Consider the following 60,948-nt stretch of genomic DNA (forward strand, 5'->3'; position numbering starts at 1 on the left):
CCGTTGTTAAGATTTTACTTCTCCCCGAATTACCCGCCAGGCTCTTCTGTCCATGGGATTTTCCAGGCAAGAATACTGGAGTGGGTTGCCATTTCCTTCTCCAGAAATTAATCAATAGATCAACACAATCTCAATGAAAATACCACTCAGATATTTAAAAATAGTAGCTGGTAAATTCATTCTAAGCTGTTTCTCAAATTCATCCAGTAATGCAAAAGATCTAGAATAGCCGAATTAACTCTGAAAAAGAATAAAATTGGTAGGTTAACGTTACCTGGTTCCAAGGCTTATGATAAAGCTATAGTAATTAAAACCATGTAATATGGCTCAAGAGAGAGACAAGATATATCAATGGAACAAAATATAAACTCCCCAAACAGGGCAGGTGTATATGGAGACCTGCTTTTGACAAAAATCTGTTCATCAATACTATTAGAAAAATGCCAGCTCACGCCATAATGATAATGCGGTGGATGAGCCTAGAATCTATTGCACAGAGTGATATAAGACAGAGACAGAAAGACAAACATCATATATTAATGCATATACATGGGATCTAGAAAGACAGTACTGACGATCTTACGTGCAGGAAAGCAAAGCAGACAGAGACATAAAGAACAGACTTTTGGACATAGTAGGGGAAGGAGAGGGTGGGGTGATTTGAGAGAAGAGCGTTGAAACATATATATCACCATATATAAAATAGATAGCCAGTGGGAATTTGATAGATGATGCTGGAACCAAAACCGGGGCCCTGTGAGTGATGGGATGGGGGGAGCAGTGGGAGGGGGTTCCAGAGGGAGGGGACAGATGTATGCTATGGCTGATCCATGATGATGTGTGCAAAAACCATCACAATACTGTAAAGCAATTATCTTCTAAGTAAAAATTTTTTTTGATGTTTTTTAAAAAAACATTATAAGGTGCTGCTGCTGCTGCTGCTAAGTCGCTTCAGTCGTGTCCGACTCCATGCGACCCCATAGATGGCAGCCCACCAGGCTCCACCGTCCCTGGGATTCTCCAGGCAAGAACACTGGAGCGGGTTGCCATTTCCTTCTCCAATGCTACAAAGCTATTAAAAAGGCAAAAATTATAGCCTGATCATAATAAGTTTTAGTGAGAAACTGGAACTTTAGTTCATTGCAGTGAATGTAAAATGGCTCAAACACTTTGAAAGACAGCTTGACTGTTTTAAAACGTGGAAGACAGGCACCATAACCACTCCACTCCTACACAGGCATCACCCCCAAGAAAAGGAAGCATATGTTCACTCAGAGATTTGCACATGAACGTTCATAGAAGCTTTATTTGTAACAGCCCCAAACTGGAAACAATTCATATGTCCATCAATAGGTAAATGGACGAATTGTGCAGAGAAAATTGTGTTACATCCCTACCACGGAATACTACTCAGCAATAAAAAAGGAATATGCCATTCATAGTGGCAACTGTATGTGTGATTCTCAAAATAATCACGGTGAATGAGAGAAGCCAGGACAAAAGAATCACATATGATGATTCCATCTTTATAGAACTCTGTAAAATGCAAACTAATCTACAGAGACAGAAAGCAGGTGAGGGCTTGCCTGGGGAAGAGGAGGGTGGCAGGGAGGAATTACAAAGGGGATGTTTAGAAATTTTGGATCGTAACAGCTGCATTCATGACCTTAATTGTTCTGATGGCTTCGTGGTGGTATACATGTTAAAACATTATTGTGCACAATTTAAATATATTCAGTTTATCGTATGTCACATATGCGTGTATTTTTTTGTTGTTGTTGAATCACTAAGTTGCGTCTGACCTTTTTGTGACACCATGGACTATATAGCCTACCAGGCTCCTCTGTCCATAGGATTTCCCAGGCAAGAATTCTGGAGTGAGCAGCCATTTCCTTCTCCAGGGGATCTTCCCAATCCAGGATCAAATCTGTGTCTCCTGGCATAATTGGCAGGTGGATTCTTTACCACTGAGCCACCTGGTCACATGTACACATATCTTGAGAGCAAGAGGAGAAGGGGGCAGCAGAGGACGAGATGGTTGGATGGCATCACTGACTCAATGGACATGAGTTTGAGCAAACTCCAGGAGATAGTGGACAGGGAAGCCTGGTGTGCTGCAGTCCACAGGGTCTCAAAGAGTTGGATACAACTGAGCGACTGAACAAGAAAAACAACAAAATCTTGTCTTCTTCGGTGAGATTAACGATGGTGGAGGTGAAGGGGTCTCCAAGACTTCAGGGTGGGAAGGAATCTTCTGGCAACTTCAACTTCAAAGAGCCTTGCTTGCCTCCAGTAATTCTACGGCAGGACTGGGAACTCTGGACCATTCCCTGTACCCTTCCTTGCTGAGGGTTGGCTAAGTGTGGGTTCACCGGGGGATGGGCCCCACTTCTGGGGAAACACCTCAGTGGGTTGAGTGATGGAGGGTCAGGATGAGGTAGTGTGGCTATGACACAGAAGGTCCCATAAACACCCCACACCCTCCATCCATGTCACTTTTAAATTCAATTTTGCCTGAGAATGCTCTGAAAGGCTTATAGAGCACCTGTCCCCAGATAGCCCTGTGGGTAGAGGCCATCCCAGTTGAGAAAGGGAAACTTCTAGAGAACCCTGTGCCTGGCTTTCTAAGCTTGTCCCAAGACCCTTGAACAGATGAAAAACAGCAGGTATTTGCTGGCCCCCAGAACGCCCTCCCTTTCTTCCCAGGCACAAGCCAATAAACATCCGTCACCAGCGGCCGTCATGCCCGGAACATTCCGCTTTGCAGCTCTTTTCGCTTTTTACTCACCACCTTCTCCACCGTCTCAGTGTCTTACAGACGCAGGACAAATGATGTTTATAAACTGTAAATTAACATTGCACAGCTACTGTGCAGCTATTATGATGTGATTTCCTTTGTGTTATGATCCCAACCCGTCTTGTGTGAGATGTATAGGATTTAAGGGACGGGGCAGAGCTGAAAATGGAGTCGCCGTGGCCAATGCGAACTTCGTGCTTGTTGTTTCGAAACGTCCGGTATAGGACTGCGGGTGTCTTAGGGCGATAAGAGCGTTACTTTAGATAAGGAATTCATTTGGCAGTGTCCGCGGCAAGACTTCACTGGAACAGGAGTAACTGACAGGGCCACGCGGCCCAGCGCCGTTCCAGATGGAAGCTCCCGAGGCTCTGTCGGAGCAGGGGAGGCTTCCCACTCAGGCTTGTCGGGGGACGGCTTGCTGGACCGGCCACCACCGCTCCTGCGGCCTCCTCCCTGCATTTCTTTCTGCGGTGACTCATCGCCCCTTTTCTCCTTTCCCTACGTTGACTAACCTGCTCTGTGTTCAGGTTAGATGTGGCAAGCCGCATGACTCACAAATTAAAATTGATCATATTTTTGGACGCCTCCAACTCTGTGATTCTTTCTGGCATCATCGCTGGACCCTGTGACAGAGGCCTAAGTGGGAGATGATTCCATCCTGGGGATGGGTCATTGTCAGCATGGCGTGGCCCCCCTTCCTTCTGGCTGGGTTGGCAGGGGTAAGGACATGAGGGATGCTCCTGACCCAGGCAAGAAATGAATAGGGTGGGGATGCGACCTCCGTGGGCCCCAGGTGGAGCTCCGCCCCAGAGCCAGACTCAAGCCTGTCTCTCCGCACAGGGCCTGGGTTGAAGAGGTCACAGTGGTGCCCAGGCTGGCCTTGGGGTGTCCCCTCTGCTGGCCTCTCACTGCTGGGGTGAGGGTCTTCCCTTTGACAGCTGCCCCACGGCCTACTCCTATCCTGAGAAGCCCCGAACAAGTATTCCCTCTACTGCCTCCTTCTTTTATTCTTAGAGGGTATCGGCCAGTGATGTAGGAGGTCAGAGATGGTGTTCTGGTGTCGTCCATGCTGCCCAGGCCAACGCTGACCCCTGGACACAAGCCCTGACCTTGGCGTTCCGTTTGAAAAGCAGATGTGTCTAGATCTCTGCCATTGAGGAAGGTCAGAAGAGATGAGCCCAGGTGGGAAGCGGAGAAGCAGCTCCTATTTTTCCAGCCTGGTCCAGCCGCAGACACCAAAGGGTAAAAGCACTGGTGCGCTGAGGTTTTGGGCCCCGGGACAGCCCTCTCTGGGCTGCTGCTAGATTCCCGGGGCCACCAGGGTTCGCTGTTCAGAAGGGGATCGTCGGAGCCTGGCCTTGGCCGCCAGCACCCAACTCCCTCCATCCAGCCCCAGGAGGCCCAGGTCCAGGCCGCCATACCGACGTCACGCAGGCCCTAAGCGGCGGGCCCTGGTGGATGGGGGCAGATGAATTATGGCGGTCAGCTGGCGGCCGCCAAGCTTTCCCTAGAGACTCAGGACGGCAGAGGGGCCGAGGAGGGGGCCCCGCCTCCCGAGGGCTCCGGGGGCACCGAGCTTCCTGCCCTGGGTCAGTAAGCAGAGCGGATGGAGGGCGGCCATCTCATTAGCTTCATCCGACTCCCTGCCCACCCCGTAACAGAGCCCTGGGAATGAGGGTCTGGGACTGTCTGGGGCCCCGCTTTCCCCGGGAGGGAGGTGACCAGGGAGGTGCTGGGTCTGGGGTCGGGGCGGAGGAGAGTGAGGGAGAGCTGAAAAGTGAGCCCCGGGAGGAAGGAGATATACAGTCCAGCCGCGGACACCTGGCCGAGGGGAAGGGAAGCGCAGACTCCCCCAGGCTCTGGATCTTTGCTCAGCTGAGTGATTTCCACTGACCCCACTTGCCTCTCATTTCCTCCTTGGTTAAAAGAGAACCTGCAAGCCCACTCCCTGGACGTCATGAAGCTACAACCGCCCTCCGCATCCCCCCCACCTCCCCCTGGAAACCATCCCCTACAGTTCCCAGCCCAGGAGGGCCCATCAAGAGTTCATCCTCTGTTTGCATTTCTAGAGGGAGAAGGTTGCAGGAAGGAAGGGATTCCTAACTTGCATCTCCCTAAGTCAGCGATGTCCCTCCCTTCCCCAACGTTTTGGGGTTCACCCTCCACCCCAAACTCGCCGAGATCAACCTTCTCAGCAGAGCTGATCTGAGAGGGGTGGCTGCCTTCACAAGACACAGAGGGGCCCCCTGATCGGCCAGCATCTCCCCCCGCCCTCCTCTTGGCTCCTTCTAAAACACAGTGTGCCCTCTGATCCTCTAGTGATAACAGGGACTCTATGGAGAATAAACTCTTCCGTCCACATGCACCCTGCCATCCCCAGCATACCTGGAATCCCAGAAACCCACCTGGATCAGGATCCCCCCAACCCCGGGTGGCTGGGGAGGGAGTTTACGAGGGGAACCAGAGTCACACACCACTGCCTGCTTGCGTTTTTGTGTTGTTTGTTCTTATTAAAAAAAGAAAAGCAACTGAGAAACAAGAATCATTCCCATAATTGTCTTAAAGGTTAAAATATTATGACAGTTTCCTGATTGGGCTGTTGGAAGAATTAAATGAGATAAGGCTCCAGGGAACATCAGAGTGGCTTTCTGGAGCTTTCCAACTGTGCAGGAAAAAGAACGGCCCTTCTGCCACCAGGCTCCTTTGCCTCTGCTGTCTGTGGGGAGCTGTTTGGTACCCGAAGCTTGTCACTCATCAAACCCTGGCTACTGGCATCTTGCATGTGACAGATTCTCCTACAGGTTCTCCAGGGAGGCCTTGCATCTTACTGGCGCACTTAAGTCTTTGAGTGGCATTTTCAGTCATAAAGAACTTTCAGGGCACAATTCTTATTAGAATATTCAACCCCTTCAGACCTGCCACGCTCCCATCCAGGCTCGCCTCTCCAACCAGGGTGTGGATTCCAAAGCCAACCGCCTGGACATGGCTCCTGGCCGCTGCCTGCCCTAGTCTCTGCTCCAAGATCCTGTGCTGTGGGGTGGCGGCAGGGACGGTGGGTTGAGGGGAGGGTCCTGTGCCCCCATCTTCGCCTTCCAGGCAGGACACAGGCCTTGAGTCACAAGACTGGAATCCAACCATTTTAGCGCAGCGAATGCAGACCGTCAAGTGCCTTTGCGTCTGGAGTTTAGGCATCTGTAATGTAGAAGAACAGAAAACACACCTCCAGGGGCAGTCGTGAAGATTCGATCCAATAAATGCCGAGTAAAGACTCTGGAGATCGCAGCAAACAGAAGAGTAGGCAGCAACCAGACGCCTGGGGTCCCAGCAGAGTTGCAGTGGGGAGGGAGTGTGGACCCTGGGCCCCAGAAGGCAGCAGGAAACCTGCTCAGATCTGAGCCTGGAGTCCGGCAGGCCCCCCTCTCCCAGCATGAGGCAAGGGGAGAGGACGGAGCAAAGACCCCCCAGGTCGGGGGATCTTTAGAGGTTCTCCAGCTGCTCATTTAAGAAGGGAAAGAATTTCCCTTCTTCCTACCCCCACCCTCGTGCTTCCAATAAGCAAAATCCACATTTTTTGGCCCCCAACGCAGTCGTGCTAGCTTGAAAAGGCCAGAGAATTAGGGGATGGGGACGTTGAGGGGGTAGAGGGGAAGGACTGGAGACCAGTGAAGCCCCAAGCAAGAGGAATTGGGCCTTTAGGAACCTGCAGGGGCCACCCCAGCATCACCCAGGCCACTTGGGTGCTTCTTGGCCACATGCTTACCTTCTGGAGCAAACAGAGGGAGTCCTAATGCCCAAATGTGTGGTGGGGCTTCCTGATGGTTGGGGGATAAATGAAAGTCACTTGATCGTGTCCAACTCTGTGACCCCACGGACTATACAGTCCATGGAATTCTCCAGGCCAGAATACTGGAGTGGGTAGCCTTTCCCTTCTCCAGGGGATCGAACCCAGGTCTCCTGCATTGTGGGCAGATTCTTTACCAGCTGAGCCACAGGGGAAGGGTTGGGGGGTGAGGGGGTGGTAAAATGCACTGAAGGTGCCTGGCTGCCAGTCCATGATTTCAGTTGTTGGGGAAACAGTGAGAGGGGACAGCCCCTGGCGGCACCAAGGCTTGCCGTGGTCTCTGTGCTGGGGCATGCTGGACTCCTGGGCGGTGGTCATGGGCCACGCTGCTCAGCTCAAAGGCTGTCCTGCCAGCGTTCACGGCGCTATGGCTGCCTGCCACTCCATCACTGGCTCCCCACACGGGCTTGTGGTTCACTGTGACCTTGAACTCCTAGCAGAAGCTGCCTCTGTGCCTCATGAAGGCTGGGGATAGGATGGGGGGAGGGTTTGTTATGTGGAGTTTTTGCCCTAATTTCTGTTTTCTGAACTGAATTTACCTAGAACATGCACATTTTGTTGTCGTTTAGTTGCTAAGTCGTGTCCGACTCTTTGCGACCCCATGACTGTAGCCCACCAGGTTCCTCTGTCCATGAGGTTTTCCAGGCGAGGATACTGGAATAGGTAGCCATTTCCTTCTCCAGGGAATCTTCACGGCCCAGGGACCGAACCCTGGTCTGCTTGGCAGGCAGATTCTTTTACCACTGGGACCGAACCCTGATCTGCTTGGCAGGCAGATTCTTTTACCACTGAGCCACCAGAGAAGGATATGGACATGGTTGGGCCAAATAACAGAAAGAACTTTGAACTCTTAAATCGGATCAGCAAACTTTCATATAGATCTAATGTTGAACTCTTGGAGCAATGGATGTAAATATGCACCTTTTGTTCACTTTTATAGAACTTTTGAATACTAGGATTTACTTGCAGTAGGACTAGGTTTAGAAAGTGTTTGTGCTTATACAAATAAGAAGTGCTATTTCTTTCCTGTTCCTGCAGCTTTAGAAAAATAACTTTTTTCCTTGCTAATTATATATTATGGTGTTTTTGATAGATTTTTATCAACTGTGGGAAACTAACCACAGAGCTGGTAATTTTTCTTAAAAACACCCCCTAGTAAAAAAGACATAAGACTTATGGAGAAATATTTTCCCAAGGAATTAGAAAATAAAAATTGCCTGCATTCTCAAATAAGATGCAATTGGAGCAAAAAAGAAAAAAAAAAAGTGATCCCAATGTAAAGTTTTATGAGTTTGAACTTCAACAATCTGACATTCCTCTAAATTATCTCATGGAATTTTGGCTAAAATTCAGAGATGCAAGTAGTTCACAGTCTGTTTTTGTTGTTTTAGTCACTAAGTTGTTTTCTACTCTTTTGCGACCCCAAAGACTGTAGCCCACCAGGCTCCTCTGTCGGTGCTATTTCCCAGGCAAGAATACTGGAGTGGGTTGCCATTTCTCTCTTCAGGGTATCTTCCCCTCCCAGAGAGCAAACCCGTGTCTCCTGCATCGCAGGCAGATTCTTTACCACCGTATTGTAAACATGAAATGTGAATGTTTGCTCAGACGTTAGCTTTAACTAAAGCATAGTGATGTAGACTGGCCACATCAATGCTCATTATTGGATTTCCATGTTTCCCAGGAAAAGGAAAATCTTCTTTTTTGAGGAAACTATTTAAAATGCCACAATTTCAGTGTTACCGTTATCAATGTAAAGTGTGTTTGGTACTTACTAATTAAAATTGTGTCCTAAATCCATTCCCAGCAAAGCCTACCTGAGACTTCTCATGGCTACTCCCAGGTTTATGTGGTCTGGTCTTCCACAAGCCCGAGACACACCAGTTTGTGGTTTTACTGGGTTGGCCAAAAAGTTCATTGGGGTTTTCTATAAGACGTACCAGAAAAACTTGAACAAACTTTCTGGCCAACCCAATACAAAACCGGAAGTTAGAAGACCCATTTCCTAGGTTTGTTGTGTTAAATAAATGCTAAGGTCCGATAAAGCACTATGCGTGGTGAGAGTGGGCAGGACCCTCACCTTTTAGGTTCCCCCAAATCTGATACACAGAATGGAGCGTAGGAAGGAAAATGACACTAGCTTCTCCCCAGATACAAGGAAAGGACGATTCAGCCGGGATTGTTGTCAAAGGCGAGTACATGTACCCGCTGCACAATGAGGCCAAACCAACAGAACCTTTGGAGTTTGGAGCAAACAAAGGCTTATTGCAAGGCCGAGCAAACAGAACACACAGCTCATGATCAAAAACCTGAACTCTCCAGTGATCTTCAGGGAAGAGTTTTTAAAGGCAAAATTTGGGGCGATGATGACTTCAGGGGCATGGTTGTCTCCTGAGGTAACATGGTGTTCCAGGAACGTTAACCATCAGCCTTCTGGTTCGGACCAGTCTGAGGTCTCAGCAGGTAGTGACCGGGGTGGAGGCCTCAGTTCCTGCAAAACAACTCCAAGATCTGTGTCAGGTTGTTCTGTGCATCCCTTGAGGAGCAGCTGGGACTCTGCACTATTGCTGTATTTGTTTCGTGACTGCTTTTCCTTTGGTTTTGCACTCTCTTACTTCCCTAATCAGTAATTGCTTGAATCTGTACTTTGAAACTCAGGGAAAGTTCAGGAAATTAAACCCTTTTTCTACACAAACCAGAAACAGAGGACAAGAAAAGGCTTTTGTACCCAGGAGGGCCCTGCGAGGTTTCAGACTGACACTCCCAACATCTTTGGATACAACTCCGTGGGTCCCCACGAGGGAGACAGTAGAATGAATATGTACGGGCCTGCCCTCACACTCATGCTCACACCCTGCTGCAGTCCTCTGCTCCGAGCGGAACTAGGTAATTTTCCAACTTGAACTACCCCTTTAAGCCTGGAGATCCTCTTCCCCTTTAAGAAAAGACCCACAGTGTAGGAAAAGAGGAAAGAGCTAAAGGAATTACCATATTCTCTTTCTCCGGACTGCCCTCCTGCTGCTTTGTAATGGCTCAGTCTACCGGAGGCCTGGGCTCCGGGGAAGGGCAAAACCCCCCAAAGAGTGGGAACAAACCCAGCCCTAGGTCGAAGAGAGCACAACTCTCTCTTTTCAGCCCCGGGGGCTATAGAACTGAGCTCTGGGATTCCAGGTGTGGTTTGGCACCTGCTGGGTTCCCCTATGATCTTCTAGAGCGCCCAGCCCAGGCACTGCCAGTGGCTAGGAAGTGAAGAGGATTTCCACGCCGCAGACTCTAAACAGGGGTTGCAAAATTTGCAGGGCTGTGAGAGGCAACTTCCTCCGGGCCGTGGTCTGCCAGTGGCCCGTGGTCAGGCTGCATCCGGCCCGTAATCCTGCACAGATGCTGAGGCTCACCACGGTTCCTCTGGCCTCGCTGCTCCACCCCTGCCAGACCATGATCTGTGCCCACAGTCCACCAGGATTCACCAGGTTTCATAACATTTGCTCAGCTCTCCGATACTTTGAGTCGCGTGTGATTACTCCCGGGGTCTGGGGGACCAAAAGGCCTGGGGGTACACTCTGCCTCTCCCACCTGGGGAAAAGGGATCTCAATGTAGGGGCTAAAAACCTCTCTAGGACAACTTGAATGTCACCCTTCAGGCAGCTCCTGAAAGCCTGTTACGTGTGCCCTGTTTCTTTAAGAGGAAACTCAAAAGCCAACAGAATTCTGAGGGAGGCTCACACACCCCTTACTGTTTTGCAAATGGCTCACTTAGCCCGCGGTGGGGCTACCAGTGAGACTGGTGGCATCTTTCTCTTTGAGTCCCCGGGTCTAAAGAAATGAGTCCAGGGTCTTCGGAGAGGGTTGGCACCTGCAGCGTCACTCCAAAATCATTAGCTACTCCTTTGGGCAAAAGGAGCACAGTTTGAACCAGGCTCTGCCAGTTGCCCACGGCCCACAGTAGCCTGAGGTCCATCAGTTGCCCCTGGCCCGCTAATTCCCCAATTCTGCCAATACTCCATGGATTGCCAGATACCCACAGCTTGCCAGTTTCCCAATGTCTGCCAGTTGTTCGCGGTCTGCCAGTTGCTCAGAACCCGCCAGATACCTGTGACCTGCCAGTTGCCCATGTCCTGCCAGTTGCCTGAGACTTGCCAGTTGCCCATGGTCCTCCGCCAGATGCCCATGACTGGCCAGATGCCCGTGACCGGCCAGATGCCCAAGACCCACCAGTTGCCCATGATCCACCAGCTCCCCACGGTCTGCCAGTTCCCTGAGACCCGCCAGTTGCCCGCGGTCCACCAGTACTCCGTGATCTGCCAGTTGCCCATGGTCCTCCGGAGGCCCGAGACCCGCCAGATGCCCGTGACCGACCAGATGCCCAAGACCTGCCAGTTGCCCGTGACCCGCCAGTTGCCTGCAGTCTATCAGTTGCCCCCAGTCTGCCAGTTGCCCCTGGTCCATCAGTTGCCCGCGGTCCGCCAGTTGCCCCCAGTCCATCAGTTGCCCCCAGTCTGCCAGCTGCCCCCGGTCCATCAGTTGCCCCCAGTCCGCCAGCTGCCCCCGGTCCATCAGTTGCCCGCGGTCCGCCAGTTGCCCCTGGTCCATCAGTTGCCCGCGGTCCGCCAGTTGCCCGCGGTCCGCCAGTTGCCCGCGGTCCACCAGTTGCCCCCAGTCTATCAGTTGCCCGAGACCCGCCAGTGACCCGAGGCCCACTGAACTGTCTTCCCGCAGCGTTGTAATTGCCTCTTCGGATCTGCCCTGATGCCCTAGGGGTCCCGGCCTTTCTCGGCTTCTCTGTGATTTAACCGCCGTTCACCCTTGTTTGGGACTTCCCGCACCTCTGTGATTCTCAGGTTCTGATTTCAAGGTACACACAACATAGCGTCAAGCCCAGTGATTCTCGGGCAACTCTGCGCATCCTCTTGAGGGTGTGCTGAAATTCTGCCGTGGAGATTGACCTTTCTTCCTACTTAGGGAAACCGTTGTGGGGGGGTGCGGCTCCAAAGATTCGATTCTCCTGCTGAGAGTCTGTCTGTAACCCTGTCTTTCCCCTGATGGTTTGTGTGGTTCTGGCCCCCCACCCGGTGAATGAGAGAAGCCAGTTTGGGATTCTCCCAAACTGGAAGACAAAAGACCCATTTCCTCTCATTGTTGTGGTAAATAAATGAAGTAGGTGTTGTAGTGTGGTTCCTGAAAATACTGTGAACTTAAATGAAGTAGGTGTTGTAGTGTGGTTCCTGAAAATACTGTGAACTGTGTGAGCATGCCAGAATCAATGCCCTCAAGAAACACAATGTGTGGGTGACCACACTGGCTTCTCTCCGTGTCTGGGGAAAAACAGTGTTGCCAGAAAGGCTTTGCCTGGGCTGCGGCAGCAGCTGACCTCCCGCCAAGGTGAACCCCTTATATTTCATCCTTAGAAGCTGTTCCTTGCCACCCAACTGGGGACACCCTGCTACTTTAAGAAGAGAAAGAGGGGTAAAGACTCACATACTTCCTGACTCCAGAGGTGGGGTGGCCCCCAACCTAGCCTGCTGTTTTGCAAATGTCTCTCCCCAGCGGGGCTGAACTATTGGGGTGGGGGTGGCTTGATGCTCCTAGAAGGAGATCGGCATATCCTCCTCTTTCAGGCCTGGGATCTAAACTGTTGAGTTTTGCAGATTTGGTCCCTATAGCTCCACTCTTCGAGTGAAGAGACCACAGCTCTGCCGCACCGAGGGGAGGCTGTGGGGTGGCTCGGGGGCCAGGGCAGTATGCAAGCCCCAGACTCAATCGGGGATTGCTAAGACGTCATGGGTCTGAGAGGAGACGGCACTTGCCGGCCTGAGGTCTGCCAGTTGCCGGCCGGAGCCCAGCATGCTCTAACCGCACACCGGTCTGCCCTGACCCCTGGACTTCCAGGCGCTTCTTTGCCCAGATGCATTTCCCTGCAGCACAGCTTCCTGTGATTCACCATCATTCGCCACGGTTGGTGATTTCACGGGTCTCGGTGATTCTCCGTGCCGCGGGTTATCCACGGTCTTCGGGCCACTTTGCTCGCAGTCTCAAGTCTTTAGGGAAAAGGCTACAGCCAAATTGCTCCGGGCCCTGGTCCTGCACCTCCCCCATCTGACTCTCCACTTTTCAAGAAGTACTGATTTTTGACTCTTAGGTGACCCTCCCTCCCCCAAGGCTCTTGGTTCCCAGGGGATTATTCACCCATGGTGGGGGATGGTCATCTCCTGTTCCCAGGAGACTTCAGCCTTCTGGGCTGTTGGAATTGAGTCCAGAGGTGGTCTAGAGGTAGTCAAGTCCTGTGGGTCCCAGAAGCGCTTAGAGATGATGCCAAGCTGGGTACCACACTCCTCCAGGCGTAAGTTGGGCAGTGTCCTGTGCTACAACCTGCCTCACGCCCACCCCTGCCACAAGCACACGTATGTCTGGGCCAGCTCCATCCACAGGAAGTGGACTTAGACTGCTTCCTAGTTCCAAAGATGGGGGGCCTCCAGCCCTGTTACTCTGAGAAGCAGCAGTTTTGCTCCTTCTAGCACCGAGCAGAGCCCCGGGTCCTGCTTTTCCAGAAGCCTCTCCCACGACAGTCTGGCCCCCATCTTAGAGTTGCCATATCAGAGCTGGGGAGTTTGGATGAATCTCTGGACTTCCGGGAACCTCAGTGGAGGCTTTTATGACAGGGAAGAGTGGGCAGGATTTGAAGGCACAAATAAGAACACACGATCCCCCAAATCAAGATCCGTTGTAAGGAGATGCCTAACTGGTTCCGCAGGGACCCAGAAAGAGTCCCCCACGCCCATCCCAGGCTCTGGCATGAAAACTGCCCACCAACGGGATCTCTGGGTTCCCTCCCAGAGCCTGGAGTGTGGGTAGTGCCGCTGAGCCCGGGAAGGGAAAGAAAACGAATATCCCCAGGGGAGGTGGTCTTTGGTCCAGGGGCTGCTCCCAGCTGGGGATGCTCTGTTTCTTTAAGAAGGGGAAGAAGTCTCCTGCTGGAAGTTTCAGGCCCCCAGCCTGGTCGGGCTAGTTTGCAAAAGACCGGGTCTGTGGTTGGGGGAGGAGTGAAGCGGCCCCTCCCCCCTCCTCCTGCTCAGTCTTGGGGACGAAGGAAAGGGCTTTAGGGCCAAGGAGTCTCAGAGGAGGCGTGACACCTGCAGGTTTCACCCGAGACTTCCGAAGCCCCTTAGGCAATTACTAGTAATATTTACCTGTGGAGTAAATGCAAAGGAGACTTTGGGAAGCACCGGTGTGCGCCTGGGCTGGTTGGTGGCCTGGAAAATACGATAGTTTAAATGCTATAGGCTCCACTTCAGTGGTTTTGAACTGTTTTGTGTTCCCACAGGAGGCCAGGATCCTTGGCTGGTACATGCGCCTGGCCGGTTATCCTGTGCTGCTGCGCTTCGGCTCAGCGAGCTTCCCCTGCACCCCGCGGCCTCCGAGGCCCCCGGTGGGCGACTCACGGACACCTGTTCCCCTTGCCATGGGGCCACCGTGTGCAGCACCACGGCTCACTCGGCCGGCAGTGCAGGGACCCCCGGGATGGTGGGGCTGGGGTCCTCCTTCACCACACTCTCTGCAGCACGTGGCATGGCGGCTTGGGCAGTGACCTCGGGGGCCAGTGCGTGGCCCTCGTGGCATTTGCTGGAGTCCGGGTGGGAACTGCGGCAGGCCTTTCTCCCCAGCTAGGGAAACTAGGAAGCCCAAAGACCCCAGGTTCTCTGTGGAGGGTTAGTGCAAACGGGTTTCTGTGTGGCATCCCTGAACCAGGTGCAGCGATGCCCCACTGCCCGGGATGAATATGGGGCTGCACGTGGCTCTTATCACAGCTGGAGGAGAAGGCATAACCCCCAAACTGGAATGTCCTGCCCAGAGGATCTCCCCCAGGGATTCCTTTGTTACCGGTGTCATCAAGACCGGAGCTCCACGTCGTGAACCTTGGCGTGTTCTGTGCTTCCCGGTGGGCAAGGTGGGGTGTGGGGAAACGTGATTGCTGCGCAACAGGGAGAAGCGCCTGTGGCAGGAATCCCAGGGCGGCTCCTCACTAGCCATTTCTCTGTGCCTCAGTTTCCATATCTGCAGACAGGCGTGACGCAGTGCAGGGGTGAAGGTTAAAGGAGCTATTAAATAGTAAACAGGCTCGTAGAGAACCCGCCGGGCAGAGTGCACGGTCGGCATTGTTTTCCGTTTGCCTGCTGACAGCCCCGGGGCTCCGCACCCTGCACAATCATTTCCGCGGGAATCGATTCTAGAGGAAGTGGCAGGGCTCAGACTCCTGCGCACTTAAATGTCGGCTCTCTTCTGCCAGAGGGCTTTCCAGAAAAGCTATGCCCATTTAGATGGCAGATGCAGTAACAAGTTGATGAGGGAAACTACATGCGTGTGTGTGTGTGTGTGTGTGTGTGTGTGCGTGTGTACGGGGTGGGTGGCATTTTATGATGAATATTCCAAATAGTTTAGTAAAAGAATGTAGATCTTAAACAAACAGAAGTCCTGTGGAGACAGTCTGCCTGGTCCATATCAGGCATTGCCCTTTTCGCTTTGCAGCCCCCTTGGGGCGATGCTGGCCTGGGACCCAGAGTCTCCCTGGCCATCTCTCCTGGCTGCAGGTGGGGGCGAGGGATGCTGGAGAGTCACAAAGCCGACGTGGCCTCGGCACATGGTTTTGCCTGGAGTGAAGGATGAGACGGGTTTTCGCGCTTTTATTAGGGGGAACATGGGCTCAGTGTGAATCCTGATCGAGGCCGACGTGGCCTCGGCACATGGTTTTGCCTGGAGTGAAGGACGAGACAGGTTTTTGCGCCTTTTTTAGGGGGAACACGGGCTCAATGTGAATCCTGATCGAGGCGGGGGGAACACGGGCTCAGTGTGAATCCTGATCGAAGGGAGGGAACACGGGCTCAGTGTGAATCCTGATCGAGGGGAACACAGTTTGGCACCCACGCTGTGCTCAGCACAGAAGCCCCCCCTGGGGGGACTGCGTGGGATCCTGAGCCCCAGTCCTTGGTTCAGAGACCCCCGCCCCAGCCTTTGGGGTCAGGCCCCCCTGACTCCGGGAGCAGATGTTCAAGTCCCTCACATCGTCTGTCTCTCCGTTTGGTTCAAAATGCAGGCATAGCGCTGCCTTCACCACAAGGGAAGTGGCAACGACTTTTGCCAAGGGCCCAGCCCCCTCCTGGGACCTGCCACAAGGTCGGGGTTGGGGGCAGGAGTGCTCCTGAAAGGCAGCAGGGTGAATTGCTTCCTGTGGTCCGGGGCATTGTCCTTGTGAGCAGACGGGGCACAAGACGCCCTGCCTTTTGGGCTGCCTTCCTGGACCCCCAATCTTTCTCTTCACTCACAGAATGTGCAAGGACCCTGGGGCAGGGCGGAGCAACCAGGGGCTGCCTCCCAGGTTCCTCCAGCTGTGTGGGTTGGGGGCTCCCCTTTCTGGGTGCCAGGTCAGCCTCTTGTTGGGGGTACGACTCCAGACTTGGGACCCCCCCATTCCTCCCAGCTCATGTTGCTCGCTAGATGGAGAGGGGCAGCGTCTCCACCAGGCTCTGGGCCCCTGCCCCACCTTCTGCCTCAGTCACCACTGGGCTGTTTGTTTTGAGCCTCTGCTCTTCGTTGAGCTGGACTGCGGGAACTCAACGCGGATGTTTTATTCTGAGACTACAGGAATAGGATGCGGGAAACAGAGGGGCTTCCCTCGGGAGTCAGGGCCTTCCTGCTGGCCCCTTGCTGTCTATATTTCTTCTGCCACAGTTGTTCCTGGGCGGGACTGGCCAGCACATCCTTTATAAAGATAAGGTCCTGGGACAGGGCAGGGTGGAGCCTTCTGGTTTGCTGTGGACATGCTCTTCCCCTGGGGAAACCTCACCCAGAGAGGGCACTTTGAGGGGCCTTGCCAGTGAGCACCCCAGTCACCTGGGCCCCCTGCCCACTCTACCCCCATCTTCCTCTCTCCTCCACATTCTGCCCCCCACACTCCCTCCTGTATTTCAGGCTCCCTGTCCAGCTTGGTGGGAGATGGCAGTTTACACACATCCGCAGTCACATTCTGCCCCCCACACTCCCCCCTGTATTTCAGGCTCCCTGTCCAGCTCGGTGGAAGATGGCAGTTTACACACATCCGCACTTTCTTCCTGACACTCCCATCCCTCTTTGTCTAATTGCACTGGGGTTTCTCCCAATCAGGGCTTTGAGTTGGGGTGTGGAAACCAATCCAAATCCAGGCCTGGGTCTGCACTGTCTGTTCAGGGTGTGTGTGAGGGTCCCGTGGGAACCCCCGAAGCAGGGGGCTGGGGGGTACATTGAGGCCTTCCGGGGTCAGCTCAGGCCAGGCAGCCAGACAGCTTTGCTTGGATCTCTGGGGCTGCCACATGGCCATACGTCTACCGCTCTGAGACGCGGGTGCCCCAAGCCAGCCGGAAAGGGACTTACGGCCGAGAGCAGGATTTGAACGACTTCTGTTGTAGGGAGGCCCCTCAGAGTAAACAGGGAGAATTTCTGGGAAATCTACATGACGCCAGACTGTCGGGAAAGGACGTGGGCTCAAAATTCCTGATAGTCAGACCCGACAGAGAGATGGCAGCTTTCCCTCGGGTGTCCTGGGCCCTAAGGGGCTCTCTCTCTTTTAGTTAAATGATAAGGCTGCCCCTTGCTGATTCCTCCTTCCAGGGAGGGTGGGAGGCGCTCACTTGCTTTCAGGGCCTGGGCTGAGCAACCGTCCAACTGAGATGGGAGCAAAGGTGGCCAGAGCTGAGCCTGGTGCACAGTTGGTGCAGGGCTCAGCTCCGTGAGCCCCAGAGGCAGAGAGCGTGCCCGTCACCGGCTGTCCTACCCCCCAGCACTTGAAACAGTGCCAGCCTTAGGCATCCAGTGGGTGTTTCTTGAAAGGGGTGAATGAATGAATGAATGAACATCAACAAAACTGTCTGGAATTCATCTTTCAAAGTTAACAAGGCACAGGCTAAAGATGCGGCCCTCGGTGGTGTATCTTGGGGGCAGGCGGTGCTGGGTGTCCTGGCTCTACTGCACGTGTCCCACCTACCGGGTGACTGGCTCAGATGGTCCACCTCCGGCCATGGACATTGACCTTCGTGGCCATTGACCCTCCTAATAAAGCGGGAGGCTTTATCGTTCTTAGCACTCTGTTCTTAGCAGTTCTTAGCATTCTGTGTTCAGGGCCCACCTGGGGTGTGAATCCTGATTTCCATATTTTTGCGGAGGAAACCAGAGCTCAGTGGGGTGAGTGGGCAACACCCTCCTCAAAGGGCCTGGGCTTCCCAGAACCTTCCCGAAGCCCTCTGCCCCCGCCGGTTCACAAAGGCATCGCTGTCTTCAGGTTGGAGCAGGCTTTGAAAGGTGGCCTTTGTTTGCTTTTCTTTATCATCAAATGTGCAAGGGCAGCTCTGTTTACCTAAAGGCAGGCGCCTTTAAGCTCATCCTTTCCGCAAACACCTAAAGGGTATGTTGAACATTTGAGCCCGTGTCTCCGAGGGCCAAGCGTTTGCAGAGCCGTAAGCCTGAGCAACTGGGCAGACAAGGGCAAGGTTCAGGGGGACCTGTGGTGCTCAGAGATGACCCTCCGTGACCTGTGGTCACCCCCAGCCACCCTGGTAGTGGAGTTCCCTTCGTGGTGTGGTGGGGGGAGCTTTTGGGGAAACTGAGGCCTCAAGATGTCTGCACTCTGGCTCAAGGATGGGCATGCAACAGGGGCTGGCATCAAGGGTAACTGGTCACCCTTAGAATCTTTGCCTCTGTCCCTAGCCCATGAGTCCCAGGAAGGAGATGCTTACAGCTCTCATCTGCCAGGCCCAGAGCTATTCCTCCTGAACCAGGAGGCTGTGGCCAAGGTTTCTCGCTCTGCATCCCCGTGAAGGATGGCCTTGTGAGACCAACTCTCTTTGGGACAGCATGGCTGTCTGTGTGGGGGTGGAGAGGGTGCCACCTCAGTTACCAGGCTCCACTGGGTACTCAGGCGCTGCTCTGAGGGCTTCACACGTACGCCTCCCTTCTCCTTCTCAACAACCTTGGCGGAGGGGCGGGGGGGGGAGCTGGCACAATGGTTATCCCCATTTTACAGATAAGGAAACTGAGACACAGAGGGGCATGAGACCTTCCCTCGAGGTCAAGTTACGAGCAACAGATGGTATCAGATTTGAATCAGGCCTGACGTCAAAGCCTGCATTCTCACCCACCTCTTCCTTGGCTGTCAAGGCTGCCTCCTTGACAAATGTTTCATGTTGACCCCAGAGGGCCTGAGTCCTACCAGGGACAGGAGAACAGGAAGAGGGGGAGGAAGCAGGCCAAGTGCTGTGGGGATATTTTTATCTGGACGATCTCTTTCCCACCGAGCTTGTGGACTGTATCTCACATTCTCATCTTTGGGATCGGGGTCCTGTCGAGGAGGAGACGGGGCTCTTGGTGGTGGGGACAGAGGGTGCTGGGCCGGATGCCTGCACTAGGGGTGCCAGCCTGGTCCACAGAGAACCCACGGGGCTCAGCAAAGAGGTTGAAGTTGGGGGGGCATGTTTCGTTTTCCTCTCCGGCTGATTGTGGGGACCAGCAGAGCCCATTCCTCACGCTCTGGGGAGCAGCAACCAAACTCTCAGGCATTTTTGAGACAACAGCAGTCAAGGTTGTCCACCCATGTAGGAAGGGCATCTCTACGTCCGTGGCAGGGCAATGGGGCACACAGCACAGAGCTTGGTTCACTTCTAGCACATACATTGGACTTAATTTCTGTAAAGTACAAAATAAATGCATGCTTCTTATACAGTAAAAGCAAATAACATAGAAAACAAGATTTCTTCTTGCCATCTTCACCCCTGGTGTCATACGGATTGGAGACACATGGTGGCTATAGCGTATGTTTTTTTTGTTTTGTTTTTTCTGTCCACTTAATCTTCCCTCCTGAAGGAGACATTTACTCTCCATTCTACAGACTCTGAAAATGAGGTTAAACAACTAACTTAAGGTACGTGGGCAGCGAGCGAGTGGACTTGACTCTGAAGTCTAAACTCAGAGCCCAAACTCTCACCCACTGGCAAGACTACTGGTCTACCCAAGAGCTGGGCCCAAACACTAGCAACGGGCACTGTGATTATAGGATCTCAGCCCTTTCATTTGGGCTTCCCTGGGGGCTCAGTGGTAAAGAACCTGCCTGCAATGCAGGAGACACAGGCGAGATGGGTTTGATCCCTGTGTCAGGAAGTTCCCTTGGAGGATGGCATGGGCAATCTGCTCCACTATTCTTGCAGGAAAATCCCACGGACAGAGGAGCCTGGCGGGCTACAGCTCACAGGGCTGCAAAGAGTCGGACAGGACTGAAGCGACTGAGCGCGGCCCAGCACAGCCCCCTCAGTTCAGGTGGCCGGTGTCACCAACTCGACGTAGGATGGCCCCTGCACGGAGCGGTCCCCACCTGCATGCCGCTCTCTGCTCTCCGCTGGTTTCTGATCTCCTTTCACCCCTAGGAGCCCCGCGGGCGGCAGGTACGTCACTCCCCCTGGAGACTGTTGCAGATGAGCTTCTGAGCTCTGCTCTCAGGCAGGAGTCATGTAAGTGTGGTTCCTTCTGGCTTTTTGGTGAAGGGGCGGGGGGGGTCCCTCTGTTTCTGGGTGATCTCTCTGAGGCCACAGACATCAGTACACCTAGGGTCAGCCAAGGAGGATGGTGTGTGCCCTGGAAGTCAACCTCTGAGGGCACACGGGCTCCAACTCCAGGGTCCTCTGGGTGCCCTTGACTCTACTAGTGAGCTAATGGCTTCTGGGTGAGCTCAGAGACTCAGGTATCAGCAGACTTGGCCCGGGGAAGCCAACCGTGGGCTTTGGAAGGATCCAGGCCTTGAATGTTTAAACTGAAAGTGAAAAGTGAGTCTGCAAATGGTCCCCTTTCCTTGGCTGTTAAGGAGACAGGTCTTTGCGACGGACCTTGCTGAAATCTAGCACAGATGTCTTCTCCTGGGGCCTCTTGGGTGGGGTGGCAGTTTTTCAACTGTCAGCAACCTTTCAGTTAAAAAAAAAAAAAGCAAACTTTCCAGTCCTGTTCTACCTGGAATACATTTTCTCCTTGGGGGCCCCTCCCCAGGCCTCTGCAGTTCTGTCAACATAGCAAAGCCAGCCCCCTCCCTAGCCGCAGGCAGTTGAATGAAGCAGTTCTTTGCTCCACCGAAGGAAATATTTCCATGGAGTTGGGCCAAAAAAACCCCTTGCTTGAATCCGGGCTGGCCCACACCCAGAGCCAGGGGGGCTGGGTGGGGGTGTGGCTGGGCAACGTGGCCACCTTCTCCTGGTGTCAGGATGTGACTTCTAAAATCCACCCTGTGGTGGTGGGCTTCCTCTCCAAGACCCCATTCTTGGCCTGCCTCGTCCCCTAGTAAGTGGATCTCCTTAGGTCCCTCTGTGCACGGGTGCCCACTGATGTTCCATTTCTTTTACTGTTATCAGCTTGGAATCTGTTCACCTCCGTGACGGGATCAAGAGAGACTTTCCAGATATCAAGTGTGGCTGTGGGGCTACCCCTGGATCCCCTCACTTGCACCCCACGCTCAAATGCCTCCGAGGACAGTGCCTTGAACTACTCAGGAGGGGGAGTCCTGAGTCTCGTAATTTTTATTTACTTACTAGGAAAATATTTCCTATTTGAGGCCCATCAGAAAGAGGCTCAAATGGTCAGCCTTCTTGGATTGCTGCATTTTCAAAGAAAAATAAAAGCAATACATGTCAGTAGAGAAATCCATAAAAGTGGAAAGAAGACAAACCACTCAGAATTTATTCGCCCAGAACAGCTAATGGTTTGGGGGTAATTTGGAGGTATTACCTTCCAGCTCCTTTTCATTGGCTCTAATCATGAAAAGGATCTCTAAAGAGCAGTGCCCACCCTCTCTCCCCCACACTACACACCCCAGAGTCAAACACAACACACTGCCTGGAAGGCCAGCAGTCTACTGGGAAGTCAGCTTTATCCGTGGCCTTTCATGAAAGGCGCTGCATTTTATTTGTCTTTTAATATCTACAGTTTGGCAAACTCTTCTATGCAAAGGTTGGGGCAGCACCTGGAGCTCAGGTTTCCAGGGAGCAGCATGCTTCTGACATTGGGGTCGTGGGTAGAAAATCCACATGTGATCAAGAAGCCATGAGGCTCCCTGCTTACCAACCCCAGGATCACGACACACGGCAGGGACCACCACGACTCTGAGTTGCGGGGCGTGTGCGTAGGAATTGTGTTTGGGTAAGTGAGAGCAGAAAGAAAAAGGGGGATCCCTCCTATAAGTCCTTAAATACCAAGCTCAAGTGTTCAGGCTTTGCGTTGAGGGTAAAATCAAGTTCTCGAAAGGTGGTTAGTGTAGGAGTCACAGATGAGTGTGTGTTCTAGAAATGAGTGATAGTCGCTCAGTCGTGTCCGACTCTTTGGGCCCCCATGGACTGTAGCCTGCCAGGCTCCTTTGTCCATGGATTTCTCCAGGCAAGAATACTGGAGTGGGTTGCCATTGTTCTAGAAGACTTACTGTCAATTCCAGCATCCCAGAAGACAGGATTGTGTTAGATCATTCTCCCTGAATCCTTGATGCCCAGTTTTGTACTTTACAGGAGGCACAGACGTGGTACCTGATAATTCCAGTCTCCCCCACCGCAAAGCAGGTTCACAGGAAGGCCGTCTGTGTGCCCTTCCGCTTCTTTGGCTTGGGATGAGGCCTAGGGGGAGTGAGGGTGGTTCAGGGATGTGTGATTTTTGGGGTTTTGAATTGCCAGAGGCTGGCGCTGGAGCTAGGCATCAAGAAGGCAGAAGCATCAGCTATCACTGTGGCCAGTCTCGGGATGTATGGAAGGAAGACGGCCCGGGGGAGAGATCTCTAGGGAACACTAGCATTTTACCTGGAAGACTGAGAAGGTCCGCTTAGAGGGGCAGGCACTCAGGGGTCGCTAAGCAGAAGCCTGAGCATGGTTTTAAATAAGGGAACACATTTACCCACGCCTGGAAGATGGCTATGGGAGGAGCTTGTCTTCATTTCCTGGCTGAATCTTAGGACGTTTGTCTACTTGCCCACAAGTATGTACATGTGGATAGGAGGCTGCTCACATGGCTTTTGAGGGCTCCCAAGAATGAATTTAAAAAAGAAGAAAAATGTATGCTTTGAATTAGATCTATGTGAAAAAAGAGAAAGAAAATGAGGCAGCAGTCTAAGTTGTGTGTCTGGGCCACTGGCTCTCCTCCAGGGATCTTCAGGAGATTTGGGTTTTAGCATGTACAGAAAGAAAGTGAGCCATTTCTCAAACTTAGATTTCCTTGTCTGTTTTGCCCTATCGATATGATCTGAGCCTTCATATGTCTTTTTTCCAGCAAGTAAAGTTGCATGACATTGTTCAGATTGAGAAGCAGTTTGGATCCAAATATTACCGTAGAGTTAGCTCTTTCAAGTTTTTTTTTTTTTTTGCTTTGGACCAACAGATATTTAAAAAGTTAGGTTCTGAGCTCCAGAAAAGCCAGCAAAAACATTTAAACATATGGACTCTGTGTGTGTGAGTGTGTGTGTGTGTGTGTGTGCGCGCGTGTGTGTGTGTGTGTGTGTGTGGTTAAACCAAGCTCAGTAGAGATTAGTTTACAGCAGTCTGTCTTTCTCTCTGCCTTTTTCCCCCCTCTATCTTTTTCTTTCTTTCTTTCTTTTAGGAAGCCAGAAGGATAAACATGTTGCCATGGAGTTCTGTTTAAAATAAAATACAATGGAAAGAAAAGCAGCATGATGAAGTAACCACATGGACGGCAGGATACACCTGATACTAATTACTGTCATGCAGAATGTTCTGGAAGACATTTGACTCGCCTGATGTATACATTCAAATCAAGCAGAGCAGGACTGGAAGGCTCCTTGGGGACCATCTTGTCCAACTCTTTCCTTTTTCCAGATGAGGAAATAGGGGCCCAGAGTGAAAGGCCTGGACAGCAGCCTCCCAGCTAAAGAGGGAGCAGAGCTAGGATTCAAACCCGCGGCACTTTTGTCGAAAACACAGGCTTTCTAGGGTCTTTTACCTTGGCCTGTCACTGAGACCTTGAAAAAGAGGAGTGGGATTTACTGTGAAGTTCTGAGCAGCAGGCCAAGGAGCCTGGAAAAAAAGCAGAGAGGCGGACTCTGCGCCGGGAGGCCCACCTCTCCTCCCGGGGGCCAGGCCTCGAGGACGTAGATGCACATTGGCCATCTGGAGTTTCTCTTTCCAGGGCCTCTCAGAGGCACCCCAACCAGAGCCGGGGGCTCCTCCCAGAGTATCGTTCATGTCCTTTCGGGGCTGCAGGAATGACGCCAGGAGGCCGTCTCTGGAACAGCCTCCAGGGACCCCTAGTGCGTAACTACTGACGCTCTCTGGTGGCCGCCTCCGCTCCCACGCAGACTTCCCACGCGCGCGGAGGGCGAGCTGGCGCCCCCTTGACAATGCGCACCCCTCTCGCCTCTGCCCCCGAGAGGCTAGCAACCGGGCCTGCGGGTGTCTGATTGGCCGCGCCGGCTTGACGACAGGGGCTCCTGGCTGCTGATTGGTCCCCGCTGGCTCCGGCTGTTTCCTAGCTATTAATACCATGGCTAATAAACGCTCTCCTGTTGACGAGGATGCTCGGAGCCATGATTTTTTGAAGCTTTCTTGACACCCGTGGTTGGTGCTGGCCTTTCTGTTTTCCAAGTCCTGCGGCCGGGGCTCTAGTCTCTGGGGCAACTTGCATGCTCTCAACCAGGCTGTAAAGGGGGTTCTCGTCCCCTTCTTACGTTATCTGACACTTTAAGGTAGCTCCTCGTCATGGACCCCAAAGACCACTTTATCTTCGTCTACCCAACAGCCCGCCTGTAAATGAGCCCCGTGCCCAAGGCTCGGTGTCTCGTTCGATCGGGTGGTCCATTTTCACTTCCCTGTCTCTAGTGGTGGGCTTACAAATAGCTCAGTCCCTTCTTTTCTGCCCAGGAAATCTCCCGACAGTTTTATAGTCACCTACAGGATCGCTGGCCACGGCGCGGGGCGAGGGCGAGGGCGAGGGGGCGGGGGTGTTGTTGGCTCTGAAGCTCCTTTGAAGCGCCCCAGAAGAGCATGGGAGCTCCTTCTAACTTGATACCTCCTGCGGGGACCCTCTGTCTTTCCCCTTAGGGACCCATCACTCATTCTTACCCCTCTGCTGTCACCAGGCGCTTCATCCTTGTCCTCCCGGCTGCCACCCACCTGTCGCCCTAAGATAGATCCTTAGTCCCTTTCAACAGCATTTTGACCTTTGCGAGAGGACATTTGATTGACGGTTCTGCCCACTCTGCCGCTCGGTGCCCGGTAGAGCTGCCGAAGGCGGCACCTGTTAAGGATTAAATCTCATGTGCCAAGTCCCGGAGTCCGAGGCCGTGAAGCTCTGGTCTGCGGCAACATGTGTCGCTGCCTGTTTCCCCGGGGGCGAGGGGCGGGGGGGCGGTTCAAAGTTGTATGTGTGGGGAAGTGATCTCAAATTTGGAGAGGGGTGCCCTATGGATCTCCCGGTGGGATACGGACCTCCTTGAAAAGTACTTTCCCTATAGGGACACATCTCGTGTCTAGATTACTACAACTCCCTTTCTTAGGGGTACCCCCGCTTTTCTTTAAAGTGGAGGAAACGGACCTCTTGGCAGAGGAGGGGGGCATTGCAGGGTTCTGGGTACCCAGGCTGTAAGCGGCAGAACCGGGAACTCACAACCCGGTTTTTCTGACTCGGAGGTGCACTATGGAGTCTCTTGATCAGAAAAGGACGGGTAGGATAGAAGGGGGTGACAGCCGCCACTTACATTTGGGTGCCGCTTGTCTTGCCTAGGGCATTTTATTTCTCAGGACAATAAGCAGAGAGCATCGTTTTCTTTCCCTAAGCTGCATCCTCTGATTGAGGTTCCGAAATAGCCAGGTGTGCGATCTGCCGCCCCCAGCGCCCCAGCTTTGCCCTTCGCCCGCCCGAGGACAACCACCCCTTGTCCCGGTCTCCCAGCAAATCGTGCACAGAAATCTCCCTCGCTTGGCGCGCGGGGCTCGTGGAGGGAAAAAGCAACAGCGAGCTCAGGGTGTTGGTCATGGCGGCGAGGGGCACTGCGGCAGAATTTTTTCCTCCCTTCTTTGCTGCAATCTGGGTGCGGCTAGAGCAATTTGTCATAGAATCTGGGGGGCTCATTTTTCCGGCCAATCACTTTTGGAGAAATGAGCGCATTGCAGCAGAATGCACTGACGTCAGAGACCACCCCTTCTGCGCCTCCATATAAACCCCACCCAGCCAGCCCCTAGCGCAGACGGCGGAGAGCTGGGATGGAGCGCGCCTTGGCCCGCTGGCCTGGGCCGCGGCTCCTCCGGAGAGCCCGGGCGCCCACGCGAGAACCTCCCTACCCGGTGAGTGGTTGGCCATCCTTTGCCCGAAAGGATGTGCAAAAGGAAGACGACACCCCCTTCTGGGCTGGGCTCCGTCCTACTGGACCTGCCGCGAGATAGATACCCGAGACGGTCTCCTGAAGGCGACCACTTCGCCTGGTCCCCGAGCGTCGGCAACGGAATCGTGTCGGGAAGGAAAGTCTTGAGGCACATTTTCCTGGAGGACGGGGGCAAAAAAGAAAGAATCACAGGGCCCCTTTCCAGTCTAGTCACTGAGGGCAGGCTGGGTGGTCGCAGCCTCAGTTACGAAGAGTGGGAGGAATCTGATCAACCCCCTGTCAGAGGCCAGTGTGCCGCAGTCACCGCGGTCCAAAACCGAGATTTTCTGGGTTTGAAGCCACCTTGAGAATCACGAGTGGTGAGAGACGTGGTGGTGGATGCATTCCCATTCCCTAAGAAATTGGGGGGGAAGCACCCCCAAAGCCAGAGTCTCCCGGGCATATTTTCCCGCTAGTTTTGGCCAGGTTCTTGGTGGCCGTAGGCATCAGGAGTAGAGGTACTTGTCCGCTAGGGGTTCCGAATCCAAGTACACAGGCTAGTGCGAAGCCTACTCCAGTCAAAATTCAGGCAGTAGCATTACTACCCGGTAGCATCTGGCTTATTAAAACAGTGAGAGATACGGCGCCCAAGTGCAAACCTTCCAGAAGCCCCCCCCCGGGGACGGGTTCCGTGCAGAAGGGCGGCTGGGGAGCGGGGGCACGGGTCAAGTGATTAGGGGTGCATGCAGAATAGAGGCACGGGGTGGGTTGAGGTGGAGGGAAGGCTGTGTCCTTGGGTCTGGAAGGGGCTGGTCAAAAGGGAAGAGAGAAATACAGAAAAAGGGGGCGTGTTGGGAGAGTTCTGGGCTCTGGGAGCGGAGAACTGGGGGATCGGGGGGTCTTCTCGGTGTTGCGCGATGGTCCTTGGAAGGTTCTGACGTGTTGTGGGCTTTTGATTTTTGATCGAGCCGCCTCTTGCCATTTCCTTTGTCCCTGTAAAGCACCCCCCCACGCCGCCCCCTCCCCACGGTGGGCCGGCGGGCTTGGGGAGGGGGAGCGCGAGCGGGTTGCTACGTGGCAGGTTTCTGGAAGATTTTCTCGCTGGCCGCCAGAGGGCGCCCGCGGCACTGCGGAATTTGGGGGGGCGGGGTGGGGAGGGGAGGTGGCCTTTGTTCTCCTGCTGGAGGGGGTCGGGCGCGGGATTTCCTGGAGAGTTCTGGGTGCATCTACCTAGGGGAGAAATGTTTTAAGACCCCCAGATTCCCTGGGGGAGCGGTTGCAGGATTTCGCGCTGGGTCGCGATGCCGTGGTCGGCACTGATTGCGTGACCTAGGGCGTCGTGGATGAGCGTGGACACAGATGAGTTTATTTCGGCCCGTTTGGGTTTTGAGGGTCTGAGAAGGTGTGGCTCATCTGGGTAGGATAGAGAAGTCGTAAAACGGTTAATTAGGCGCCATCGTGCGGGGGTCTTGAGATTCTTACTGTGGCGGAGAAAAGGAGACGAGATTTGGGGTGGGGTGGGGGGGCTCGGTGGTGGTCTGGATAATTTTAGGCGGTTTTGGCTAACTTTATTTTATTTCCTAGTGGTACTGTATTTTGTATCATGTGTCCAGAGACACATTAAGTGTGTGAAAATAGTGTATTGAAAACTGGGCCTTTATCATTTAATTAATGGATGGGTAATTGCATTTTCTGGAGGTTGGCGCCAAGATTTCGGTATTTTTAACCCATCAAAAGTGGAATCTTGTTCTGAAAAGAACCCTATGGCGACTGTCCCCTTGAAATGCTCAGCTCTGTCTGGTGCCAGATTGACCCCCGCAGTTGGGGGGTGCAGAAGGACCTCAGGACCTGTATGGGGGGGCGAGCGCCCCCCCCCCGCTCCGCCACATAGAATCCACAGGTGGATTCTGGCTGGTGTCGGCCGGCGTGGCGTTTAGGGGACCCAGCGGCCCTGCGCGATTGGCTGGGGTGGGCTCTGCCCCCCCACTTTCTTAGGCCTGAGACCTGTTGGGCGCCCCCTCCACCTTATGCCAGCTGTGCCCCTGGCAGCTGCGGGCCGGGCGCGGGCGGGAGGCTGGGGTGCGCGCAGGTGTCTGCTCTCGGCTTCTGGGTGCTGGCCGCGCGCCCCCTAGCGGTCTGTGTCTGCAAATGGCTCTCGGCCTGCTAACCTAGGCTTCAGGTTGCGCATGCGCACACCGCTATCACTTGTGCCTTGTCAATCAAATCTTCCTTACCCCCTCCCACTTCTCACCCTCCTCCCCTTTCCGCTCCTCTCCCTCCTCCCGTTTCCGCTCCTCTCCCTCCTCCCCCTCCCCTCCCCGCTTCCTTCCTCCCCCTCCCATTCCCCCGCCCCTCCCATTTGCCTCACCCCCCCTTTCCCCTCCCCTTCCTCTCTCTCATCCCCTCCCCCTCCTCCCCCCTTCCTCTCTCTCATCCCCTCCCCCCTCCTCTCTCCTCCCCCTCCCCCCTCCCTCCTCCCCCTCCCCCCTCCCCCCTCCCCCTCCGCCCCCTCCCCCTCCCCCCACCTCCCTCCTCCCCCTCCGCCCTCCTCTTTGTTCACTCCCTCCTCCCTCTCCCTCGGACTGCCCCCTCCCTCCCTCTGCTGTTCCAGTGCCGGCCGTTAGAGGTCATCAAGACGGTTTCTAATTGTGCCCCCCTTCCCCTGCCCCAGGGTCTGTCTTCAAGGATGACACCTTCCGTCTGCCTTCCTGCCACCAAGGACCACCTGTGGATGACGAGCTGATGCCCAGGTGCTTGCTGCTCACCTCCGTCTAATGGTACCTCAACCCATCCTGGTGGCAATTGAAACCTGACACAGCGGGCAGAACCCGCCCCCCCCCCACCCCCACCCCCCCGCCCCCCTGCTTGCACCACCCCCAGGCCCATTAGCAATTAAAAGGCAATTTAAAATTTTAACTAATTAGTTTTAGTTGTAATTAATTCAACTTTAACTAACACCTAGACTTGGCCTTCTAACCTTTGATCTGTTGCAGAGGACGCCAGGAGCAGGGGTTCCTGGATCCCACCAGCAAACAAAGCAACCACTGGGCAGTGACCGCCCCCCCAGGCCGCCGAAGATTGAAGAGGACCCGAACTGACCAACCAGCTGTCCCTCTTGGCTAAGTGTTGAAACCAGTGCCCTAGTGAGGGGGCACTGGCTAACCTCGGACTTTCGATGTGCTTTTTGCCTTGATGCTTTGCTTTTCTATGTGCGTCTGCTTCTGTTAACCTTCCATCAACCTGGAGGTTTCACCATCCCAGGGAGGTGTCAGTCTTTCTCAGTCCACCCCGTCATTATCCCCAGGATGGTCTGAAAGGAAGGGTCCCTTTGGGAACTTCTCAGGAGGGAGACCTGGGCCAAGGGCTCGGCCAGCATCTCCCTGGCAATTCCAAGGCCCAGGGTGGGCTTCTGGAAGGAGCATGATTCCCGAGGCCATGCTACTGAACTGCCAGGGGTATCCCCACCTCTTCCAGATCTCCTCGTCCTTTCTGGGGAACTGGGATCGAGAAAAGCAACCTCCCAGGGTGTTGTGAGTGTTGGTCCGATTCTGGGAAGCTGGTAAGGCCAGGCATAGAAGAGGCGGTCAGTAAATGTTTTTCCCAAACAGGTTGGTCGACCACGTCCCCCTCGCCCCCCTCACCTGTCTCACGCTTCTCGTTTATTCTCCCACAGCGCTCCGGACAACCCCAGTCCGCAGGGCTCTCGGTGTACCAGGTAGGGGCCATACTCAGCCAGGGCTCGGGCTGACCTGAGTCAGGACATGCACGGGGCGTGTGGTCATTTCCAGAGCGCTTTGTATGTTCTGTGCCTATGTTATTGCTATGTCAGATGTCCATGTGAGCGAGGCCGCCTCGTTTACAAATGAGAATGAATGTGGCCTCCATTTGAGTAATTTTAAAAGGTGGAGGGCAAGAAGACAGAACTGAGCCCCCCTCCCTGTGGGATGGGAGTGACTCACACTTAGAGTGAGGTCGCTGAGGCTGGAGGAGTGTGAGCGTTTTGTTCCGTTCCTGGCAAGAGAAGGGGTCAGAGTTGGACCCTGGGTGCCATCAGGGGCTGCCCCTTACCCCCACCCCTGCCCCAGAATTCTACCAAGAGCCTTTTGATTTCCACTCCAACGTTTGACAATGGGACAGCCTGTTTGGAATCCCAGCTGCCCGGGGTGGTCTTGGGGGTCTTGGGTGGCCCCACTGCTGGTACCATGTGCCGGTCCCACCTCTCAATAACGGTGTGACCTCAAATACATTGCTTACCTTCCCTGAGTCTCAGCTCTTTTCATGGCCTAAATGGGGATTAGGGGGGCAAAAAAAAAGCAACACAAAAAACACCCGCGTTTATCTACCCCACATGGCGCTTTTGAAGGCCAAATGATGTAACCACTATGAAAGTGCTTTGTAAATTGCTGTGGAAATTGCGAGATACTTAGCACCAGGAGGCTGTGCCTCATTATCACATGCCCAGCCTTGTCCCCCCCCCACGCCCCCGCAGTAATAACAGCTAGCACCCACTAGGTGCTGTGTGTTTGTACTCAGTAAATAAATTCCAGAAGAAATAAAAACAGAATTAATTCAACAAACATTTTCTGGACTGCCTACAATATGCCCCGCACACCAGGCCTGGAATGTGATACAAAGATGATGAAAACAAGTCTCTTGGAAGCTAATTGGGGTCCTCGTTTGACCAGCACTTTCTTTCCTCCCCTTTTAAGCCAACCAGTTTTGTCCGGACGAGACAAAAACAACTCGGGCCGCTTTAGAGAAACCCGGCTTGGTGTAGACAATAGCTCCCGGGCTTCTGAAAGGGGCTGATTGGATTATGTGGCAAATGAAGGTGGAAAGATGACTTGGGAGGTGGCAAATGAAGTGGGCGGAGATCTGCTGTGAGTTAATCCAGGCTATTAGGAGGGACCTTTTGTCTTCCAAAGGCTGGCAGGAGCTTTCACCACTGGGTTTTACATCCTTAATGTAAGGACGCATAATTTATGGTCAGTGAAAACTCAGGCCCCAGTGAGATTTGAGTGGGCTGTAAAATTGAGCGTCCTGCTACCAGTGAGTAATTATAGGGGACATTTATGTCTCCCTTTGCAGTTGGCAAAGGCCTTTTTGCAACCATCAATTCATTTGAACCTCACAACTCCCTGTCCGGACCCCGGGCTGGCCTGTACCTCCTAGGGGAACAGAGGCTGTCAAGCGGCCTTCAGATGAGGACATCTGAGGTGTCTGACACAGTAAAGGGAGAGGAGGCCCCCCGCCCCAGCCCCTCCAGTTTCTCAGACCTGGCCCTTCGGCCACAAGCGAGTCCCTCCAAATTCCTAACTTTGCTTTCTCAGCAGCTTCTGAGCCTCCGGGCCTCTCCTGGCCTCCTTTCTAGCCTCTGTCTCTTTCCTTCCGCAGCCCCGCCTCCTGTAAAGCCTATCTACATTCGCTGTCTTCCTTCCTCACCTTCCGTTTCCCCTCCAACCCACCGCTTCGTGGTCTCCTCTGGTCCGTTGAACTCCACCAGCTCTCAGGTAATGACTTTTCTGGAGCTTAACTCCAGACATGTTTCCGGCTCCCGGACGCACGGACACGTATTCAGTGTTTCTCTCACAGTCTTCCCAGCTCCTGGTCTCTGGTGTTGACAGACATCCCTATCCCCTCCACCCCCTGACCTGTATGTAGACGGTACGGAGTCACCTGCCTCTGGCCCTCCTCCTTCTTAACCTCTCCTAGAAGAGTATCCAGCCCTTCCAGAACCTTCCAGAACCTGCCTCTTGGCATCTTCTCTGGGTTGGAGCCCAAACCACCTAGAGCTGAGGCCTTGAGGTAGCTCAGTGTTTCCAAGCTTTTCCACCTTTCTCTCAGTTGCAGAATAGTTATCTTTACCTGGCAGGTCAGGTGGGCCATCGTGCAGGTAAAACCTCATGTCCCCACTATTCGAGGAACTTGAAATAAATTCACTTAAGTGTTCATGAGAAAGTACAGCCAAGGTCGCCATCCAATTTTCTTGTAGGTTAAGTTCCCACAGGAAGGAGCGCAAGGGAGAAGAAAGAAGTGGGGGAAGGGGGGGCAAGAAAGAAGCAAAGACTAGAAAAGTGCCCCTAAGACAAAAAAAAAAAAAAAAAAACCAGGAGCAAAGGGAGACTTAGAAAATACGAAAACCCACCCCAAAAAACACATCCAGAGAAAGGTTCCTTCTGGGGTTAGGCAAAAAGAAAGTAAACAGGAAAAAGGTTTTCAATTGATTATCCCAGTGACAAGTCCCAGGAAGCTTTCAAATCAAATTGCCCCATTTTAGGTTTTTAACTCCTTCTATCGGGTTTAACCTCTTTACCTCCCGCATCCTGGTTAAACCCTTCTCCTGGCCCCCTCGCTGGTGATTAAATCCCGAAGGTACATGGAGCCTTTCAGTGAATGAATGGCGAGCAGAAAGAGCCCTCCCCCTCCCCCCAGCTGTGTTTTTCAGTTCTATTCCACTTTCTGCCCTTTTCCCTTAATGAACACAGGGCTAATCTTGGGCCTTGTCAAGGAAGAGGCTGTAGGCCTTAATGAGGTAGCTGCTGGATTCCAATATTCATCTCATAAGGAGCCTTCTTTGTCTGGGAAGGAGAGACACACTGATTATCATAATGAGGTGAACCGCGGCTGCAGGGCAGGGGCGAAGAGGGTCTGAAGCCACACTTCTCATTTTGGTGCTGGAGCCCAGGGACTCATTCTGCTCCCCATTCAAGCCTTTGCCTCTGTCCCAGCTTGCAGTGCATGGAGTGAGGTTGAAAGCTGCAGGCAGCTTTGGGCCACAGATGAGGGCTGCTCTGCAGAGAGTTCCTTTGTTCGACCCTGCGTGCAGACCAGCCATGGGCCAGGGTGACTCAGGCCTCTGGGATCAGTTTTCCAGGAGCAGAGAGACAGAGATGTGGGTCAGGCTCACCCCGGACTCATTCTTAGGGCTCCCCGGTGTTAAACCTGTAAGACTTCCCAAAGCTGGAAAAGTAAGTCCTGGGTGAAAAAGTAAGTCCTAGGTGTAGACGCCGTGCAATTGTAGCCGAGCCAGCGTCCGTGGAACGCCCCCTCAGGTCAGGAAGTGGATGGGTATTGGTGCCCCAGCACAGCCCCATCCTCGTAGAAGGGCAGAGGTGGGGGCTCACACTCAGCCCCTTGTATGATGAGAGACCCCAGCGGTCTGTCGGGACCACTCGGATCCAGTGTCCGAACCCGGCGTCACCCGCTGTACCCACTAACGGTTCCCGTGTCCTGCGCCCCGCCCCGCCCGTCAGTCCTCTCTTTCTGCCCTCATTCTTGAAATCCCTGGAGCCCTTTCTTGTCTTTAGGGAGGGTGTGTCTGAGTCAGAAACTTGCCCTTATGAACCCTAACTTCTGGATGTTCCTCACCTGAAGGCAGATCAATCACGATTGGATCACTCCAGTTTTAAACCTCAGACTCCAGCCAGACCTTCCGCCAAATGGGGTGGGGGAAAGGGAGTGGGTGCGGAGAAGTGCAGTGTTTGGAGCAAGAAAACTTGATTAGTTGAAAACTTCCGGTCCTCCCTTCCTCAACTTACCTCTTGGCTAAAGGTCCCCTGGTGTTGGTGGATGAGATTTCGACACGTCCTGAGTCAGCAGAACCGCCTCCCATCCAGCTCCCTAGATGACAGTCGGCCAGCTGGGACCACTCCATCGCTTTTGGTGGTGGTGACCCCAGATGTTGCCCGGACTGGGGGACTGGATGTGGTGGGCACTTCTGAGAATAGGGGGTCCCACCGAAACCTGCCCTCCTCTGTGCAGTTTGTGGAGAGAGCTTAGAGGGCAGCTCCTGGTGTTTCTAGAAGGATTTAAGTAGGAAAAAAGAAAATCCATAGAACCCTTCATACCCTCAAATACGTATCAATAACTAAAATACCTGCCCCAAAGTCATTAATATTTTAGCATTTGAGAAGCCAGGGAGGAGGGGAAGGCAGTTGAACTCATCTTCTGAGGCCGCTGGCAGGGGGTGTCTGTGCTCCTGACTCCCGAGTGGACGGTGTGGACTGCTTTAACCTGTGTCCTTGTTTCTGTGGCCCCCCTTCTGCGCCTGAACTGATGCAGCTCCCAGCTCCCTGTGGGCACGGGACACCTGCCCCCACTCCTCCAGCCCGGGGGTCCTGCGGGTCTTCCTGTGTGGGCCCCCGGACTCCCGGGCCCCAGCGGGCACAGCCACCATTAAGTCAATCCCGGAGGCTCCCCCCAGTTCTTCTGACTATTCTGTTATTTTTCTGCTTTCACTGCCCCCTTCTGTGGTCCATCCGTCTTCTCTCCTCGACTCCCATTTCCTCATCTGGCCCTCAGGGGGGCGTCCTAGGCCAGCCCACTCCTCCTTTGGGTGTCCCAGAACCAGCCGGCACAAAATGGGGCTCAGTAAGAGTATGTGGGATGTATGTTTGGACAGGTGAGTCAATGAAGGAACTTGACTGTCAAACCCGAGCTGCTAGGTGGGAGTCACTGGGAAGTGTTAGGTCTAAAGGGTGGAGGGTGTTGCCCCACCCCCAGCCCCTTTTGAGCGGGGCCCCACCAGTCTCACCCCTTCCTGGACTCACGCATCCATCCCGTCATCCAACAGTTGATCCTTGCTGAGCAAACCCATGGCTTGGCCCCGGGCTGGGCACCTGCCACCCTAGTGCGTCCCTTGATGGCCTCTGCCTCCCCAGGGTGGGGAGCCGGGGGGTTGCTTCTGCCCAGGGTGCCCTGTTGGCTCCCGGGCGTTGGAGCAGCATGCTCCTGCTCTGTAGAGAAGGCAGGCCGGGGGGGTGCGAGGGGCAGGCCTGCTTTGCCTTGCTGTGGTTGAGTGGCCCCCTTTGAATCTGAAGCCTGGGGAGGGGGCCCCGAACCTGCCCTTCTCCAGGGCTCAGCTGCAGGTCCTAGCCAGCCAGCCCTTCCTGCTCGCCCGGCCTCCCCGCCAATCCTGTAGCTGAATGTGCATGGTCGTCATGGGCCCCCAGCCCTAGAGTTCAGGACTGAGGAGGGGGCCGGGGCAGCCGTGGCATGTGTCCCCTTGGGCTCTGGCCGCACCAGGTCTCTCTCTTGAGTTGGGGGTCCGCGGGCTGGACCCCTCCCTCCAGGATGCCCTCCTCCTCCTGGGACTACATCCAGCTCCCCCGCCCCACCTTTGCGGGCGGGGGCCTGCCCACCGCCAAGGGCCCCTGGCTGGGAACCTCCAGGGGACCTGCAGGCCTCACCTTTCCCAGCTGCCCACCTCGCTCCTCCTCTATCTGGCAGCTCTTCCTCTGGCTTCCCCCCGCCCCTCCGGCTCTGCTTGCCAGATCCGACCTGTGTGCCCTTCCCTGTGCCCCCTTCTCTGGGTTCAGGACCCTCTGCGTCTCGGCCGTCCACTCTGCTTAACACGTTGGTTTCCTTGCCGAGCCCACACCTGTGGTTGCCCGCGTGCTGCCCTGCCCACCTCCCACCTCCATGCCTTTTCCCTGTCTCCCGCAGTGCAAGAAGGCCTTCCCCCTCAGGGTGACTCAAGTTTCCAGTGGGTCTCCAGTGCCCGGGGCGCAAGCCCCCCAAACCCGGCAGGCCACCTCCCCCTAGCATCCTCAGGTACCTCTTCCCGTGGGCCTGGCCTCCCAGGCTCTGAGTGACCCTGGGCTGTAGCCAGGCTTTTGCCCTGTCCTCTTCTCCCCATCCTAATCCCCCCAGACTCTTTGTGATCACATCCTGCCAGGTCTGCCCACCCAAGCGCTGTGTCCCGGCGAGTCCCAGGCTCGGCGCCCGTGCCTCCCCAGGCCTTGTGGCCCGTCTGGGGGCTGCTCCCTGGCCTGTTGCTTCCCACACCTCTTCCCATCCTTGCCGCCCCCACGAGCCACCTCCCTCCACCGAAAACCAGATGGCAGGTGAGACCAGGCTCTCTGCCTTTTCTGGGTCTTGTGTGTGTGTGTGTGTGTGTGTGTGTGGCTTTTCTGGGGGACTCGCTTTGTCGTCCTTCTAACGTTCTGCCTGTTCCCCTCCGCCACACCAAGGAGCCCCGGCGGCCCCGGATCGTGAACGCCTGGACAGAGGAGGTGGAGGAGCTGCCCTGGAGCAGCACGTCTTCCGCAGGGTCACCTGGCGTCTTGCGCCTGCCCCGAGCTGCGACGCTGCTGCCTGGCTTGGGGTGAGTTGCGCGCTTTTTTGAGACACCACGATTTCATCAGGCTTACTCAAACATATCTCAGTTCGAGGAGGTCCACATGCAAACCTGGGAGGGGGTCACTTCCAAGGGCAAGTTCTCTGCCACCCCGACCACGGGGCCGGGCGTTCTGGAAGCCGCTGGGAGCTGAGACCCTTGTGTGCCAGCACGGTAAGTGGGGAGCATTCCCTCGGGTCTGGGCTCCTGAGAACTAGCGCCGGCCAGGCACACACACAGTAGGTCCTCACAGAGCTTTGCTGAGTGTGGTAATGAGATGAATAGCAGGACGTTTGCCCTCCGCCTAAAGCCCAGCTCCCGGGCCCCTTTGGAGATGCGGAAACAGCCATGCCTGTCTGCCTGGAGCTGGAAGGGCGCTTCTGCCCATACGCCATGGAAACGTCAGTGGCTGTGAGAATGCTGGGTTCTCACGCGCAAGGCTTTGATAATGTCCTTTGATCAAACAGTGGTTTTTGAGAGAGTCCTTCCCTTGGCCTCGTCTCCTCACCCCTGAAATTGCAGCGGGGTGGGAATGTTTTTGTGTGTGTAAATAAAATCAGTAATGGTGGAGCACAAGAAAGCTGGGGTTTTAGCTCCATGAGGCTCTCTGGGCCCGACATTTGTTTATGGGACCATCATTTATTCAAGAAGCGTTGATGGAGCCTTGGGGGCCTGGGGGTGGGGCTCTTCTCCAGGGGCCTGAGGCCAGCTTTGCCTTAAGGACCAGAGGGTCTAGTCAGATGCCTGGGCGGGTCCCATATGGTGATGTGGCCTATGTGGCATCTAGGTCAGGTGGACAGGGGTACGGGGGCTCCCCTGAGGGCACCTTGCTTTCTGCGGTCACAGCAGAGGAGCCCACGGCAGGGCTTTGGGGATGTTTTCGCAGCCAGCAGCTCAGTGGAAGGTGGCTGGCTCTGTGCGCATGTCTGAGACGTTCAGGGTAGCCCCTGGGGTGAATGAATGAAGGCACCTAAGTGGCCGGGATGGCTTGGATATGGGGTAGAGGTGACTCAACTCCCTTGATGTTTATGGAGGCTCAAGTGGGCCTAGCCCTGTCCCAGTCCCCATGCCTTGATGCTCCACACAGGGTCTCTGTGAGAGGAAACAGGGACCACGTTGGAGCTGGGAGCCCTGTCTTGGGGTGCACCCGCCTTTATGAGCCCTGTAGCCCAGTGAGCAGAGGGGATGGACCCCCGTACTCCCCAAGGGTCTCTGGGTTCCATCCCAGCTTCTGTAAGGCTCTTGCATCAACCAGATTTGGGGGCCAGCTCTTCCACAGTCCTGCCCTCCTGCCCTGAGTGGGGAATGGGCTGGGGATGGTATTTTGAGCAGGCGAGAAGGGAAGACGTGTCCATACAGGGGGCTGACCCCTTTGTCCACTTGTTTCCACTCCCCAGAGGTTGCAGAGAGGTGGAGAGCGTGTGCCCAGGCCTGATTCCAGGGAGCGGGCACCAGGCGGTCTCCACCCCTTGACATTTACTCCGAGGCTGGCATTTGCCACCTGCAAACATGATGATGTGGAACGGAGCCCGGGAGGGGATCTTTACAAAGGGCAGGATGCGGGCTCCGGGATGTTGTATCCGGAGCTTACCAGAAAGATCTATGTGATTCGTTAGAGCCAAATGCCCACGGTTCCTGGACGCCTCCCTCCTCGGGGACGTCTCGGGAGCCCCTCCAGGTGGGCTGGGCTGACGGGCAGAGTCAGGATGGAGGCCGATTCCCAGCCAGTCCCAGACTTTGCCAGCCCCCCGCCCCTTCTCCTCCTCGGTATTTGGGATGGCCTGTCTTTGGGCTGTGGTGAATTTTAGAGGCTTTGGTGAATGCTCAGTCTCAGGCAAACACATATTTTGGATTTTGTGTGTCATTATGCAGAAAATCGGAGAAGGCAATGGCACCCCACTCCAGTATTCTTGTCTGGCAAATCCCATGGACAGAGGAGCCTGGTAGGCTGCAGTCCATGGGGTCGTGAAGAGTCCGACACAACTGAGCGACTTCACTTTCACTTTTCACTCTCCTGCATTGGAGAAGGAAATGGCAACCCACTCCAGTGTTCTTGCCTGGAGAATCCCAGGGACAGGGGAGCCTGGTGGGCTGCAGTCTCTGGGGTCGCACAGTTGGACACGACTGAAGCGACACCGCAGCAGCAGCAGCAGCATGCAGAAAATGGGGGCTTCCCTGATAGCTCAGTTGGTAAAGAATCCTCCTGCAATGCAGGAGATCCTGGTTCGATTCGTGGGTCAGGAAGATCTGCTGGAGAAGGGATAGGCTACCCACTCTAGTATTCTTGGGCTTCCCTTGTGCCTCAGCTGGTAAAGAATCCACCTGCAATGTGGGAGACCTGGGTTTGATTCCTGGGTTGGGAAGATCCCCTGGAGAAGGAAAAGGCTACCCACTCCAATATTCTGGCCTGGAGAATTCCGGACCATAGAGTCCATGGGGTCGCAAAGAGCTGGACACTTTTCACTCAGAAAATAGAGTAATAGGTATACTAGGTCAAGCTCTTCATTTGAAGAAGCTGAAACGTATCCACCTGCCATTGTCCAGTGTTGGAAGAAAGGATCATTTTCAGGAATATTCCTTTTTGGTGGATTGGCCCATCCCTGAGCAGTAAGGGGTGAAAATGAGGCCCTAGCCAGCCAGCCAGACGGTGGGAGGGGTTCCCTGGGCGTTTGTCGTGGTGCTGGGCCGGTCCTCAGGGCCGCCTCTAGCTGAATGCTTCTGGGTGCGCACAGGTATCGGGAAGAGATGGTGGTCTTGCTGGAAAGCTGGTCCTCGGGCCCCACCTGCTTCCCCGACCGTGGAGGGGGATTGGGACGGGGGCTGAGAGCATAGCTGCGCCTCTGCGCGTCTGGAAAGCAAGAAAATGCCCCCTTTCTCGCCCTCAGTCTCCCACCTGCAGGTTGCTTGTGGGACTGATGGCAGCTTTCAGGGCCCCTGACCCAGTGTCTCCTGACTCGTGACTCAAACCCCAAATGTATTTCCAAGCACATTTCTCCAAATAATGTAAAAAACTGGCAAGACTTAAGGGCAACGGGAGGCATGTGTTTCTTATTCATTCATTTACATGAAGGAACTTAAATGTGTGTGGTTTTTTTTTTTTTATGACCAATCTGACTTCCAGAAAGAAAAAAAAAAAAAATCACCCGTCTTTAATGAGCTTGCTAATGAATTTTTCCTTGAAAAGAGGAAGGCAGCTTTACACAGAAGGGGTTGTGGAGGGAAACAAATTAAGGCCCCAAAGGGTTAAAGGGCAGTGGACAGTGTAGAAGCCGCCATTGTGAGCTGAATCAGAAGGTCTGGGGTGCTGGGAGCATTTTCTTTTAGAAGACTGACATTTAACAAGTTGCAAATGAGCCCCAAGAACTGGTTCCTTTTTCCATCTGCGGCTTTGAGCTCTGCCCCCTGTCCTAAAGAAGGACTTAAAGGAGTCTGACTACCTTGGTCTCCCATCCCCGGTTTGAACAGATGGAAAATTCTGGAAAAGAGTTAGTTACAGCTTTCCAAATGAGGCCATCTGAAGCATGGGGTCCCCATGTTGAAAGGAAGAGAATGGTCTGTAGGGGAAGGAGTGGAGGCTTTCACTCTGGGGCACCTCCCCCTAGTTCCAGTGGGCAGCCCCAAGTCCCAGCTGCCTGCCTATGGCTTCGGGAGGCTGGGCCATTTTTTCGGTGGGTGTTTATGGCAGGAGTTAAGCTGAGGTAGCGCCCCGTTATGGGGCGTGGCATGAGTCAGTGTTTTGGGGCCAGGAGGGAAGAGAATGAAGGGACCCTTGGAAATCCACCAGGAGGAGGTCAGCCCTCTACAGTGTCCACTCCCAGGCACAGCTCCCCCCTCCCCACATGCTGCAGCAGCAGCAGGAGGGATCTCAAGTTCACTTGGATCCAGCAGAGGTCGAGGGTCCCCTCCTCAGTCAGTGCCCAGGCGACATGCTAGCAGTGCCCAAGAGGCTCATTTCTGAATGCCCACACATCCTTGAATTCCTAGTGCCTTCCAGATTTTAGATACTTGGCCCCTTATCCCCGCCTTTGGGGAACTCACCAAGGGCCTCGGCGGTCGTGAGGGGCCTGCAGGCAGAGCAGGTGCAGGACGGCCGAGGCCGGGGCAGGCCCCAACTTGGGAAGGGTGTGTGTGTGTGTGTGTGTGTGTGTGTGTATGTGTGAGAGAGAGAGAGAGAGAGAGGAATTAATTAAGGGAGAGGAGAGTGGTGGAGGGTGTAGTCATGACTCTCCTAATTGCTCTCCAATTTCTTTGGGCTTCAACAAAAATCCAGATGGAGGGTTCTTAAGTCCTCCTTCCTGGGAGTCGGGGGGCCAGGGTGGCGGGGGAGGAAGGCTGCCCACCACCTTCTGCCGGGCGTCTCTTTGCAGAGTGAATAGGGTCTTTGGCAGGGGTTTAAGGAGGGGACTTAGCCTGGGAGCTCCCAGGGCGGTGCAGATGGAGACAAAGGCCCCGCAGAAGGAATGTGGGGAGCCCCCCACGGAGAACAGCCACCTGGGGATAATTGGGAGGCCCAGCGCAGATGAGTTTTCCCAGGTTCTGTGAATACATTCTCTCAATAGAAGGTGCCCTTTCTTCACATGAAAAGAGGAAACCTCAATTACCTCCCCCTGAAACAGAGTGTGTGTGTGTGTGCGTGTGTGTTCCCTCCGGGGGCTACGGCGGGGCCCCTCGCCCTTGTGTGCATGGTGGGGGCTCCGAGGCGCATAAACGAGAGGCCGCACAAAGCATGTCCAGCTAGCTGCCCCGTCCGCGCGACCCCAGACCAGCCCGGACTCCCCCGACCCGGGGCTTTCTCTTTGCAAGTTTCTCAGGAGGGGGAAGCGAGTCGCCCTGCCTGTAAACAAGAATCTGATCAAACGGGCCTGATGCCTGAGAAACAGCCAAAGGAGACAGGAGTCCAGGGTGGAAAGCTGGGGAGAAGGCTGGTCGGGGGTGGGCAGAGATTGGCGCACGTGTGTGCTGGCCGTCCAGACTTACAGCCGTGCTGGCCCTTCCAGCCCTTCTCTGGGCTGTTCCGTGGAGTGGGGGGTCAAGTCATTCCTTCGGGTTAGGAAACTGGGGCTTCTGTGGCTCCGAGATCCACTTAGGAAAGGTGAGAGAGGTGGGCAGTCAGCAGGGGGCTCAGGGTCGGGGCCACCCTAAGCACGGGGGCCTTCTGAGCTGGAGGGAATCAAGTTGGCACTCTCGCTTTCTGGAGGAACCCAGGGCAGAGTCCCTGCCATGGGATGAAAGCATCCTGGTTCTGAGTCTCTGCTGGTGACTTTGTTGCTGCTGGCTTCTGGGCCTCAGTTTCCCCATCTGTAAAATGAGGCAGTAGCCTTTCAGTTGTCTGTATTTAGTGAAGCAGAAGAAGCCAGGGATGTTGGCGCTAGAAAGACAAGGGCTCTTTCACCAGAGGAGGGGATGGGGGTCCCTAGGTGTTCAAATTGGGCCCCTACTGGCCTCCTGGCTGGGGGCAGGGACCCCCTGCTACTCAGGCCTGGTCAGTCAGAGGAGAGAGTCCAGATTGGGCACTTTGGGTGCCCCAGGGTCAGGCAGCAGCTCTGCATTGGTCTTCTAGGGACCTGGTTCCAGCCTATGCTCAGGTCCCACTGTGACTATGACCTTGGTCCCTGATGGGCCTCAGTTTTCCTATCTGTGAAATGGGGGCAGTGCAGGATCACGGTCACCTCAGGGTCCATTGGGCCCTGAGTTCCTTCCAGCTGCTCAGGGGTTTGTTTGCTGAGTCTTGAGAGTCAGAGGGCTGGAGATCACTGGTCTTCTGTCTCTCCACCCTCTTTTACTTTCAAGACAAGGAAAGCAGAGACCTGAGGGAGCTGGGTGTGAAGCCCACCGCCCGTGGCCAGGCAGCAGGGTTGGCAGTCGTCAACCAGTCCTCTCGGTCAGCTCTTTGTGAACACGGATCCTAATAAGGCTCGTGGCCCAGAGCAGCTCAGTGGACTATTCTTCCACACAGGTGGGCCGCCGGCCAAGCCTGGAACACCTTTCTGGGCCGTGTAATGAGCCTGGCCCGTGGCTGCGGTCCCAGGAGGGTGTGCCAGGCCGCACCCTTCCCTGCGGCTCGCCCCGGGGCCTTTCGGTCAGGAGACCCTCCGCGGTACCTCCGTGGGTGCCTTGGCCCGGTCCGCGGAGAACTTCCTGAAAAAGCCATCAGGCAGAGAGGCAAAGTTCTGGAAAAGCGATCAGTCGCCTGCCCCGCTGCCCATCCCAGACTCAGTTTTGCAAACATCTCTAGCTGTCTCTTTGTGCTTCGGTGCATGGTAATAAAGAGCGCACAAACCCACGGCCAGGCCTGCACCCGTGATCACCATGGTGGGCTACAGCCTTTGTTTGCTGACCTTGGTTGCTACAATACCTGCGAGCTGAAATGAGGGATCGGGAAATTGCCAGCTTCAATTAGACCGGCAGCCTGCCTTCCCAAGTGCCTCTGCCACTCTATCCATTAACGGTAAACATACGCCAAATAGGCCTTAATTCTCTCTAATTGCCCACTCCTGAAGCAAAGAGTGAAATTCCAGGAAGAGGCGTATGTAAACAGCCCCCATTCCCTGGCCGACTAAAATTAGAGGACTGATGGGGGCCGGTGAGAGGTTGGTGCGGGGGGGACGTGATTTCAAAAGCTGTCCCAATTACCTCTCCTATTTTCATAAATGAGCCCGTAATGTTCAGGGCCCTGGCCTTCACAAAGGTACAGGAAATGAGGTCCGCCAAGAGCTTGCATCTGTTGGGGAAAGTTGTGAGGGGGTGGTCTCTCCTCAACAGGTAGGAGGGCGAGGCTGATGACTGTTGGATAAACTGCAGGCTTCTATTTCTGAGAATCAACATTTTATGAAAAAATCGTCCTTTTCCATCTTTCCCCTGCACTCAACACCCACAAATGATATATATGTATTTTTTTCAATTTCAATACAGTATTTATTGTATAGAAGAAAAGTAGATTGATTAGTAAATAGTAAAAGGTTTGGGGGGAGAAATATATTACAGTAGGAAAAATTCTTTAAAAATTTTATTTCTTTAAATCTATTTTTTAATTAGAGGAAAATTGCTCTTCAGTGTTGCGTTGGTTTCTGCCCTACAACACAAGTCAGTCTCATATATATATATACACACACACACACACATATGTAATTATGAGTGATCCACAAATGATTTGTACCAGACATGCCAGATCAAGGAGGTCCCATTTGCCCCTAGAATCGAGGAACTTTAAAAATCTTGAGAGGCAGTATACATGTAGCTAATTGATGATATTGAACAGCAGAAACTAACACAACATTGTAAAGCAGGTATCCTCCGATTAAAAAAAAAATATCCTATGATAAACCGTAGTGGAAAACAATATTAAGAAAAGAACGTAAATATATGTATCACTGTGCTGTACTGCAGGAAGTAGCAGTGTTGCTAATCAACCATACTTCAGTAAAAAGAAAAAGAAAACATTTCCTGAGAAGCAGAGCTAGGGTTTTCTAAGCCTCGTACGCTCTGGAGGATGATTTTGGTGTAGTCAGCAGGGCTTCCTGCATGCATCCTGAGCGCAGCACGTGCGTTTATGAGTTCTCCGATCAATGTTGCTTGCGACAATTGTTCCTCTGGACCCTAAAAGGAAGCTCGTGTTTTCCTCTGGTTCCAGACACTGACTCATCTCTGCAATGTCTTCATCTGTCACGATTGCAGCCCAGCACCACAGGGCTGATCCATCACCACGGTCGCAGGGCTGGGACACACGGAGCTCAGAAACCAAGGCATGACTTTGCCGGGGCAACGTCTTTAGTCGCAGCCCGGGGGTCTGCGTGAAAGTTGAGTACGAACAACCAGGAAACTCTGAGGGCTCCCGGGGTCCCTGGGGAAAGAAGCAGGAAAAAAAACCCAGGTGCCCTGAGCTGCTTCTGATTTCCCCAGTCCTATTAAAAGACACCAAAGAGAACCAAAGCGGAAAGACATAGCAGAGCCCTTTCCTACCTCTTTGGCCTGTGGGAAAGGGCAGTGACTGTGGTCTTGCCGTGTGTTCCGGGTCTAGAGCCCGGCCGTGCTCTTAGGACTGTAGAGATGGTGACAGGGCCACCCCTGGGTGCTCATGGGTCTCTGAGGAAGGGCTGGAAACTCTCCCAGAGTGGGGGGTCCGCAATACGGCCCAGAGCGCCCTTAGATAACCAGTGTACCCTGGTCACCCATGGGCTGATGACTGCTTGATTAACTCTGGTTTTTTAAAAAGACTTCCTGTTTTTTGCTTATAAAATCAACCAGTCAGGGGAATAGAGTGTTTGGGAAGCTCAAGGTCAGGGGAGGAATTCTCAGGAGGCTTGGAAGCAAGAGGTGAGCCCCCTGGGGCCCTGGCCAAGTCTTGGGCACCCCAGTGAGTGAACCATGGGCAAGGGGGTTGAAGTACCCAGATGGCTTAAGTCAGGGCAGGGGACTTGGAGAGGACCTCTTCCTTCCTTGGGTTTCCTTGGAGGGCTACTGGACTCTCCTTGTTCTTTCTTCCTTTTCTCAAGTTTTAATTTCTCATTCTTGCCTTGATTTGGCTCCCTCCTCACCTTACAGTGCCGATCAAACCTCAGTCATCAGATAGAATTAACAGGGACCTTCTGTGTAGCACAAGAGAACTCTATTGAATACCCTGTGATAACCTATCATGGAAAAGAATCTGGAAAAGAATAGATACATGTATTTGCATCACTGAGTCACTTTGCTGTACACTTGAAACTAACACAATATTGTAAACATCAACTATGCTTCAGTATAAAAAACAAAAAACAAAAAACACACCAAACCCCCCTTAGTCATCACAGACCACCTGTTGGCCACACTTACCTACCAGAGCCTCCTGGGTATATGTTCAACATCAACTCCCTTAACATATTTTTAGAAAATGACTAACCTTTTTTTTTTTTTTTTCTGAGCAGTTTTAGATTTATAGAAAAAGTGAATGGCAAATATAGAGCATGCCCGTCACCTGCCCCCTACCCCCGTTTCCCCCGAGGTCAACATCTGGCATCAGCGTGGCGCACTCGTTGCCATGGATGAGCTGACCTTGAGAATGTAGCTGTTAACTGAAATCCATGGTTTCTATTGTTCTTTGTATCCTACAGTCTGTGGGTTTTGACAGATGTATAATGACACGTGTCTATCACTGGTCAGCTCGTTCTTTTTAAACTTTAAGGCAAATACTTGATGTCAAAGATTTGACAAGCCTGGTCAGGGCTTCTTATATGGGGCTGGTGAAAACTTGTGGGTAAATTGTTCAGGTGAAGCCGTCTGTCCGGGCAGCCCTGTCCCTTCATCTTCCATCTCGTGGTTTTAGGACATGCTGCTTATTCAGGACCCCACAACCCTGGCGTGGTCCTCAGCGTACTTCCCTAGTCTCAGCCAGGGCCCGCTGCCCTCGCCCCTCATCATGCGCACGCTACCCTGCACACGCTGACCCTGGTTCAGCTGTGCCCGCAGCGCCCTTCTTCCTGGTAGAATGCGCTTCCAGGAAGCCTTCTATGCAGCCTTTGAGTGTGTCCAGCTCCAGCTGTCACTCACGCAGTGACTCCGAGCCTCTGGGTTCTGTGAGACAGCGTCTGGCAGCACGGGTGGCAACAGCCCACCCTGAGGGCCTTGGGGTCATGTCCACGCCAGCCCCTGTCAGCTCCAGATATACCTGGAGCTGGGAGAAGGGGAGCTTGGCAGGTGAGAGCGCTCGTGAGTGAGTGTAAAGAGGAGAGAAAGGCTTGATTTCATCAGTTCCACCCTTGAAGTTGGGGCGCCTCTGCTTCCGTTGGGTGAGATTCTCTGAGTGACCCGGTGCTTTCTCGTTCCAGCCGAAGCCATCATCTGGAATCCTCCGTGGTCCAGGACCTCGAACCCGCCACCCCAGCACCCTCTGGCCCCACAATCGTAAGTTGTTGGGGGTGTGGGGGGCACATGGGAGGCTGGTCACCGATGGAGGCGGGTGCCGCCCCGACAGCCTCGTGGGGAGGGATGGGTGAGCACTGGTCGGAGGTCCCCGCCCAGAAGGGGGTGCCCAGGGAGCCAAGCTGAGTGTGGACCTTGCGGGCTTGCGTTCAGAGGCGCACCCCCACCCTCCTCATGGCATCTCTGTGGCAAAGGGATTCTACAGGTGGCCTCAAGTGCCAGACCCCCACAGAATTGCTCCTCTTTCACAAAGGAAGTCAATGGCCCTTTCATGACCGAGCCCCACTTTGGCTCTTGTGTGGCAGGGCAAACTAGGATGGAAGTGGCCTAGCTGGGGGGCCCTTCGATGGGCCAAGGAGAAAACGCAGGCAGTGGCACCAGCCTCTGAAGCCGTCTCCGAGCTCCAATAATCTTCGCTTGCCTCCCCCCTTGAAATGTCCCAATGGACAGACTTTCTGTCTTCAAAGCTTCGGGCCAAACCTCTTCAAGCTTTTTATTGTTTGGGACTGGGACGCTTAGCAATAATGATGGGTAGTTCCTTTTTTATTTGCTGAAAGGCCAAAATATATTTTTGTGTGTGTGACTATAGACAAAGCCGTCTGCTTTCAGATGAACTCTGTCCGTCGTCTCCCACCAGGGAGGTTGTATATACCATGTGTGTCTCTGTGTACTCTTGGGTCTTGAAACAGGTTTCTCATAGGGATGACCATTCACAGGGGTCCTTGGGGAAGCGCCTGCCCCACCAGCGGGCCTGGGGAGCCCGACCCCTGTGTGCACAGGGTGTGGGCCCCGGGGTGGGGGTCTGGCTGCTCTAACACGTGTTCTGCCTGTGCCTGCATCTGCCATGCTTACGTGTCAAGGACTGTGGGTTCTGTGCTCCTTGGTGCTCAGCAGGATGAGAGCGGGTGGGAGGTCAGAGTACTGTGAATGCCCTACTGTTCTGGTTGGGAAGGCGTTTTGCTGGGCTCTGTTACCTGATCCAAAGAAGCGAGTGGATGAATAAATGAATGCAGGCACGAGAGAATGAATAAACGAATAAATAGTGTAAAGGAGTGTACCCTGAATGAGATCCAGCTGGATATATCACAGATCAATAGATAAGTCGATGAAGCATGGAATCAGTATGTAAATAGGGCCATGCAGAAACCGGTATCCGGTTATCCTGGACTAAGGCACACAAGCAATTCAAATGCATAGCACCTATCGCTTGTCCATAAAAGAAGGAACACCTACATGACAGAAAGAGAGAATGAGGAGTCTGGACGTGTAAACCAGGGCTGAGGCTGGGAAGGTGAAGCCCATCAAAGTGAACAGATGGGAGAGAGGGTACCAGGGATTGAAAGCGGCAAGGAAAATGGAAAGATGCAAATTAATATGTAAAAAATAAGGTAACTTTTAAAATTAGGAGGTGAGAAAAATACTCCCCATAAGGAGGACTATGTCAGGTTATTATAAGCCAAGCATTAGGATTAATCCAAATACGTGCTCTTGGCAGTAGAAAAAAAGAGAAAACACTAGAGGAAGAGCTCAAAGAATAGTTAAAAATGAAAAAAGACCCAGGGAACCAGAGATGAGATTTAACTTTAACCCAAAGTTTTCTAATTCTGGGCACACATGAATAAAGACTGAAATGAAAGTTAAAAAAAAAAAAAAGAGAAAAAAATGAAGGGGAGGATGAGTGAGCAGTGGACATACCTGGATCCAGAAGGGAGCATGGCAGAAAGGGTTTTGAGTCATCCAGTCCTGCGAACTGAGGTCTGTTCCATGAAAGGATTAAAAAGGAGAATAAAATATCTAAATAAAAATCTAGAAATGTGGAAGAAAAAGTAATGGGTGTGAAGTCCAGAAAAATATTAGTGGGTGAATGGATAAACATACAAAAGCAGGCAGTGCTAGCAGTTGAGCAACAGACGGTCATGACTCGAGGGCTGTGGTTAGTCCGACCCTGAAAGCCACAGGACTATCAAAAAACAATAAATATCTCAATAAACGAGTGAGCGAGCATCTAAAGAGACAGAGACAGCATGCAGTGAGGAGGGGGAGAGGCCGTGGTCACACCAAAGCTCCAGGACGATGAAAGAAGACAAGCGAGAAAGGAGGAGACGTGCAAAGTTGCAATGAAAGAGAGAGGATAAAAAAGGTGATAAGTGAGTAGGTCCTCGGAAGAAGGCGAGGCTAGGAATCCAAACTGTGGGTCAGAATGGGTCAAAATCTGAGCACGCTCTCCATTAGTAGAGGAGTAAATACCTAATAAAAAGAAAAACAAAAGCAGGAAGGAAGAATGGTGTGAAGGAAGGAAAGCCAGAGGGAAAGACTGACTGAGAGGCGGAGCTGAAGGGCCCGGGGGTGCTGTTTGCAGGTGACATTAGGCTCCATCAGGTCGTGGCACCTGAGCTCCAAAGAATACAAGAAAGAGAGAGAGTAAAAGAGAGAAACAGTGAAACTGAAAATGGGAAAGAAACGACAAGCAGAAGTCAGATTAGAAATGCAAAGAGAAAAAGGAATGTACTAATAGATAAATGCGTATATAAGAGAGAGGTATTCTAGGAATAGGAATGTGAGGGGCGTGAACCATGCGCATGGGTGAATTCACATCTGGGCTTCTGAGATGGGTCACCACCCACCCAACCAGGAGGCAGGTCAAAGCCGAAATAAGTAAGGGAGGACCTCAGAGAGGCTAGGGAGGGGAGGACCCATTGCTTGTATATTATCATGTATCCAATTAGGTACCCTGCCATCTAGAAGTGTAAAAACCATTATCAAAGAGATAGGAAGCCTGAATGGGCACATGAATGCATGAATGACTGAGAAAAAAAAAATTGCAGTGACCAGTGAGGCTGATGTTGCGAGGCGTGTTAGGGTTCAGCCACTTCCTGGTGCCCAATCTCCAAAAGAAAGACAGGCAGTAAGAAAAAAGCCTGAAAGACTGGTGGAAAAGAATAATTAATTAAGATGGGAGGGAAAAAAATAAAAAGTTTTTATAAAGAAGTAAAAAAGATAATAAGTATGTCAGTGAAGTGTGTGAGAGGGGCCTGGTTTAGCACAGATCATCCGCATTCATTCAGATGTCGCACAGATCATCCGCACTCATTCAGATGTCGCACAGATCATCCGCACTCATTCAGATGTCTGGCCCGGGTTGATAAATAGTAAAAAGAACAATACGTAAATAGAAGCCTGAAGGAATAAACACACGATTCCACAAGAAGGCAAGGAAAGGCGTTTGAAAAGTTGAAGGGGAGATGGGGAGAAAGAAAGATATGGGAGAAGAAATGAAAATAGACGGATGGAAGAAAAAAGGCAGTTCCTGGATAAGTACTTAATAAACATATTATTCACTAAATATAAAAACTAGTAAAAGCTGAAGTTCATCAGAAAGAAAGAATAAATAAGGGGATGGCTGTGTGAATGAATGAATGAATGAGGAAGGGGACTTAGATGAATTAGTCTCTGCACCTGAGGCTCTTGAGAATCGAAGAATTGCCAAAAGAGCCAGTGAGGACAGAGGAGGGGCATAGACAATTAAGACAAGATGGATATTAGCCATAAAAACATATTGAATGAATAAATAAATATGTACATAAATTACGAGAGAGAAGGCCATGCTAGAACAAAAAGATGAGAAGGCACCATGCACCAGGAATCGTGAGTGATTCAAAACTGGGCTCCTGAGAGAGTGAAATAAGTCCTCCCGCAAATCACCAGTGCAAGGAATTAATGAACCAAAGGGGCCCTACGTGGACTGGTGCCGAGAAGGCTCCAGGAACCACAGATGCTAGGTGATCCCATTCTGTGCACCTGAGGCCCATAAGTGAAAGAATAAATATTGCAATAAAAGAGTGACAGAAAGAATGAATGGACCCACGAATGCCTGAGTTCCTGATGGGAATGCCTGAGGCGGTCCATGGGATGGTCGCTCACCTCACCCCGCACACCTGAGGTTCCTAAGACTGAAAGAGAAGCAGAGAAAGAAATGGGGCAAAACGAAACTTAAGTGAAAGAGAAAGGTGGGGGACCCAGCAGAAAGGAGTGAAGATGTGGGTGTGTTGGAGAGAAGGGTCTGTTAGGAATAGGGGTGAGGTGTTCATCAATCCTAATGATGGATAAGGTCATCCAGTCCCCTTTTCTAGGGCAAAGGAGGATGGAGAGATTAAAAAAGAAGCAGCAGCAAAAAAAAGAGAGAAAAGAAAGACGGTAAACCAACCACCAAAGTGATAAATGGTTCATTAAGAGAGGTTGTCTGAACAGGAACGATAATTAGTTTACATACGATTCCTTAAATAGATAAAAGTATTGCACCTTTCCGAGAATAAATGAAAAATAGACCAAACATCCAGCCCCAAGACAAGGCTGCACCTCCAGCCTTTTATTATCTTTATATCATAAAATATAGGCAATGGAGGTCCATAAATAGAAGAATAAATAGCAAAATGTAAAAGGTGACTAGTGGCGAGGAAGAAAGACTGCAAAGGCAGGTAAGCACGTGGGCTGATGATGGTTATTTTGCACGTGGAGTTTTGACCGCTATAATCATTTCCCAGGATAAGCCAGGATAAGAATGAAAGGCAGGGCAAATGCGAGACTGCATGAGTGAATGAATGAAATGGTGTTGCTTGGACCAGGGGTGTTGCATGTGGGATCCTGACTCATCCTTCTTCACCTGAGTTTGTAAAAATGAAGGAATGAAAGTAAGCGTGAGAGAAATAAGAAAGCAGAAATGGAAATAATGTGTAAACAAATAAGAAGGGAGACCTTCATGAACCAAAGGCTATGATTAAAGTCATGCTGTTGAAGTCAGTAGGTAAAGGCATCAAATCTAAATGGATGAGTGAATGAATGGAAGAAATGGATGCATGGAAGGAAGGAAGGAAAGAAGGCAAAGGAAGAAGGGAAATGAAGGAAGAGAGGGAGGGAAGGCTTCCTGTTTGGGCCCCCGGGTTCCCAGCAGCTGGATGGAGTGGGTGGCCCTTGGCATGCGGTGTGCTTGTGACGCGCATTCCCTGGCGGGGAGGGGCTGGCCCAGGGGGGCCCTTGCCTGGAGGGCCCCTGTCACATCCTGGCTGTGGGGGCCATTTCACCTCATTGCTCTCGTTCCGTTTTCCCCATGTGTAGACGTGGAATGGCATCGACTCCCTGCTTGGGTGGATCGTGGGGGCAAATGCTGCCCTGCCTGTTGGCAGTGCCCCGTCTAGAGCCCGGGAGAGGCAGAAGGGCTCAGGCCCCAGGTGCCTGCAGAAGGTTGCGGGAACAGGGGGTGTTGGGCCAGGTGGATGTCCTGGCCCCTCCCTGGGCATGGGTCACCTGTGGGGGAAGCTTTTCCCGCCAGGGGGCAGCAGAGGGTCAGGGAGCAAGGGGCCCTGGGTGGAGCGTTGTCCTGGTAGGGGTGCCCCCTGCCTCCAGGGCCCGCTGTGCTGTCCTGGGGCGGGGTGGGGGGCCCCCCTCAACTCCAGGACCTGTGCAGGGGAGAGGTGGGCGGGAAGGGGGCCGGCACGGCCTCATCACAGAAACCTTGTTCCCGCAGCTTTCTGAAACATGTCCAGGAGCCCTCCAGCGGGGTCTTCCGTGGGTGGGCTGCCGTCCGTTCCCAACTCGGGGTGTCCTGGGGCAGGTGCATCTCAGCCCAGGGTTGGCAGAAGTGGTCCCAGGACCCCGCCCCCTTCCCCCTGGCATCCCCAGAGCCCGTTTCAAGGCCTTGCTACCTTCTCAATTGTTTTGCGATGTACTCTCTGTATTTTGGCAAAAAAAAAAAAAAAAATGGCCTTTGCATGGTGTGTCGTTGAACGCGTCTTCTCTCCTCCCGCCCTGCCCCCGCCCTGCCCCTCGCTGGGGCTGTTTGTACTGATAATTTCGAATCCCAGGGACTCCCTGGTTCTGTGTAGTCTTTTTTTCTCTGTATTGGTAGGATTTGTGCACCTGTCTGTGGTGTGCCTGTGTCTGTCTATCAATCCAAGGATCAAAGTCCCTCTTGACTTCTCGATTCCAGTCTGGGACATTAAAAAAAAAATAAAAAAAAATTGGATTCCTAACCAGTGCCCTGAACGTGAGGAGCCCAGTTGGCTGGACCCAGGATTCGTGGCTGGGAGTGCGGGGAGCCCCGGGGGTGGAGTCTGGTGGAGGCGGGGCTGGAGCGTTGCCTGGTGGGCAGGGCTGAGGGCTGGCTATCCCGCTAGGAGTGACTTTGGGCCCTGGGTGGGGACAGGGAGTGGTCGGGGTGGGGTGGCGAGGGGTGGGGTCGGTGGTTCTAGTCCAGCCCAGCGATGCCCCAGGGTGCTCAGATGTCGGGTGGCAGGGAGGCGGAGAAGCAGAAGCCACGGCTACAGACAGGGGGTAGGGAGGGAGCCAGGGGGCCCAGGGGCAACCTCTGCGCTCTTAGCGCGGGCCCTGAGTGGACGCAGGCGGCCTTTAGGAGACGGAGGAAGCAGAGTCATGTGTCAGGAGCTACCCTTCCCTGCCTCCAGTGCCATGTGTCCGGGCCATGTGAGCAGAGCTTTGTGGGCCTGAGGTGGCTCTGGGGCTTCAGGGCTCTGCTGTCTTCTCTTTTGGAATCTGGGGGCCCGGGTTCTGCCTGAAGCCTGGGGTGGGGGGTGGCGCACTTCTTAACCCCAAAGACAGGTACTCAGGGAAGGGTCCCCAAAGAGCCCCCCAACCACCCCAGGCGTCATCGCATGGGCCGGAGTGGGGGTTGGAGGAGCTTGGGGCAGGAAGAGCCTGGGAGGGTCTTTTTGAAGAACCCGAGTGTGGTTGTTTTAAAAGGCAGCTGAGGGTTAGAAGACAGAGAAAGTGTTAGGTGTAGAATGGGAGGGGATCACAGCCCAGTTCGCAGAGGAGATGGGCAGGAACAGAAGCAGACCCCTAAGGAGAGGGGCCTCCTCCCGGGGACCAAGGGGCTGTCCAGGGTCATGTGGGTGGAAATAGGCCAGTGGGGGAATGTCCCGGGGGGAGGGTGGGTTGGGATCGGGTGAGTTCTGTCCTAGGAATGCTGGGGACCTGAGGGTCCCTGGGTCAGGGTTTCTGAAGGTCTCCAGTTCTGGGATGCTGGGTTTCAGCCCAGGACTGCCAGGGCTGCAGAAGCCAGGGGTGGAAGTTCCACATGGGCCCCCATCTGGTTCTGTCCGTGCCCGACCCACGAGGTCCAAGGTTGGGTTTCAGCGCTCCTCTCTGATCACGGCCTGTCTCAAGTGCGTGCTTCTTTTCCCTTTTCAAAGAAAGAACAAATTTTGTCTGTTGACTTTGACCTTTGCATGCACCCCTTGCACAAATCCTTCCCTTGATGGTACCAGGAGCTACAAGTCTCCTTGGATTTCTGTATGACTCCCAACTCAGGGAGGTTGGCCTTGGGGCTGGCCTGCCAGAGGATGGAGGGCAGAGGCTGGGCGTCTGGGGCAGATGGGCCAGAGGCCCTGTTGTGATCTTACTGTAAATGGTGTGGATAGCACATGAGCTGGAGCAGATCACGCATCATTTGACATATCAATCATCTTTATTTCTCCCCTTCAGATTCTGTTTATTCTGCACACTATTTTTTTAATGGACATCTAATTTTTTAAAACGAGCACCCATTTTTTTAAACCCAGTTGCTATTCTTCACCACATACACTTTTTTTTTTTTTTTAATTTTTGCATCCCACCTTTTCCATATTCCGCTGTCAACATTTTTCTTTCGTCCATACACTTCATCACCTCCCTGGCTGCCTTGTGTCTCATTGAGTGGCTGTGTCAGTCATTCACCACATCAACCTACTATTATTACTCTTGCTATGCAAAATTCATCTTTTTTAATGTTACAAATTATGCCACAGCTAATAACTTAGCACACCCCCCTTTTTTTCATTCTTATGAATTATTTTCCCACACCTAGAAGTGATCTTTGCTTTGTGGTATGTCAATTTCTCCTGCTAGGCTGTGAACCCTTGAGGGCAAAGAGCTTGTATCTCTAATGCTTGTAATGTTGTAGATACTAAATGTTAGATGAGAGGATAGAAGGGTGGATGAAGATGTGAGTGAGTGCCTGGTTGGCTGTTGGAAGAGAGGATGGGAGAATGGATGAGTACATGGAGTGGTGAATGAACAAATGAATTTTCTGTGTTGAGTTTCTTGAGAAAAGGCCAGGAATTTTTGTATGACTACTAATTTCAGAAGGCTTGTAGCATTTTATGATGTCCAGTGATGTATTAGCATTTTGTTAAGTTGTTTCTAATTTATCTCTGTTAAAAAGTGTTTTTCTGTCATTTTAACTTGCACTGCTTTGATGACGAATGACGGTTGAACTTTTTACTGTGTTTGTTAAAAAAAATTGCATCTTCTGTGAACTGTTTGTCCAAGTCCGCTGGATCATGGCTTTGTGATAAGACTGGCCAAGGATGGAATGAGGGTCCTTGGGATGTAGTGAGCCCTTCATCCCTGGAGTCATTCAAGGGACAGGACAGACAGATACTCGATGAGGGTAGCTTCAAGGAGATTCAATCAGTAGGAGTGGGGTTGGCCTAGATGACGCTTCAGGTCTCTTTGACTCTTCCTGGAAAATGTGCATTGGGATGATATTCTCCCTTTGGCAGCCCAGTGACATTTAAGGTGTCTTCTCCTGGGTGGGTTTGTGCATTTATGATTTATAAACTCTCAAATCACCCTCTGTAACTCTTGTGGTACAGGAATCTCTTTGACCCTCCAAGGTCCAGACAACTGTGCCGCCATCTTGAATAGTCACATGGTGGCCTTCCTGCCTCCACCCCCCACCCCCATTTCACTTTGAGGAAGACAACCCCTTGGATCACCACTTGCCACCTCTCAGGGCAATCAGCTGAGGCAGTCTGCTGCCCTTCATGTTCCTAGTGCCCTCTGATGTGTGAGCCACTGTCCCGTTGGCCTCCATGGTGGTCTTTGGGGTTTAATTAAATATGTCAGATTAGGTCAGATAGTGAATCTGCCTTCAGAAATGGGGCAACTCAATTCCACAAGCCAAGGAGTAGAATGGGCCCCATATTCTCCTTGGGCTTCCCTCATGGTTCACCCCAGGGGTAGCCAGGTCTCAGAAGTCATCATGGCCATTCGGGAAGGGCATGTGACCCAAGAAGGCTCGGCCCTGCTTTCCAGAATACCTTCTGCTTGCAGTCGAGGGAAGACCCGTCTACTATACTATAGACCGTCTACTATAGCACTGAGCGCTGTTTGCCTGTGTCAGAATTTCTCACCCACATGTTTGGGAGGCCAGTGACGATTCCCAACATTACTTGGATCCATCCATCCATCCATCCATCCATCCGTCCATCCATTGCATTTGGCCTCTTGACCTGGTGCTTTGGCCTTTCCCTTTCCTGAAAGCAAACCTTTTCCTTGTGGGCAGGCTGTGTAGCGCCATGGGCTGTGGTTATGAAGTGAACGCCCTTACTTGTGGCTTCTTCCTCCGGGGTCACTGCTCTGAGCATGTCCCAGCTGGATGTCATCTGCCACATCACCCACACGGCTTCCTTCCCCATGGCGCGTTCCCATGCATCACACACTGCGAGGGATCCAGGGCCCAGGGGCCCAGGGTGTCCCCCGTCCCCACCCGTGAGTGGAGATGTGCCCCCCACCCCCAGGCCACCTTGCCTGGTGCATGGTCCCTGCCATGAGCTTTGCCCTCAGCCTCTCCGCTTCCTCTACCAGATGACAGCGGTTGTAACTCATCCTTCCATCCCTCCATTCACTCCACTCCCAGCCCGCAAACATTTGAAAAGGTCAGCTGGTGCTATACTAGAGCTGGGTCACAAGGTTGCATTCTGACACCCCCTCTCGAAAGAAAAGATGAGCGTGTTTGCTGGGGGCTAGCCACAAGGCGGGATCCTTGATTCGGCGTGCCCACCCCTCTGCCAGAGTTCTGTCGAAATTTTGATTGCCCTCTCCAACTTCGTTCCTCCGCAAAGTGGGTTGATTAGTAATCAGCAAGCTGTGTTCCCTGGGTGCTCAGAAATCATAGCCCAGAGTCTCAAGAGGCCAGAATGATAGCTGGAGTGGGGGGGGAGTCTGAGACAAACAGCCGATTCTGGCCATGAGCAGGATTTCGAGTCATTAGGACACCCTCATCTTGCACAAAGGGCGAGTTTCAGAGTCCTTCCTGTCCCTTGGAGATTGGTTCATTCTGGGCTCTATTGAGAGAAAATTGGGGGAGATAATTGCTGGTTTGGATGGTGAGGGTCATACCCCCCTGTGAGGTCTGCATAGAACAATCTGTTGGGACAACTGGGCATCCAGGCCGCCTGGCACTTGGCAAACCCGGGATGCATCCGCGATCCAGGTTCCCAGCCAGGCAGGGCTTCCCACCTTAGATCTCGGGGGCTCTCCTGGGAATTCTGCGTTTGACTTACTGCCTTAGACAGTAGGTATAATGGACAAAGCCAGGACCCTGGAGCTGGACAAGCATGTGGTTTAAACTCATGGGCACAGCCAAGTTCTGCCTGCTGGGCAGAGCATGGCACCCACCTCGCAGGGCTGTTGTGAGGATCTGCTGTAACCAGGGTTTTGAACTGTGATCCTGTAGGGTGGTGCGCGTGCCCCCGGGAGTAGGCGGCGGGTGGTGGGGTGACCGGCCATGAGGGGCAGCCTGATTGGGGCAGCTTAGTGGGCAATCTTTCTAGCAAGCACACAGTGGGTATTATGGGACCGAATGCTGAATTCGTATGGCATTCGAAAGGTAGGTAGGAGTAATTTGGGGGTTAGGGTTAGGCTGGGGAATGGGGATCGCTCTGGGCACTGTCCTGGACCCCTGGGGTACGCGTTCACACCCACCTCTGGAATAGGTTGTATCTTGCCTACCACTGTGTCTGGCCTGTGGGCGGCACTTACCCTCCATAAGAGACCCCTCCCAGCAGTATCCTCCCCGCAAAATATTAGGCACCAGTTGTCAAAGACACTACCCCCCACCTCCCCACCCCCCACCGCCCAATGTCCCCTCTTCCCCTTCTCGACATTTGGGCTCAAATTTCAGCCGCCTGGGTGCCTAACACAGTACCAGGCCAGTGGTAGGGGTCACCTTCCATTCCTGTCGGAAGGATGGATGAGTAGATGGTCGAATAACACAACTGTAACCCAGTGTAAGCAGCGATCGTTTGTAACCTTGACTAAGAGACTGTCCTCCGCTCCTGATTAACCTGTTAACCAGTTAACTGTATCTTACGGACCTTTGTATGATATATGTTGTTCGAAAACCAGGACTCTGGTTTCAGATGTCACTTGGTGGCACTTCCGCTGTCCAATGAACGAGTCGATGTTCTGTGTTAGAAATGAGAATCTGGCTAACGTGTAACTAACCGTGCACCGTCGGTCAAGGCACTGCGCTCTGACCGTCGGTCTTCTTTTGGTCTCCTTTTTTCTAAGCCGTGGGTCACCGGAAAGCTTACCTCACAGGGTTGTTGTGAGAGCTCAGGTTGGGTGAACTCTAACAGCGTTCATTAAATGCTGGCTGTCACTGAAAGTGATCATGTGTTGGGTGCTGTCTGGAAGGGAGCAGGGAAGCTTTTGCTAGTTCTAAATGAATAAAAAGTTGGTCTTGACCTTATAATAAGATTGTATTTCCGACAGTCACTGGGACATGTGAGACAGAGGTCAAGTGGCCTGAGAGTGTTCAGTGATGCAGGTCCAGAGTAAATATTGGCTCAGTTAATGAGTGATGGCTCCTCTCCTTCCTCAGAGGCTCCTTTCCTCTGCCCGCCCTCCCACCCTGGATGGCTGTTTGTCACGCGCAGGTGACTGTTCCTGCCAGGTCTGTGGAGTGACTTTTGTGAGTCCCCCGAGGGTATTTGTTAGTGGGGAGGAGCAAGGACAGTGTAGACAGAGCCCAACGAGGGGTTTCTGGGTAACATCTTAGGGACTAAAACGCCCTCTTCTGCCCTTTAGGGGAAAGGCTCCTGCTCAATTGGCATGCGGGCCCATTTAACAGACCAGCGAGTTGTGTCCAAGCCAGGATTGAACAGTCTTCCATGAAAAGCCAGAGGGTGCTCTCCCAAACTCAGTCAAAGCAAACCCTCCCGGTTCCGCGGCTGGTCTCTGCCAGCCCAAATGTGCCCCAATGTGTCCCTGTCCCCACCACGTGCCTAGCAGTGCCCCCGTGGAGCTTCAGTGGGACCTGGAAACTTGGCCGAATTAGATATTGCCCCTCTTCCTGCTCAGGAGACCTCCCCTTGGTGTCATTGTGGATCCAGGGGTCTCCACAAGTCCATGGAATTCCTTTCTTGGCCCTTGTCTCACATGCGGACAGCAGGGTTCTGCAGAACACCCCCAGATTCCATTCCAGGTGGGCTGGAGTCGGGGGTCTCCTCTGGCCCCTCCCCCTGCAGAAACCTCCCTGGCCCCCTCATTTGGCCTCTGGCTTTCACAGCCTCAGTGGGCTGTGTCCACACGTGGCCACCCTGTGTCCTTGAGAACTTTTTGGAAGCTCCCGAGGGGATCCCCACGTAGAGACAGGTGGCTAGGGCCCTCCTCCCAGGGGACTGTGAGTCTGTGTGTAGGTGTCTGCTCCTGGACAGTCCTCAGGCCTGTGTGCCCAGGGGTGAGGAGTGTTTTCAGGGCCTTGTCCTCCTGAGCAGGGCAGGCCTGGGTCCCCGTCTCCAGAGGGCGGGGAGAAAGCTGAGGCTCAGTGAGGGTTAGGGTTTCAATTCAGAGTCAGGGTTCTCAGTGAGGGTTAGGGTTTCGAGTCAGGGTCAGGGTTCTCAGACCCCTGTCCCTGACTCTGAAACTTAGGCTTCTCTGACCCTGATGGTCCTGCTGCCTGTGTAGTAGGCGCTTAATAGATGGTCACTGATGGGCAAGCGGGGTTTTAGTGGATGTGAAAAGCTGAATTGATTGTTGGCCGATGGACACATTGACTATGCATGCATCTGTAAGAGGAAAGAGGGTGTTCCTTGGCAAAGACTCTCCAGGGCAGACCCTGAGGGTCTCTGTCTGAAGTGGGGGCTCACCCTGGGGAAACTTCTGGATGCAAATAGCTGTCTTGTGACTGTTTCTGGAAATGTTTATATCTAGAATAAAACTTTATTTGGGCTAAAAAAATGTACTCCTATGTGTTGTGGTCCAAGTGATTTTTAAAAAATGTTGTTGGCACATGGTTGATACTGTGTTATTTTCTTCTGTACAGCCACGTGACTTGGTGTTACATATATAGTCTGTTTTCATATTCTTTCCCCCTATATGTTATCACAGAGTATTGAATTCGGTTCCTTGTGTTACGCAGAAGGTGGTCCAGGCGGCGTTGCTAATGTGGCGTTTGGCAGGTCCCCGGTGGCAGAGGTGTTCTGGCCACGCCCTTGCCCACTCTGGGTCTCAGGAGCCCTCACTCTGGGGGAGGGGAGGTCTTTGACCTGAGAAGTCTTTATCCTTACCATTGGTGACCATCCGCCTTCGCCTGTAAGGTACATGCCTGGTCTGAGATGCCGCCTGGTCACCCAGCAAATGAGTGGGGATTGGATCCTAGACCTTGATTCCTTTCTTCCATTCTCTCTTGTCTCCCCACACTGGGGCTCGGGGGGCATGGTCATCTTACCCTCTGGAGTTCTGGTGGTGGCAGCACCATTTGCCAGTGCAGTGGCCCTGAGGGGTTACTTGAACCACCCCAAGCCTGGTCCCGTCTCTGTAGAATGGGTACATAACGGCAGTGTCTGCTCAGGGGCTGCTGGCTAACCTGTCTCGATGGGCCCCGTACACTGGTCCCAAGAATCAAGGTCTGACATTCAAAGCTATCTAAGCACCTATGTGTGTGTGGCCTGGATGGGTTTGTTCACCTGTAATCTGAAAATAGTCACGTCTGCCTGGCGTGGTTATTGTCGGGTTCGAGGAGGTTGTTTATGTGAAAATCAGTGCTTTGTTACCTGGCCTCCGGTTTGAGGTTGGCCACAGCGCCCTGCCGCCTGTGGGTCCTGATCACAGAAACCCTGTGCTTTCTGGAACTATGGTGGCCCCAGAAACTGCCGGGCGGGGTGGAGGGTGTCAGGGGAGCACCGGCCAGCCTAGGGGACGCAGTGAGGGACAGGAAGCTTTGCTCTTCAATGGAGAGATGTAACAGGTTCAGAGGGGAGGGGATTGAGGTCCAGGTAGGCAGAATCAGGGAGAATTTTCAGAAACCCCCAAAGGAGGAGTAGGTTCCCAGGGGTCTCAGATGGTAATGAATCTGCCTGCAATGCAGGAGAACCGGGCTTGATCCCTGGGTCGGGAAGATCCCCTGGAGAAGAGCGTGGCAATCCACTCCAGTATTCTTGCCTGGAGAATCCTATGGACAGAGGAACCTGGCAAGCTACAGTCCATGAGTTTGCAAAGAGTCAGACACGACTGAGTGACTGACACTTCCTCTTTCAGATGGGGAGGAAGCTGGTAGTTTAGAAAATGCCCTGGTCTAATTGGTAACGGCTTGGACAGGAGAGCTGGGGTGGTTTCTCCCAAGGCCAAGAGATCTAGATTTTGGTTGGTTAGGTGAGGACCATTGGAGTTACTGGTGCAGGAGCATGTGATGCTTCTGGAACTTACAGGAGGAGGAGACCAGGGAAGGGGTGATGTGAAGGGTGCCAGGTGGAGGGCAAGAGCTTGTGGCTGGGTGCTCCCCTGTCCCTGTGTGGTCCAGGCCCCGAGCATCCCTTCTCCTCAATGTGTCTGCCCCTCGCCTCCTGTCTGCCTGTGTGCTTAAGAACTCTTGTCGGCCTGTGAGCCCGGGAGTGATGGCCTTCATCTGCGCCTGTCTCTCTCAGCCTCCACAGCCACAGGGGACGCCTGCACACCTTCCCACGGGACAGGCTGGACCTAAAGACTCTGGACCGGGGCCGACCCCCTTGTGCAGAGGGGCGTGTCCTCCCTGCCTCCTCTCCCTCTGACTGATGGACTTCACTGATCTGAGTGTCAGACACGCGGGCCGGACCCCCTCCCCGCCCCTCATGAACCCTGAGACTTGGGGGAGCGCTGGGCCTTGCTGTCCACATCTGAGAAATGGGCTCAGACAC

At 53.3% G+C, this 60,948-nt stretch overlaps 1 long non-coding RNA gene across 1 annotated transcript; it reads left to right on the plus strand.

The window, feature by feature from the left end:
• Positions 1-29,403: 29,403 nt before the first annotated feature.
• On the plus strand, positions 29,404-47,633 carry MEG3 (maternally expressed 3 (non-protein coding)). Its single transcript, NR_037684.1, is given in 5 exon segments — positions 29,404-29,695; positions 31,375-31,490; positions 35,952-36,085; positions 45,901-45,976; positions 46,300-47,633. It is a non-coding gene; the product is annotated as a maternally expressed 3 (non-protein coding) (long non-coding RNA).
• Positions 47,634-60,948: the final 13,315 nt, after the last annotated feature.

The sequence above is a fragment of the Bos taurus genome, chromosome 21, assembly GCF_002263795.3.
Source record: "Bos taurus isolate L1 Dominette 01449 registration number 42190680 breed Hereford chromosome 21, ARS-UCD2.0, whole genome shotgun sequence".
Lineage (NCBI taxonomy): Eukaryota > Metazoa > Chordata > Mammalia > Artiodactyla > Bovidae > Bos > Bos taurus.